General features: G+C 33.9%; 1 protein-coding gene and 1 non-coding gene across 2 annotated transcripts; both read left to right on the forward strand.

The window, feature by feature from the left end:
- Positions 1-3,229: 3,229 nt before the first annotated feature.
- LOC138716078 (very long chain fatty acid elongase 4-like) lies at positions 3,230-56,643 on the forward strand. The gene is made up of 8 exons (XM_069848954.1): positions 3,230-3,379; positions 15,719-15,789; positions 19,615-19,805; positions 26,991-27,074; positions 32,965-33,021; positions 45,016-45,121; positions 47,818-47,954; positions 56,384-56,643. The coding sequence occupies exons 2-8, from the start codon at positions 15,753-15,755 to the stop codon at positions 56,543-56,545; spliced, it is 774 nt and encodes a 257-aa protein (XP_069705055.1). The 5' UTR covers positions 3,230-3,379; positions 15,719-15,752; the 3' UTR covers positions 56,546-56,643.
- TRNAY-GUA (transfer RNA tyrosine (anticodon GUA)) lies at positions 22,744-22,815 on the forward strand. Its single transcript has one exon. It is a non-coding gene; the product is annotated as a tRNA-Tyr (tRNA).
- Positions 56,644-60,948: the final 4,305 nt, after the last annotated feature.

Raw genomic sequence — 60,948 nt, forward strand, 5'->3', positions numbered from 1 at the left:
ATCTTAGAGTGTGATTGGGCCAATTTTTCCAAAAATGTTTCCACACTTTTGCTCTCGTAGCTCAGCGGACGAACGTCGGAATTTAGATGTCAACGTCTCAGGTTCAATTCCTCGTTACTCCTTTTCATTTTATTGTGGTTCAAGATAGTATAATGTAATAATACAAAAAGAAAAACTAATACCAGTATTATGCAACTGGATTTTTCCAAACCTAATATTAAATTTATATTATTTATATCGCTAAAGAGCGATTACAATATAAATAACTTGAATATTATTTATACAGTCTCACTAAAGAACGATAACAGAATATAAATGATAAATATCGGTTTGTTTAATTAATATATTGCGAAAGAACAATAACAATATAAATAACTTGAATATTGTTTTATAATGCTAATGAAGGAAAACAGAATATAAATGATAACTTGAATATTATTTATATCGCTAAAGAACGATAACAATATAAAAAACCTGAATATTATTCATATCGGAATTTCACAGATTTATTACAGATGTATTTAAGGAATTGTAGAAGAATAGTAATTAGTAACAGTGTCCTATTTATTCTTCTTGGAGCCAAATTTGTAACTTTTAAAAGTGTGGTTACTATGTTGAAGTGTATGTGTTGTAACGGATGCTTGATTTGTTATGTATGTGAGTCAGTTATGTGATGCTTGATGTCGTCGCAATGTCGTAATTATGGTTTGATTGTGTTTGTGTGACTATTGTGTATTAATTTATGATGTATGGTACGGAAAGCTGCATATTTGTGTTATAGAAGTGTTACGTATGTGTGTTGTTAATGTTTTTGTATGTTACAAATTGATACCTGATATTTGTTTTGCAATCGCAATGCCTAATTTACGAATTGTTTATGTTTTGTTTACATCGCGTAAGTTAATTTAATTTTCTTTTCCATTTCTCTTTATGCTTATCTTTTTTGTGTATAAAACTATAGCTCTAACATACATATGTAAAATACGGCAAACCCCCATTGGAAATACAATAATAATTATTATTCATATCGTTATAATACGATAACAGAATACAAATGATGACCTGAATTTTGTTCATATCTCTAAAGAACGATAACAAAATATAAATAACGTGATATCCATAAAGAACGATAACTGGATATAAATGATAATTTGAATATCATTTACATCGCTAAAGAAAGATTAAAAAATAAAATGAAAACTTGAAGAAGGCCCGAACCCACGACCTTTGAATCATTAAACAAGCACTCTACCACTGGTCCACGAGGCGTAGATATGGAACACTTTCATAATTCCGGAACTGCTTGTACAAGCACATGCATCGTGTAACATCGCCGCGACCCGAAGTGGACTTTGAAAATTCGCTGTTCACGAGTGCGGCCACTTTTTTTTTTGACAGCTGTACATTACATAAAAGTGAACATTTGTACCAATTAAATACTTAAAAGGTCAAAATACAACAGTGTTCATAAGTGAAGATTAAAAATAATGGAGATAATTATTACAGTTGTCTGACACTATTTTAATTTGTACCAATGTTTTGTTTATAGCAATGTAGTAATTTTGTATCATACTGGTTAAGTGGAAGAGAAGGCCGAATGGCCTTTACTCTGCCAGTTAAAATAAACCATTATTATTATTATTATTATTATTATTATTATTATTATTATTATTATTATTATTATTATTATTAAATGATACTCGGGAGGACATTAAACGCAGAATAAATATGGGAAATGCCTGTTATTATTCGGTTGAGAAGCTTTTATCATCTAGTCTGCTGTCAAAAAATCTGAAAGTTAGAATTTATAAAACAGTTATATTACCGGTTGTTCTTTATGGTTGTGAAACTTGGGCTCTCACTTTGAGAGAGGAACATAGGTTAAGGGTGTTTGAGAATAAGGTGCTTAGGAAAATATTTGGGGCTAAGAGTGATGAAGTTACAGGAAAATGGAGAAAGTTACACAACGCAGAACTGCACGCATTGTATTCTTCACCTGACATGATTAGGAACATTAAATCCAGACGTTTGAGATGGGCAGGGCATGTAGCACGTATGGAAGAATCCAGAAATGCATATAGAGTGTTAGTTGGGAGGCCGGAGGGAAAAAGACCTCTAGGAAGACCGAGACGTAGATGGGAAGATAATATTAAAATGGATTTGAGAGAGGTGGGATATGATGATAGAGAATGGATTAATCTTGCTCTGGATAGGGACCAATGGCGGGCTTATGTGAGGGCGGCAATGAACCTCCGGGTTCTTTAAAAGCCAGTAAGTAAGTAAGTAAGTAACTAAGTAAGTATTATTATTATTATTATTATTATTATTATTATTATTAAAAAACGTATTAAAACTTGCAAATGGCTTTTAAGGATCCCGGAGGTTCATTGCCGCCCTCACGTAAGCCCGTCATCGGTCCCTATCCTATGCAAGATTAATCCAGTCTCTACCATCATTTCCCACCTCCTCAAATTAATTTTTACAGACTATTATCCTCCCATCTACGTCTCGGCTTAATAAACATGTATATATGGAACAAATATTGAAATCAATGTTACATTACACAGATTTGGTGGAATAATCAGATAGATCCATGAGATTTAAAATAGTGATATTTGGCACAGATATTACAACAGATTTTTATTTTCTAAGCGAAGTAATTCTAAATGTCTTACTACAAACTATGTGAAAGTTTTGAATTCATAGAAAAGAGCATACATTATAAAATAGTTTTTTTTAATTGTCTCGAAATGCTTTAAAATGAAGGTACCTGGTTATATAAATTTTAAATGATGTATTATTTAACGACGCTCGCAACTGCTAAGTTTATATCACAGCGTCGCCGGTGTGCCGGAATTTTGTCCCGCAGGAGTTCTTTTACATGCCAGTAAATCTACTGACATGAACCTGTGGCATTTAAGTACACTTAAATGCCAGGGACCTGAGCCGGGATCGAACCCGCAACCTCGAGCACTATACCGACTGGGCTACCCAGGCGTAGTATCTTGATATCTCCTCTCATGTTCGAACATTGCATGACACTAATCTGTGACAATGGTTGCGTAAGTTAAGATGACGGCCCATTCTCTTGTTAAACAATATGTTTCGAAAAATTTCATCCTTGAAGGAAATTAGACTTATTCCATCGGCTTGCACACATACGTCAGCACATGGGGCCGACCTTATTTAGATAAAGAAAGTCACTTTTACATATCCAAAGTAAGTAATAGCAGTCCCTTGCTTGACAGGTTAACAAATACAATTTAGTAACGCACGTACTGTATAGAAGAGGTTACTTTACAAGTGCAGGGAATAATCCTTTTTCAGTGATCAAACAATACCACGTAGAAGAAAATTGGTGTTGGATTTGTTGTATCCTGTAAGTAAGAAATTTATCTTCAGTTTCGCTATAATTCCTTACACATACCGACATTCTATATCACAAAGCCAGGGTTCATTATTCAGATCACATAATGCACTGAATATTTCTGTACAGCTACTGAATCATAATAGTACATTATGCAAAGAGCCTATAATGATAGTAATCAAGAAGCGAGTATGGATGTTTATGAAACGAGTGCAAGCGAGTTTCATAATTTTCATACGAGCTTTTTAATTACCATTATAGGCGAGTTTCATACGACTTTTTATGCTCGACCATATTTCTAACTTGAAATTATTCATTTTATTTATATCTAACTGACCTTGAGCAATACCTCGTAACTTGTGACATGTGCGCAGACGCGAAAGTATTGATTTTTTTCCGAGGAACAGATGTCCACATTGATCTTGATAGCCTATAAGAACCTACAGAGTAAACTAAATATTAACTTTGATATAACATTGAAATTAAATTAGACATTGAAAAACGAGATGAAAAATTGAATTTATTTGAATATTATTTACAATTAACGCTAATTATTATAGTAACAGAACATAACCTTCTGCGACAGTATTGGATTTCCAGCCTCCGTGACTTTTCGCTAATTCTCTTTTGATTGCATATCCGAGAATAATCGATACTTGTGGTTTTATAACGGCACAAAGCTGACTTGTCATTGGCTGAACACCTGTACTTTAAAGAGTAGGTGTACTTTAATGACATGCATTAAAGGACTGCTACCAGGTGTATAATTACTACATTTCGGCATGGTCGAGCATAAAATATCATCTTTCGAAATTCGGGTTTGCATTTTTTTAGAGAGTCCAAGAAGTGCATAGAAATACGTAGTCTGTCAAGAAATTAGTTTATAATATTATACTCACTAATGTTAATGTTTTTTTAATACAATAACTCTATAGATCACCGGTGTAGCTCAATCGGCTGACGCGTTTGTCTGTCGATCCAGAGTTGCGCTCGGGCGTGGGTTCGATTCCCGCTCGGGCTGATTACCTGGTTGGGCTTTTTCCGGGGGTTTTCTGCAACCATAAGGCGAATGTCAGGTAATCTATGGCGAATTCTCGGCCTCATGTCGCCAAATACCATCTAGTCATCACCAATGTCATCGACGCTAAATAATCTAGTTGGTCCACAAACTGGGAGCGAGAACCAGAAGGAGAACGGGAAGCGAAGAATGTGAACGTGAATATATTTTATTCACAATAAACCGAGATCGAAAACGGCTATGTATGTCAACAATTATATTTAAAGTCGATATTACGTATTCTGATATTATTTATATATATAATTTGAACTGGTAATCGAAATTACGGGAAAACGACTGCACGGATTTAAATAAATGACCCCTCATTTTGAAGCTTGGAACTCAAAGTTTTTCGGAAAAATAGTAGTTTTCAGTGAAATGTCAATTCTTAAACATAATTTTCCTATTTTCCAAAATCCATCTGTCGTCAGTTTTGAGAACTAGCTAATAGCATTCACGGCCTACTTGATATTCTCTTCGCTTTTTTTTATAAAGGAGAAGCGAAGCGAGCATCAAGTCGGCCGTGTTGCATTTCAGAACAAAACAAAGCACATACTACAGTAAACAATATTAACGCAGGCCATGATCTGCAAGAATGCACACATATTTAGAGCTCAAATTAAATTGGTTATTAAAAACTTAACTTACTAAAAATAATTTACAGGTTCGATTCTGTGGTGTGTAATTTTCTGGGTACAGCTGTGTATTGGATATTAAAAACTACAAAACTTGAGGTGGTTTGATGACATTATTACCATTAGAAATGAAATATTATTGTAGTTAATGCCATGATGTGACTATTTTTCATTAATTATACATATTAATGCTATATTGATGATATGAAAGTGAAACGTTTTGGGGTTATATAAGTAGATGTAGAGAATAACTTAAATTAGATTTTGATTTCTATATTTTACTGAGTGGCGGCTATATAGTATATATAGTATATGTTACTGAAAGCTGTAAAACTTATGTAAGATAATAAATAATATTATTAAAAATCAAATATTTTTATAATTATTAATTAAGAGGGGTTGGGTCTTTTTCATATATTTAATGGCGGTTGGTGTAGATATTTATATGCGTGGTTCTCTTCAGTATTGGCTCGATAGAGAGTATCTTTCATTGTTATGGAAGCAAATAACTTTCCGAATGTCTTGTATTCTTCATTGAAAATAAATCTGAAAAATGTTTATTTGAACGTCTAATGAACTTAGTTTGCAGCATTTGTTGCACAAGCCACTAGTTTGTGTATAATTGACCAATGGCATTCTCTCGTGAGTACAAGCTAGCCAACATAAACACAAGTTAACCAACTATGAAATTTAAGGAATGGAATATTTAAGAATTCAATTCCCTGGTAGTCTAGTCACATATACACGTAGTATATATCGAAAGCGATTCTACAAAATGTCTAGGTTAGTTACAAGAAATAAATGAAGAAGAAATTATGTCACGGCCTCCTTGCTACAAAATAATACGACCACAAAATAGCTTTATGACGACAACAGAATGAATCTAGTAGGCTGTAATAGGAAACGAGAACGGCAAAGTTAAAACTTGGCCAACTTTTAGGCTACGTTCCAGTTCCCGGGCTCCGGCACACTTCTCGTTAATCGTAAATGTTCATATTAAAAATACATTTATTATAATCTTTCCGTTCTCGTTGTCGTTTCCGTTCCCGGTTTATTGTGGACTAGCCTTAAAATTATTCGATGAAAGAGTAGTGGAACGGAGAAAAATTCTCTCCGGCACCGGGATTTGAACCCGTGTTTTCAGCTCTAATGCTGATGCTTTATCCACCAAGCCAACCGGATTGTTGTTTTCGATGTCATAGAGTTTTGTATTTTTCGAATGGGGTTAATTACCGACACAGTACTGGTGGTTGCAAACAAATGTTTCGTCCAAAAAGGGTCGCGCATTCAAGAAGTTTGGGAACCACTGGTTTAAACAACGCTCCACATTTTCAACACTGTCGTGAAGGTAGATTAGTTTAAACTATTGTTTAAACCCAAGCTGTGAGTTTCTGAGTTTAAACCATTCAGTTGGTAATCCTGTATAATTTATTAAAGTTCATGTTAATTTTTGTTAATAATTAATTTTTCTTTTATTTTATTTAGTATGTAAGATCATTATTTTACTTAATATCTTACAAATTAAATAATATTAATTACATTCCTGTTATTGCATTAAAATTTTGAAACAGTAAAAACAAAAGACTGTAGAGTAAGGTTGCGTATATCGCACCACTTGGGCATTTATAATTTTTATTGAACAATACAATTTTTATTTTCTGCATTCCTTTACAGAAATACATTCCCAGAACATTTACCTTTCATGTAAAAAAGAATCTTTGAATTTGATTTAATATTTTTGAAGTAGAATGACATTTTCGAAACACTTGTCAGTGGTGCCATTTAGGCAACTAGTTTCCTAAATAGCACCTGCGGTTTCTTAAATCGCACCTCTTTAACTGCAGGGAACAGGATCAAGGAAAGCTTTTAATATTGAACATATTGAACAGTATTTAATATGAATAATGTAATAAATGCAAATTACAAGTTTATTGAAATTAATGAAAGAGAGTAACGCATTTTGAAATGAAACTGAAAAAAATAGAGCATAAATTACCTAACATTTAAACTTCCTGAATGTGTTTTTTATTGTTACACATTTGCCATGTGCTTCACCAGGCAGTTCAGACTGTAAACTGCGTCACCTTTTCTCCACGATTATTTCGAAGCCACCTAAGAACTGCTTCATGATTTAGCTGTCTGAAATGGTTTGAAGATAGAAACATCTAAAGGCTGGGCCTCTGAGTATTATGACGAGGAAGCTGAAATAGGAGCACATCATTTTCCCGAGATAATCTAGCTTCTAATTTTTTAGAATGGTTCGTATAGGTGGACATACAGAAGCAGCACTTTTTTCTAGGGCAGGTTTGAGTGGCAAATAAAATGTTTGAGCTATTCGACAAATAGTTCACTGTTGATGTAACTTGAATCAGAGCAAACAAATAACCATCCTGGAAGAACACCAGCTGATAATGTAGGATGCACTGTTTGAAGTTTAAAAATATTCATAGGTGGCACAAAATATCTGGAGCGCTTGTACAACACACACTTGTTGTATTAACGCCCTTTTCACCACTTGATATTGCACCCATCTGATACATTCCTCGTTCAGTTAAAAATTTCTGGCCTTCTTTTGTACGGTTAGAATTGCTACAGTTGCTCATATCGCACCGGTGCGAATTAGGCACCTACAAAGTAGTGCGAATTAAGAAACTACGTCATAAGTTATTATTTCCTTCATTCTAGTCTATAATCACCTCATGTTCGAAAATCGTACTAAGTTAAATGTTCTTTAATATTTCTTTTAACCAATAACATCTTAAGATTATGGATTCCTTAGCATACAAATCCGTTATTTAGTTACAAAATGTTAGCTAAATATACATCCACCTGAGCGATTATATTAAATATTCTATCACCACGTTGCTAGCACAAAGAAGTGGCAGAAATCAAGTGACATGGTGGAAGTTCATATGGTAGATTGTAACAATACCACTAGATGCTACACTACTACAGTTACTTGTCTTAAACTAGCAGTGGTGCCATTTAGGAAGCGGTGCGATTTATGCTACTCTACCCTAATCAGGCAGTTTGATTTCTTGGCTTGTAGGCATATGACTGGTTTGAAAAATAATTTAACAAAATGAAGGGAAAAAACAGCGAAAGGACTAAAAATTTGAGAGAAGGGTAATAAAAATTAATTTTATAAGTAGTAAAGGAAAGAAAGAAGTTACAGAGAACAAAAAAAAACTGATTTAGTCACATCAAGACTAAAATAAGAAGAATGTAAACAGCTTGCTGAAAAGTTCAATTAAAAAAAGTGTAATATTCAGAGGCTGGAAGACTATTAAAGGAAAATATGATACCAAAAAAGGCATGTAAAAAAAGTTCACTTAAGAAAAAAAGTCACATTCCAAGAACTAGTAGTGGACCAAGTAGTCCTCAAAGGTCACGATCCACAATAGGAAATTAAAAGATTTGTTAGCGTCACAGGTGGACGAAGCCTAAGCCTACTTAAAAAATCACTCTCCTTCCATTCTCTGAAAATGACTTAGGCCTACTCTTGGACTAAAAGTTCTTGCGCTGGGTAAAATTCTTATATCTTCAGCTTCAATCTTGTTAGAAATATCCATGAATTCCTCCATCACTTACAATTATTAGCAATATTTCTCTCCAATAAACAGTTCATTTTTAGCATATAGCAAGAAGTTAAACCATTTTTCATAGTTTAAGCTATCAAACTTGGGGTTCAAACTGGACTAGCGATTAAACTTAGAAAGACAGCTAGGCTGTTTTTAATCTTACTTACTTACTTACAAATGGCTTTTAAAGAACCCGAAGGTTCATTGCCGCCCTCACATAAGCCCGCCATTGGTCCCTATCCTGTGCAAGATTAATCCAGTCTCTATCATCATACCCCACCTCCCTCAAATCCATTTTAATATTATCCTCCCATCTACGTCTCGGCCTCCCTAAAGGTCTTTTTCCCTCCGGTCTCCCAACTAACACTCTATATGCATTTCTGGATTCGCCTATACGTGCTACATGCCCTGCCCATCTCAAACGTCTGGAATTTAAGTTCCTAATTATGTTAGGTGAAGAATACAATGCATGCAGTTCTGTGTTGTGTAACTTTCTCCATTCTCCTGTAACTTCATCCCGCTTAGCCCCAAATATTTTCCTAAGCACCTTATTCTCAAACACCCTTAACCTATGTTCCTCTCTCAGAGTGAGAGTCCAAGTTTCACAACCATACAGAAGAACCGGTAATATAACTGTTTTATAAATTCTAACTTTCAGATTTTTGGACAGCAGACTGGATGATAAGAGCTTCTCAACCGAATAATAACACGCATTTCCCATATTTATTCTGTGTTTAATTTCCTCCCGAGTATCATTTATATTTGTTACTGTTGCTCCAAGATATTTGAATTTTTCCACCTCTTGGAAGGATAAATCTCCAATTTTTATATTTCCATTTCGTACAATATTCTGGTCACGAGACATAATCATATACTTTGTCTTTTCGGGATTTACTTCCAAACCGATCGCTTTACTAGCTTCAAGTAAAATTTCCGTGTTTTCCCTAATCGTTTGTGTATTTTCTCCTAACATATTCACGTCATCCGCACAGACAAGAAGCTGATGTAACCCGTTCAATTCCAAACCCTGCCTGTTATCCTGAACTTTCCTAATGGCATATTCTAGAGCGAAGTTAAAAAGTAAAGGTGATAGTGCATCTCCCTGCTTTAGCCCGCAGTGAATTGGAAAAGCATCAGATAGAAACTGACCTATACGGACTCTGCTGTATGTTTCACTGAGACACATTTTAATTAATCGAACTAGTTTCTTGGGAATACCAAATTCAATAAGAATATCATATAATACTTCCCTCTTAACCGAGTCATATGCCTACCTACGTAAATATTATTATATTTGGTCCTACGGAATATATCTGTTATGGTAACAATTAACCTGTTTTTGTCTGCGCCACAGTTTAAACTCAAGCAAAGTTGAAATATAGTTAAACTAGTATTGAAAATATAACCCTTAACATTAGTGCGAAAAGTATTTTATGCTCGACCATGCCGAAATGTAATGATTATACATCTGGTAGCAGTCCTTTAATGCATGTCATTAAAGTACACCTATTCATTAAAGTTCAGGTTTTCGATTATTCTCGGATATGCAATCGAAAGACAACTATCGAAAGGTCACGGAGGCTGGAAATCCAATACTGTCGCAGAAGGTTATGTTCTGTTACTGTAATAATTAGCGTTAATTGTAAATAATATTCAAATAAATTCAATTTGTCATCTCGTTTTTCAATGTCGAATTCAATTTCAAGGTTATATCAAGATTAATGTTTATCTTACTCTCTAGATTATATCAAGGTCGTCGACATTCGTTCCCGGAAAAAATCAATACTTTCGCGTCTGCGCACATCTCACATTTCATGAGGTAGGCTATTGCACTCACTCACATAACAGTAACATGAATACTTATGAATAATTTGAAGTTAGAAATATGGTCGAGCATAAAAAGTCGTATGAAACTTACCTATAATGGTAATTAAGACGCTCGTATGAAAATTATGAAACTCGCTTGCGCTCGTTTCATAAACATCCTCGCGTCTTAATTACTACCATTATAGGCTCGTTGCATAATGTACTATTAACACTATTTTTAACAGTTCATGCTAATAATTTGTTTCCCCCCTCCACATCTCATACGCCAGCTATCGTAACCAATGAATAAGGCATTCGATACACACACACGTCATCAACTTTTTGTGTCGATTGCAATAATAGTAATTGTTATTGATTTGGAAGAATAATACTGTAGAAATTAATTAATTAACTTTTTTGCTCTCTTTCCGTGTTGCTTAACATTTAAGTTTATGATTGGACGCACAGTTATGTAAGCAAGGACAAAACAATTTTTCAAAGACATAGATATGAAAATTATTACCTTCACAACTCGTGATAAGTATTCCAGTTTTCGTAGTTGTTACGAAACAAATAATGGAGAAAGAAATGTAGGATCAAACAGGGCTAACATACAGCAAAAAAAGTCGGGCTAATTTGATACAGACTTAAAAATGTACTGAAGAAGACTCATTTTGAAAATGTTTAAAACTGCAATTATGAAAGTACATTTTATGCTCTTTACGGAGCAATATTACACAAATTAAAAAAAAAAAAAAAAAAAAAAAAAAAAAAACATTATCAGCCTCAGAAGCGTATTAAAAAAGGCAGTTTTGTCTCTTACTAAAATTTGATGTGTTGCTTGGTTACTTTTGTTATTGCTTTTATTTTATTGGGTTATTTTACGACGCTGTATCAAAATCTAGGTCATTTAGCGTCTGAATGAAATGAAGGTGATAATGCCGGTGAAATGAGTCCAGGGTCCAGCACCGAAAGTTACCCAGCATTGAGGATGGGTTGAGGGAAAACCCCGGAAAAAACCTCAACCAGGTAACTTGCCCCGACCGGGATTCGAACCCGGGCCACCTGATTTCGCGGCCAGACGCGGTGACCGTTACTCCACAGTTGTATACTTGTTATTGCTCTTGAAGGAATAAAGATGGGATATGTTTTTTTTTTTTTAAATTTCTCTTTTACTCAGAAAATTGTCGGCTTCATTTTTCTCTGAAGAAAAGCTGTGAATGTTGAGCAGTTTAGAAGTAATTAGGACTATTGTGATACACCAGAAGGGCTATTATTACATTATGTTTACTAAGAAACAAATTGACCAAGTTGATCAATTTTCTAACTTAAAGTAAGTTATTCCCTCTTGAGGTGTAGTTCATAATTTCTCAGCTCTTGAGGGATGTTTGAATTGAGGTGTTGAAACCTACAATACAGTACGCCTGTAAGTTAAAAAAAATTACATATATAGACTTATTTTTACTTATTTATCTAACAATTTTAGCTTAATAATTTATTAATTATTTTATATAAGACCCGTCTACGTATGTGCTTTTCTATGTGTTACCTGCTTATCGGACTGTTACTAACATGATTAAAAAAATAGCTTCATAGTAATTCTTCTTACTGCTAAAATTTAAAACAACTTTGGAAAATATACTGATGATTATTTATTTTAGAAATACAAACTGTATCATAATTTTTTGAATCCATCTCCTTACATACAAAACATTATTTGGACATAAAGCAATTTTCTAGCATAGGCAATAAGGTATTAAAGTTTCAGTAAACTGTATAAATTTTTATGGGAAAAAGAGATCATTATGTATGTGTTCTAATGCCTACCCACTTCACTTAACGTGATTCGGGTTCCACATACTGGTGATAGATGGCAGGACTGTGACCCAATTTCAAGTTGCACACCATTTCGGCGGGCCACATTATGCATGATGTGTATCTGTGAAGAGTTATGTCGTGTACTAGGGTGAGTGTATATGTAAGTGTTCGTGTAAGTGTATTGTAGGGAATGGGTGAGGATGATAAAGGCGAGAAAGGGAGAAGGGAAACCCGGTGCCGGCACGTAGCCTACTCCTGTCGAATAGCACCAAGGGGGCCGCCAGGCTTAACGTCCTCATGCGACGGACAAATCACTATCAACAGTAACATATGCCTTCTCTTCATATGCACTGCAGAGAGATTTCGTTTTGAAGATAAATAATGTTTATGCACGCGCTACTCGACGCATCGCGAGCAGTCAGACATAAACGTTTAACAAGTAATGATATCTTGTTGACTCATTCTATTAAAATGTTTCGTTTTTTCAACATGAAGTATAATCTATTTAGACGATTTCATACACTGCAACTACCCACTTATCTCTTAAAGAAAAAAAGTTTATCGCTGATTGATTTTTCTACTGGAAATAATAATATGCGTTACAAGAGCGGTATGTTGAAGTTTTCATGTTCAAAGAAAAGTTTGAAAAAGCGAAACGTAGTTGAGCTTTTTTAATTTCCGAGAATTGAAAGAAAACATACCGCTCGTGTATCGTACATTGTTTTGTGCGAAGATCGTTTATTACATACCTGAAAGAGAATTTTCTAATTAGTTGCAATGAAATCTCCATCTTGGTTTCTGTTCAATGACGGCAAATTTGCAAAACAAAAATATCTATCTTCAACATTGTTGCTTTAAAATGTTTTCTGTGTTTACTATATTCCAGCAGACCGTGATATACGTCTGTCTTCCCCCCCCCCAGTCTATGATGAGTCTGGAATCTTGTTGATTTTTCACGGCTTCCTTAATGTTACTTGCATCACGAACGCAGTAACTTTAGTGGAGTTGTAGAGTTTACTTAATTTTTGCAAATATTTAAAAACAATAATTAACAGTGCAATTTAGGTGAAATTGCAGTGGTAAGTTTCCAATTTATAATTATTACTATATTGAACGTCTCTAAAAATAATATGTTAAAAGCCTAAAGCAGTAAAATCAATATGTCACTTAAGTGGTAAGAAGAGGGAAATTGTTATGGGTGTTAGGTTGGGAATACTGAATATGGAATTTTAGACTTTCCGCGGATTGGTTTTATGCGGAAACCAAGCAAATACGCACGATCTCGCACAAAACATATTTTCCCACATTACAATACTATGAACCAAACCTCAATTAAGAAGTGTTACATTTTTTATACTGCGGCGACTCAAAGATCTTAAAATCTACAAACAATACTGTCCAATATGCTTTTTTCCTTATTAGAATCTGACTACTACTTTTTGAGTTATTATTAAGTATATAAAATGTGAAAATATTCTGCTTCATTGAAGCCTTCTTCCGTTATTGGCTGACAGCTAGGGAGGAGGAGATGAATAGTTTATTGTGTTACTCTTTAAGATTGACGCATGCGCAGACCAAAGGAGTTTATTACGTTGTTCCCCTATAGCAATGTTGTCACTAGTTTTTGAATGACTTATGTATAAGAATCGTCTTATAAAGCGTTTTAAAACGTTTAACAATAAATAGACCTTCGTAAATAGAATAATTACATTTCAAGTAAGTGAAATATAAGACATTACTAATGTATGGAAAATTCTTAATAATGGTAGCAACATGCACGTTGTTTAACGTAGGATTATTAATGTTCCCTATTATAATGGATCTTGATAAAACGAAGAAATAGAAAAAGAAATGCTTAAGGGGAGGCAGAGGTGAAATTTTGAACAAAAACTGAAGAAAAAATGAAAATTTGTTTGTTTTTTTTTTTTTTTCATTTTTATTATCTTTATTTTCATATTCCGATGTTAGTTTTTGATTTTGTGCCCTTTAAAAGTATGAAATTAAAACCAAGATAACTGTATTACTATATTATTCCCATAATAAACTAATACTTATCATTATTTATATACCTTCTCTGAACATATAAATAAAAAGAAATATTGAAAATTTCTTACAATATGGTGCATGGAGCATTTTATATCAAACGATATAAAGTTTTATGCTCGACCATGCCGAAATGTAGTAATTATACACCTGGTAGCAGACCTTTAATGCATGTCATTAAAGTACACCTACTCATTAAAGGTCAGGTCTTTCAGCTAATGACGACTCAGGTTACAGCTGTTCAGCCAATGACAGGTCAGCTTTCTACCGTTATAAAACAGCAAGTATCGATTATTCTCGGATATGCAATCGAAAGAGAATTAGCGAAAAGTCACGGAGGCTGGAAATCCAATACTGTCGCAGAAGGTTATGTTCTGATACTATAATAATTAGCATTAATTGTAAATAATATTCAAATAAATTCAATTTGTCATCTCGTTTTTCAATGTCGAATTCAATAATCAAGGTTATACCAAGTTTAACGGGATTACACAAGGTCAGTGACATTATTGTTCCTCGGAATAAATCAATACTTTCGCGTCTGCGCACATCTCACAATTCACGACTTAGAACAAGGTCACTTCAGATCTTGTCAGTTACAAATAAAATGTATACATCTGAATACCTGTAATTTCAAGTTAGAAATATGGTCGAGCATAAAATGTCGTATGAAACTCGCCTATAATGGTAATTAAGAAGCTCGTATGAAAATTATGAAACTCGCTTGCGCTCGTCTCATAAATATCCATACTCGATTCTTAATTACTATCATTATAGGCTCGTTGCATAATGTACTATTATAAAATTATTCATATTTATAGAACTATTGTACTTAGAATGTTGAAACTTGGTATGTCCATTACTAATAACATACTTTAGTATCCATGATCAATTTCAAACAGATGGGATAAATTTTGTGGATTTTGAAATATTCACCTCTGCCTCCCCTTAAGATTGACGCATGCGCAGACCAAAGGATTTTACTGAATTGTTCCCCTATGGGCCTATAGCAATGTCGTCACTAGTTTTTGAATGACTTATGTATAAGAATCGTCTTATAAAGCGTTTTAAAACGTTTAATTTAACAATAAATACACCTTCGTAAATAAAAAAAATTATATGTCAAGTAAATGAAATATAAGACATTACTAATGTATGGAAAATTCTTGTTTAACCTATTACAATGGATCTTGATAAAACGAAGAAATAGAAAAAGAAATGCTTCATACTGATCATAACATTTGAGGCTCTTGTGAACATTTTAACAAGCAGTTTACCGGAGAAACAAACCGTGTATGTGACCGAACATCATACCAAAACATCCTGAGTAAACATTGGTGTTGTTTATGTTAACCACATTGTTCAACTTCAATTAGGCCCTACTGTATTTGACATGGGTTATTCTTTTCAGAATCTAAGTCTCCACGACAACTGCGCCTCCTGCAATGGACGGATACGAGGAATACTACAGACAACGTACTAGTGAGTACCTACTGTAGTCTGTAGCAGTAGCGGCTGGTGGTCAAAATAATGAGTGTGCTACAATCTCTATATATGCCTACTATATACACTTATATGTATTTATCTTAATTTGAGACTCGCCTAGTGACGAAATATGAAGTCCATACGACGTTTCTTACTACTGCAGAACTTGTCAATTACCCTGGCGTTAAACCCCTCCATCTTGGACCTCATACTATTTTCTCTTGACAGTATTGCAAGAGCAGTGAGACGATCCTGGGACATAATGTTCCTTAAAAACCGTTTTTATGCGTTTCAAGCAAGAAAAACATTTTTCTGGCTCAGCAGTGGTCATGGTGTTGTAACCAAAATATTTAACAACTTCGTTACTTCACGGAATGGACCCTGTAAATTGTTGGAGACTATGTATTGCAACAATTAAACAGACATCTATATTTTGGAAGTCGGGTCTTCCGTATAGAACTCCAAGTTGTGTCTTTAATACTCTTTGTTCAGTACAGTATAGCTGTTGACAGCAACTTCAAGTTCGCGTTCACGAAAATTATACGTAAAATTCTCAAAAATGTTGCTGTTTAACAATTTTGTTGCGTCTAGGTAGCTTAAAGACTGAAAACGGTGAGTAGTTTTCTGAATTATACAGTCACATACTTCCTTGGCTTCAATTTTCTAGGATTCCATTTTCCGTCGCTTGCTAGCTGATTCAGGAGGAACCTCACAAGCCTAAGGTAGATGGCAGCAGCAGTCCGATATTTGAATTGCCAAATACATTGTAAATAGTTCCGAGTTCTTCCACAAACAAGCATTCTTTCGTTACGCTTTACTTTTGCAAACTACAAGCTGTGTTGTGCTGAAGCTGACTACAGCACTTTCCCGCGTAAAAATAGCCAATCGCATATGCGCATAACTGTCTACATTCTCTTGTGAAGTTCAGAGTAGCACAACGAACCCCCTGAGGCACCAAAGAGCGAAGAGCGAAGACTAAACACTCGATAATGCGTCATGAATATAACCACGGGAAATTGTTAAATGACAGATCAGATACTATGGTATTGCAAATACATTATTTGAGCAAAAATTATCACCAAAGCTCGGAACTTGGGGACTTGTGTCTTTGAACGTGGCTAAGCGACCGGACTTCAATGTCAACAAACTCCCGCTTCCAGCACGGAGGTACTGTCAGGTCTGCTATAAAAGTGGTTTCTGGCTGAAGCAACATATTGATAGTATTGTGGTAGGTTGAAACACGTAATTTTATAGCATGTATATAATAAAAATAAACATCAGCAATATATCAAATTTACTGTTCTGCTCTGTACATTATATTACAGTGTATGACTACGAACATTCGAAGATTTTCGAACCCATAACTTCTTCGTCAGTGAGTTAAACATGATTTGAAACGAGAAAAACTTATTTCCACGTCACATGAAATGACGGGAGCAAACTTAAAATAAATGTTTTAACTGTCACTGTTTTGTTCGATATTCAGCAGTTGCTAGCTGATCTCTTATCTGAGAAAGATAAGTATATCGTAAATTTTTCTTGAAAATAGTTTTCAATTTGTGTGTCACTACTAAGGCAGATCCCTCTATGTCTTGATCCATGGCTATGGACAAATTTTCCACCAATTTAAGAGACTGCAATGTCTTTCAATGAATGCCGTTTCCAGCCTTTAGTTTGTGTGTCACAACTTACAAAATATAAACTCTCCATTCGTAGAAAATAATGTAGCCATCTCCTCCGAATTTCTCCACGAAATTCTGTACCTAAAATTTAAAAAATGTATTTTCAAACTTCTATAATACCCATTCGAATAGCACGTATTTTCTAATTCCTCTAACAACCCGTTTATTTGTAATTCTCTGATTGTCATTGGCTTCAACATGACACAGTTTCCTCGTGCGTAGATGTGACCACTTTCTTAGTACATACGACTGTCCTTGAGCGCTTACAGCGTGAGCTTTGTATACGTTGTACCTGTTACCTTACTCATGCACACGACATACAAGTCCCCAAGTTCCGAGCTTTGATTATCACTGTGCTGTAGCACTGTAGCACATAGGGACGGGCCGCCCCTGGTCTGTAGTTAAACATGTGCCCATAATACACATGAGGGTATGCCGAAACCTCACGTCCACAAAAAGGAAGGAAATGGAAAAAGGGCGAAAACAAGTTAATAAACACACATAAAGCAAGCAGTACACGAACATAATGAAGCACACGAAGCACACAAACACAAGAAAAATACACAAACTGACAAACTCGAACACAAAATCAAGAAAAAACATAGAAGAACAGGGACAACGAAATAGAACATCTAAATGAGGGGTTGGAAAGCAATGGTGGATCATTAATGTTTAGGTGAGGGGTTTGGACTTTTTCCATTGCTGGTTGTCACAATCAAAAATTAAGACACAACGTTTCGAAGGGTGGTTCTCCCTTCGTCTTCAGGTGGAAGGAAGGAGAGAAAGGAAAAAAACCTACTGGTTTTTAATTAGAATCTCCACCGAAGCCAGGAATCAAAGATCAGTCATACAGAATAGCTGTACGTAACGATCCCAACAGAGGTTTTTTCCTTTCTCTCCTTCCTTCCACCTGAAGACGAAGGGAGAACCACCCTTCGAAACGTTGTGTCTTAATTTTTGATTGTGACAACCAGCAATGGAAAAAGTCCAAACCCCTCACCTAAACATTAACGAAATAGAACATGTTAGAAATTTAATTTTTCAGTCGTTGACTTTACTACTTTATATATTTTGTTAGGTGTTAACCTTTACATAATATATCATATCATATCATAGTATAAAATTCTGGCCTGTTATGATATGGAAAAGTGAATACCTTGTAACAAAATATTGTAATTTGCAAATCCTCACATGCATAGTAAAGCATTAAATAGAGTTAGCTCATCATTTTTATACTTTATCTTACTTTTAGCCTCATATCATTACATCGTTCATATTATCGTCCACATGTAATGATTTGCAAAGAATATACCCATGATAATATAAGTATATTTTAATTGTTGACAGTTGGGGTATCCACAATTCAACATTATAAAACTAATTCATATAATTTTTTAATAGGTTTTACCTTCATATGACAGTAAACATGTATTGTATGTGAATTGTGTAGATAACATTGAGAGTATTGATATTGTAAAATGACAGAGTGTATCTGATGATGTTGACATGGTCAACGAAAACGTTCATACATCATACAATTTATTATGTAAAGGTTAACACCTAACAAAATATATAAAGTAGTAAAGTCAACGACTGAAAAATTAAATTTCTAACATATTCACAGACTTTTCTGAAAATTACGCAAAATGAATTGCGAAATAGAACATGTTCAAAAACGCAACGAACAGGAATAATACAACACAAATGAATAACAAACACAGAATAAAATACAATCAATACCCTCCTCGGATGACACACAGTTCTCAGCGCTTCTTCAACTGTTGGAATGCGTTCTGGAACATAAATAAATAAAAGTCTATATTGACTGCTAGGTACCTACTCGTAATGAACAGTGATTCATTAATTGATTCATAATTTTTTGCCCAAAGGGAAGTCTTTCACTGCAAACCCAACATGATACAATCTTTCCTATTTCCTGCCTTCCCCCGTATATGATCCAAATATTTGTTCTTAGGTAAGAACTTGATACAGTATCTCCATCAATGGAAAAACTGGTTTCAAATTTCGGCAGCAGTACAGGGCCTATGCCTATTTCAATAAAAAGTCCAAGCAACAAACAAACTAGATAAAAATAACATTTAAGTTGAGTTTTTAATCACGTTTCTTGATTTCTTTACAGACCCTGAGGTTCACAATTGGCTTTTCATGAAAGGACCACTACCAGTAATTTGTATAGTGGCGGCGTACCTCGTTTTCGTCCTTAAAGTGGGACCAGATTTCATGGCTAAACGAAAACCTTACAATCTACAAGCCATCCTCGTCGTTTACAATTTATTTCTAGCCTTGTATAGTCTATTTATCGTCACCAAGGTAAGTGACGCTGTATTTCACTGTAAGTAATAATTCCCAAAAAGCAGTTCATAGATACACGGCAAATGTCACGTTAGGTAAGGGAAGTTCAACCTTTGTTCGCACAATTCTGAAAGCGTACAGACACTTCTAACGCGTGAGCGATGTTTAATTCTTTGACTTAAAAGGAAAATCTCGATGATGTCATATCGAAATCTGTCTTAAAATTTCTCTGACAAATTCTGCATCTTATAAAAAGCCTTTACACCAAACATTAGCTATGATTTCAAATCCAGTGGCAGTTGTAACTAATTACACTCAATAATGACAATTAATAATAAATACAATTAATAATAATACTACTAATAATAATTAATACTACTAATAAATAATAATAATAAATAATAATAACAATAGTATAATAATATTAACGAGGAGCATCCTAAATTAAATGAAGCACGATCACTTAAAATAACATTTAAAGTAAATCTAATTTGTATCTCAACCCTAAGTTCGAACTAAAACCCACGAATATGATATGTTCATATCTGCACAAGTACCTTTCAGCATTAATTACACTCATTTCGCTGTCAACTCACTCACTGCACTGGAACTACGACACATTTCACTGATACTATCGTGATTTCACTAACACTTCAAAAACATTTCATTGTTTAAATACTTTGCACTGCCACTATAAACTATAAACCTTCAGTGACACAAACACACTTCACTGACACAACACACTTTTCCACTGATACAACACTTCAAATAACAAAACATCAATAGTGTGCATAACAGAGTGCTGAATTGGAGTTAAATCGCTCGCTTGAACTCTGTCGAATGTCGCACGCTCGAGTGAGATAAGATCGGTCGTGATACGCTCGTAATATATAGAAGCACAGTACAAGATCATCTCACCGACATGTCTTATCTTGTACGGAAGGGGACAGATAAGATGCACATATGTTTTGCTCACACGGTAAAAATAAGGCTTTATTTTCTGCGTTTATGACAAACGTCTAATGGAACGTACCAAAACAGTAACATGAAGTTATAAATAAAATAGTATGAAAAACTTCGATATACAGTTATCATTCCTAATTAATAATTATACAATATTTGATTTATCACATTATAATATGATAGGTCCATACATAGTGTTCCGCCTATATACTGCGGCAATGTAGAAACGTTTTAAAAATATTATTATATAGCAGTAAATTAATAACAATATTAGTACAGAGATAACGTCACAGAAAATATAATAAAACGAATAATCATGCTGCCCAACTGTTACAGACGCAAAGATTGATACACTAATTATTAGTGACTATTAGAGATTATTATTATTATTATTATTATTATTATTATTATTATTAGAAAACTTGATACATTTCTTGCATTATCGTGATTGTGTTCTCCGTTTATAATAATTACATTTACAAACAATAACATATATCAGATACGGCAAAAACAAAATCACTCCTGTGTGGGGGGGGGAAATTTACCTACAACATTTATATTACATTTTAAAGCAAGTTTTGTAGTTGTACTATGGAGAGGTTAGTTAAACACTGCAAAGTTTTGAAATGATAAACATCTATGATGTTACTACACAGTTCATCACTGTAACAAGAACGAAAGTCTAAGGCTCGGCTTATACCGTTCGAGGATTTATCGCTCGCGACAATTTTACCCATCATGCATGTGCGCTACCTATCGGATTATGCTATAAACTACTTGGCGCTCGAGCGAAAACGTCCGATGCAGACCTCTGGTGCATAATATACAGTACTACCGTCTATTAGTAAAGTCCTCATTAATATGCAATTTATTGCTGTTTGGTAATTTTAGATCATCTGTTCTTATAAGAGGACTTTTTTTTTTATAAAATCTGCTAGTGTTATTCTGTTTTCAACGTTCTGTTGTTTCAAAATCGTAACACGCTTGTACTTGACACAAACTTTACGAATTCCTGTCACCGGTATATGCAGATCACTCCTTCGGATTTCTGCTTATGTCTGGGTTTAGAATTCAATGAAGAGAAATATGTTGGGATGGTTACGATAAGATGAAATAATTAACTTTGACTGACACTATGCGCTTGAGTTGGCTGGAAATGAGGAATGGATTTTCCAGAGCCAGGACGGACAGCAGAATTGAAACAAGCCAGAATCCCGACCTGCGTTGACAAGCAGAAATCCTGGAGGACCTTCTCAAAGAGAGAACAAATTGCCCTTCGTGACGCATGGATACATAATAAGTCGCGATATAAATTAATGTTCTGGTCATAAACAATCAAATGGAATATATTATTATAATGTACCGAAGTACGTATGATATTTCCATGTAGATTTTCTGCGTCATCATACGATGAAAGAGTAATGGAACGGAGAAAAATTCTCTCCGGCGCCGGGATTTGAACCCGGGCTTTCAGCTCTACATACTGATGCTTTATCCACTAAGCCACACGGGATACCACCCCGGCGTCTCAGTAGCGCAGAGGGCGGCCACTAGAGGAACCCAAGAGTTGGAACTTAAACTGAGACGATTCTGTCCGCCGCCGGGGTGGGTATCCGGTGTGGCTTAGTGGATAAAGCATCAGCATGTAGAGTTGAAAGCCCGGGTTCAAATCCCGGCGCCGGAGAGAATTTTTCTCCGTTCCATTACTCTTTCATCGTATGATGACGCAGAATATCTGCATGGAAATATCATATGTACTTCGGTACATTAAAATAATATATATGATATGCGTAAATCACTTCGTGATTTAAGACGGCGCTTATTCCGTCGGATCCCGGCCAACTAGTCATTCATAACGAATGCACATCAGCACATGTGTGGTCTTCAGTCCTACGTTCATAGACATCTATGACGTAGTGCAGAGGGCGGCCACTAGAGGGAACCCAAGAGTTGGAACTTAAACAGACGATTCTGTCCGACGCCGGGGTGGGTATCCGGTGTGGCTTAGTGGATAAAGCATCAGCATGTAGAGCTGAAAACCCGGGTTCAAATCCCGGCGCCGGAGAGAATTTTTCTCCGTTCCATTACTCTTTCATCGTATGATGACGCAGAATATCTGCATGGAAATATCATATGTACTTCGGTACATTAAAATAATATATATGATATGCGTAAATCACTTCGTGATTTAAGACGGCGCTTATTCCGTCGGATCCCGGCCAACTAGTCACTCATAACGAGTGCACCTCAGCACATGTGTGGACTTCAGTCCTACGTTCATAGACATCTATGACGTAGTGCAGAGGGCGGCCACTAGAGGGAACCCAAGAGTTGGAACTTAAACTGAGACGATTCTGTCCGCCGCCGGGGTGGGTATCCGGTGTGGCTTAGTGGATAAAGCATCAGCATGTAGAGTTGAAAGCCCGGGTTCAAATCCCGGCGCCGGAGAGAATTTTTCTCCGTTCCATTACTCTTTCATCGTATGATGACGCAGAATATCTACATGGAAATATCATATGTACTTCGGTACATTAAAATAATATATATGATATGCGTAAATCACTTCGTGATTTAAGACGGCGCTTATTCCGTCGGAACCCGGCCAACTAGTCACTCATAACGAGTGCACCTCAGCACATGTGTGGACTTCAGTTATACGTTCATAGACATCTATGACGTAGTGCAGAGGGCGGCCACTAGAGGGAACCCAAGAGTTGGAACTTAAACTGAGACGATTCTGTCCGACGCCGGGGTGGGTATCCGGTGTGGCTTAGTGGATAAAGCATCAGCATGTAGAGTTTAAAACCCGGGTTCAAATTCCGGCGCCGGAGAGAATTTTTCTCCGTTCCATTACTCTTTCATCGTATGATGACGCAGAATATCTGCATGGAAATATCATAACGTATGTACTTCGGTACATTAAAATAATATATATGATATGCGTAAATCACTTCGTGATTTAAGACGGCGCTTATTCCGTCGGATCCCGGCCAACTAGTCACTCATAACGAGTGCACCTCAGCACATGTGTGGACTTCAGTCCTACGTTCATAGACATCTATGACGTAGTGCAGAGGGCGGCCACTAGAGGGAACCCAAGAGTTGGAACTTAAACTGAGACGATTCTGTCCGACGCCGGGGTGGGTATCCGGTGTGGCTTAGTGGATAAAGCATCAGCATGTAGAGTTTAAAACCCGGGTTCAAATCCCGGCGCCGGAGAGAATTTTTCTCCGTTCCATTACTCTTTCAACGTATGATGACGCAGAATATCTGCATGGAAATATCATATGTACTTCGGTACATTAAAATAATATGTATGATATGCGTAAATCACTTCGTGATTTAAGACGGCGCTTATTCCGTCGGATCCCGGCCAACTAGTCACTCATAACGAGTGCACCTCAGCACATGTGTGGACTTCCGTCCTACGTTCATAGACATCTATGATGTAGTGCAGAGGGCAGCCACTAAAGGGAACCCAAGAGTTGGAACTTAAACCGAGACGATTCTGTCCGACGCCGGGGTGGGTATCCGGTGTGGCTTAGTGGATAAAGCATCAGCATGTAGAGTTGAAAGCCCGGTTCAAATCCCGGCGCCGGAGAGAATTTTTCTCCGTTCCATTACTCTTTCATCGTAATCAAACGGAAGGTTACTAACAATAAAAACAGGTTAAAAGAAAATAGATCGCTCAGAAGCACACCGATTCCCTGTCAGTCAAATGTCAGATTATTTACAATACGTCATGAGCGTTTTTTATTATGGGTTAGTCAGTCAGAGTAGAATATGTAATATTAAATAGTTGTTAGGAACGTTAATCTCCATAATAAGCTTATTTGCATGTAATAACAATTAAGAAACATGTTAAAGGAATAATTTAAATAATTTCGAGGGAAAAATTGTTCCGGAGCCGGGTATCGAACCCGGGACCTTTGGTTTAACGTACCAACGCTCTACCACTGAGCTACCCGGGAACTCTAACCGACACCGATCCAATGTTTCCCTCTATATCCACAGACCTCAAAGTGGGCTGACAACAGTCAAGCAACCAACTTCGTGTGCACACTAACTCCGTGTGACTTAAATTGTGGTTTTCTGTTCACGAATAGTGACGTGTATTATGCAAATCAAGATTTCAGGTATAACTCCCTGTAAAGTTGATTTGAATAATTTCGAGGGAAAAATTGTTCCGGAGCCGGGTATCGAACCCGGGACCTTTTGTTTAACGTACCAACGCTCTATTTGGATCGGTGTCGGTTAGAGTTCCCAGGTAGCTCAGTGGTAGAGCGTTGGTACGTTAAACCAAAGGTCCCGGGTTCGATACCCGGCTCCGGAACAATTTTTCCCTCGAAATTATTCAAATCAACTTTATAGGGAGTTATACCTGAAATCTTGATTTGCATGTTAAAGGAATTATCATTGCACCAAATGAGTGGTTTCTGGACCAAAATGATCGCATTTTAATTATTTAAATACAATTTAAATTAAGTTACATATTGAACGATTTATCCTTCTATCAAACACGAATGTTTCCTGGACCAAATGTCCTATTTTAATAATGTAATTACTTTATGTTTATTTCTAACAAGTGCAGCGGAGCGCACGGGTACGGCTAGTTTTAAAATAAAATAATTAAACAAACATAATAAAAAATATATAAAACTTAATAGGATCTTACTAACACGTGCCATCGTGTCATTTTCATTAGACACTGTAAAGCATGCAATCGTATATTTCGAATTATCAGTGTTCTTATTTATCCCTGCCACCCCTCTTACAGCAAAAGAGGGGAAAGAGTACAGACGCGCGAGCACGACTGTACTGTTACTGCAAGTTATCTTGAACCTTACATCCCCTTAGTCTGTCTTTCGAACTGCTCGGTACGGCATGTACTTATCAACGTAACGGCAAGTCAAGGATGCCCGTCCCTCGGGTAACGTGACTCTTTTCAGAAAACGTTGGTTCTTTCACTTTACGGCTCTGTATTGTAGAAGAACTTGGTTCAATACAGACATCATCTCACGACACTCTGGTTTTGACAGGAGAACATAGCTTCGTAGCAGGTTTTAATTAACCTGTAATGAGTAAGTATTTAAATATAATCGTGTGTACATTCCTCCTTTCTCATCCGAGCTGGGGACCGGCAATGACGGAGTTACTACAGCTATTTCTATACATTATCTAGGCCTGCATGACTTACACCTACGGCTGATATGTACATATTCCTATAACAATATTTTACAGGCTTATTACTTGAATTTACATTAATTTACAATTATACACAGTCCATATCCTATCATTGCTGCCATCATCGTCATCGTCTTCATCGCTTGATCCAAAATTAATTATTATTTCGTCAATGGCATCATCCATTCGGAATTATCTTCTTAAACCTAGGTACCACTTTCTGAACAAGATAGAAATTCTTCGATTGTATCCCGAATGACAGTTGATCAAAGTCGTCCACTTCAACTCCACACAAGTCCTAATTCTGGAATGAAATAGTATGTTTTGCAGAAGTATAACAAAGTAACTTACAACAGTAATTCATTATGTCGCTCACAGTACACACACTATTGTACATAACTATTATAGCAAAAATTTCTAAACATTACATACCTATTCCTTCCCGGAGTAGTGTGAGGTTCAATCGGTTGTAAGTCCATATTATTCTCAATTCTCTTCACGGAACTAATACTTTTGCCAGAGTATTTAGCCGCTCTCTCATATTCCTCATCAAGAGGTTCCAGCAAACATTTGTTTAATTTTTCCTCCTTGCAACACTTATATTATATTTGCGATAATTTCTCTTTCTCCGCTGTGGATAACAGCGTTACTTTTTTCCGCGGTGGTGTGATTTCACCATAATTACTACCATGTGGTTGCTGCTCCATGTTAACACTGCTGGTACGCAGTGAAGGAAATAGTTCTATGTTTTTTGACAAGAGATTATGATGCGGAGCATGCGCAAACAACTCAGTTGGCTCCACCCACGTTACGCCCTTCCTTCCCTCTGCTCCTCTATCACCGCTCAGGAAGTTCAAGATAACTTGAAATAACAGTACACAGCGGGCGAAATGCATATCGCGCGCTGATGCTCACGTGACTCCTGTATGGTAAAAAAAAATCGGTACAGCTGTACTGCATGACGCCACGAAGACATCTTTAAGCCGGTACTTTTTATGTGTGTACATAATATATTCAGAACTGTAACACCGAATAACGTCTTCATTTCTTTTTCAGTATTTCGCCGTAGGTGGAATTAGCTATGCTGTCTACGATGGATTATGCAAACCTAATGTTGTCAGTGAAGATATCTTACGTAGTGTAAGTACTCTTCCTACAAAACTGAAAGTGATATTAAAAATTACGTACGTATACATATTTTTAATATACAGCTCGTACCCAAAAAAGTAAATGCTCGCGCTTGGGGTGTTCAAGTTAAGTAATATAAGTAATACTATACGGTAGGCGATAAACCGTATTCACTTGAATCTAATACGTACTTTTTCAGATGAATTTAGTCTCCAAAATCGGGTTGCGCACTAGATTCGCACGCCAATTCGAAAATTCCGCTTATGGTTCTGCGTGTGCTTCGGCCCTGTTCGGGTTAACCCGTTGCTCTTCGTTCCTCGACGTTCCACACTTCGCACGCTTCCGTATTTCTTCAAGAATTGTTGTTAATACCGGTAAAAAAATCCAAAGTGATTTGTACTTGATCAGGAGATGGAAAGCGAAGGGTGTCGTATGAAGCAAACTTCAAACGAAAATTTATACCTTATTAAAAACATAAAATTGTTTAGTCACACGTTAAAAAGTGTTACAATTTTTAAAAAAGATATATACCTTGGACAGAACGGCCGAAAAATGCACATCGCAGAATTCAAAATCACCAGTAGTTCAGGAGACACTGATAAAGATGTAACATCAAGTCGAAACGGGCCGTTCTGTCCAAGGTATATACCTTTTTTTAAATTTTAACACTTTTTAACGTGTGACTAAACAATTTTATATTTTTAACAAACAAAGTGTTAACGTGAACTATAATCAATGATTATACTTTATGCTGAAAACCATGGAAACAGGCAGGATGCAAGATAATTCGGTGTAGCAGAAAGCAACAGCGCCAACACAGAATAGTGATATTTACCTCTGAAGTGACGAGGAACAATTTCACCGCCCACGAAAAGAAAGGAAGGCGTCTTGAGGTAGAGGTTTTGAAATTCGTACAAGAAAGGAGGAAAAATGATCTCCCGACACAATTAGATTTTATTTTATTGGGTTATTTTACGACGCTGTATCAACATCTAGGTTATTTAGCGTCTGAATGAGATGAAGGTGATAAAGCCGGTGAAATGAGTCCGGGGTCCAGCACCGAAAGTTACCTAGCATTTGCTCGGATTGGGTTGGGGGAAAACCCTGGAAAAAACCTCAACTAGATAAATTGCCCCGACCGGGGTTCGAACCCGGGCCACCTGGTTTCGCGGCCAGACGCGCTGACCGTTACTCCACAGGTGTGGACGTGACACAATTAGAAGTACCGGTAAAGCTATTGAGGTGGCTGCAGCCAGTGGTATATCAAGGCAAGTAAGGTAGATAGATGGGTAAAGTAAAATTAAATTTTGCACCAGCTTTCTAACTGCGCATTACATTCGCCACTAAACATTTGCTTTTATTTCGAGCCTTTAAAATTTTAGGTGAGCATTAGATTCCAGTAAATACGGTAATTAAAATTATTGTAAGTAGGAAAAAAAATAAAGAGGTAATGTCTACACGAAAAAAGTTAAATAATGGACAGCTTCGATTAAAAAAAAAAAAAAAAATATATATATATATATATATATATATATATATAATATACAAGGTGTCTCATTTATCTTGTATAACTTTGTACGCAATCACCAAATGAAAAATTGTTTCATACAAAAAAGCGTACAATTGAAAAGGGAAAATAAGACAGAAGTGGAGCGTGCTCGTATGGGCACACAGCTGACTAGTTGAGGTATCTGCAGTACTGTATGGTGACGTGCACTAGGGCTGTATAGTTGTGTAGGGCATTAGCGGCGAAGCGGTGGAATGTCATGCTTATTTCTTATCAGTAGTAACACTGTGTGATTGTAAGTAAACTGTATGTAACTAATAAAATAAGCAGTAACTAGAGAAACAACATAAATTAACAGTAATTAAACATGTTTATTCTACTCGTGTTAAATTATAATACTATTTACTATGTTTCATTAGTAGTAGTAGTAGTAGTAGTAGTAGTAGTAGTAGTAGTAGTACTTATTACTAAGAGATGAAACAATTCCTTCCATGAACACGAGGGTACCTACGCTTCAACCATACAGGTGCCTCTGAACTCTGCACAGCGGTCAGATGTAAACAAGAGCAGGTTTCAGACATATGAAGTACTTCGGTGGAACATAAGTGTTGGGAATATTTGTAGTGAAATATAACCAATGGAAAGTTGCTACTCTTGGTAGTCCTCTATGGAATGTACAATTCAAATAAAGCCTACATATATTACAATGACGTAATATATAAAGTGATGACTAGGCTTCGAGACTTGGGACCCGATACAATAAGTTTACTGTGCATGTACTATAGGTTGACGACTCGCTGCAGGTAGTGAAAGGTAGAGATGTGTTGAGGTAACAACGCTGCTATTTAGAGTAGAGTACGGTAGTATGGGGAAACAAACACATATGTACATTCTGGAAGTAAATATACGTTACACAATGACAATGTCAAAAGAATGTGAAAAGCATTTATTCTCCTGTCTTTTATAAGCATTTGTGTTTAATTATACACCGTGTTAATGGTGGAAATAAGCATGTAGCAATTTTTTTTTTCATTTATCCTATTGGTCGTCCTTAGAAAGTGCAGTTACAGTACCGAATTGCAATGTACTACAAGATACAGTTTCAGTGTCTCAAGCGTAAATCTTTTCCGGTTGTCTACCAAACACAGTTTGTACTGTGAAAAGCTGCGCTCTACGTCGCATGACGTGATAGGAGCAAAACGAAAAAATCTAACATCATTGCTGTCTCTATGATACAGTCCTTTATTCTGGGTGACTCTATGTCCATTAATTTGCTGTTTATATTACACAATGTTCTATATCCGTTATTTTTACATAAAATTGATTTCCACTCTGTTTTACACGTTCAGTAACCGGTGTATTTGGTGTCTCATTAATTCTCTGTGTCATTTCCTCAATTAATTTGAGGGCTTCCGGCATCTCTTGCGCTGACTTTTCTAGCCGTGTAATAATTTCAGACACAGTTTGAAAATAAGTTTGTATGAAAACAAAATTACTCGTCACAACCTTCAAATCCAGAACATTTTTCATTACGTAGGCTATTTGTTGGCATTCATTCTACAGTGCCCCCACCCACTGTACGCTTTACCACTATACTCAGTACGCCGTTATGCTGATTTCCCACTGAACTACTCTATGGGGTCCGAAGTCTCCAAGCCTGGTGATGACAATAACACTGAACTTACTTACTTACTTACAAATGGCTTTTGAGGAACCCGAAGGTTCATTGCCGCCCTCACATAAGCCCGCCAGCGGTCCCTATCCTGTGCAAGATTAATCCAGTCTCTATCATCATACCCCAATTCCCTCAAATTCATTTAATATTATCCTCCCATCTACGTCTCGGCCTCCTTAAAGGTCTTTTTCCCTCCGGTCTCCCAACTAACACTCTATATGCATTTCTGGATTCGCCCATACGTGCTACATGCCCTGCCCATCTCAAACGTCTGGATTTAATGTTCCTAATTATGTCAGGTGAAGAATACAATGCGTGCAGTTCTGTGTTGTGTAACTTTCTCCATTCTCCTGTAACTTCATCCCGCTTAGCCCCAAATATTTTCCTAAGCACCTTATTCTCAAACACCCTGAACCTATGTTCCTCTATCAGAGTGAGAGTCCAAGTTTCACAACCATACAGAAGAACCGGTAATATAACTGTTTATAAATTCTAACTTTCAGATTTTTGGACAGCAGACTGGATGATAAGAGCTTCTCAACCGAATAATAACACGCATTTCCCATATTTATTCTGCGTTTAATTTCCTCCCGAGTGTCATTTATATTTGTGACTATTGCTCCAAGATATTTGAATTTTTCCACCTCTTCGAAGAATAAATCTCCAATTTTTATATTTCCATTTTGTACAATATTCTGGTCACGAGACATAATCATATACTTTGTCTTTTCGGGATTTACTTCCAAACCGATCGCTTTACTTGCTTCAAGTAAAATTTCCGTGTTTTCCCTAATCGTTTGTGTATTTTCTCCTAACATATTCACATCATCCGCATAGACAAGAAGCTGATGTAACCCGTTCAATTTCAAACCCTGCCTGTTATCCTGAACTTTCCTAATGGCATATTCTAAAGCAAAGTTAAAAAGTAAAGGTGATAGTGCGTCTCCCTGCTTTAGCCCGCAGTGAATTGGAAAAGCATCAGATAGAAACTGACCTATACGGACTCTGCTGTATGTTTCACTGAGACACATTTTAATTAATCGAACTAGTTTCTTGGGAATACCAAATTCAATAAGAATATCATATAATACTTCCCTCTTAACCGAGTCATATGCCTTTTTGAAATCTATGAATAACTGATGTACTGTACTGTTATACTCCCATTTTTTTCTCCAATATCTGTCGAATACAAAAAAATCTGATCAATAGTCGATCTATTACGCCGAAAACCGCACTGATGATCCCCAATAATTTCATCTACGTACGGAGTTAATCTTCTCAAAAGAATAGTGGACAAAATTTTGTACGACGTCAACAAAAGTGATATTCCTCGAAAGTTACCACAGTTGGTTTTGTCCCCCTTTTTAAAAATAGGTACAATTATGGACTCCTTCCATTGTTCTGGTACAATTTCCTTTTCCCAGATAGCAAGTACAAGTTTATAAATTTCGCTATATAATGCACTTCCACCCTCTTGTATTAATTCTGCTGGAATTTGATCGATACCTGGAGACTTGTACTTTTTCAGATTTTCTATCACAATTTCGACTTCTGAAAGCGTGGGTTCGGGTATAAATGGCTCAGCAGTTTGTATTTCAATTTCGTCCCGATCATTTCTATTTGGCCTATGTACATTTAGTAGTTGCGCAAAATAGTTTTTCCATCTGTTTAGGATTGATGGAGAGTCTGCAAGCAAGTCAACATTCTCATCCTTGATCACGTTTACCCTTGGCTGATATCCGTTCTTAAATTCCTTTATACCCTTATATAAATCTCGAATGTTTTTATTCTTACTATTTGTTTCTACCTCATTCAGTTTTTCCTTCAAGTAACCTCTCTTTTTATTCCTAAGTGTACGACTTGCTTCCCGTCTTTCATTGAAATGATTATCTCTCTTCTCCTCAACTGGATCCTGTAAGAATTTCAATTTTGCCTGTTTCCTTCTTTCTACTACCATGCAACAATCTTCATCAAACCACGGTTTCTTTTTCTTAGTTTCATAATAACCTATGCTCTGCTCAGCTGCAATTTTGATACTATCTCTGATATTTTCCCACACGCTATTAACATCTAATTCTTTCTCAACTTCGTCGGAACTTTCTAAAGTGGCAAACCTATTCGAAATTTCGACCTGATAATTTTGCTTAGCTTCCTCGTCCTTTAATTTCAAAATATTGAATTTAGTAATATTAACTTGTTGCTCTACTCGCTTGGCTACTGATAATCTTTCTCTTAATTCTCCAATCACCAAATAATGGTCAGAATTACAGTCTGCACCCCTGAAAGTTCGAATATCTACTATACTAGTATGTCTCCGTTTATCTATCAAGATGTGATCTATTTGGTTGTGTGTCAATCCATCTGGAGAAGTCCAAGTATATTTATGTATATCCTTATGGGGGAATGTTGTACTTTTGACAATTAAATTTTTCGATGTGGCAAAGTTGACTAATCTAACTCCATTGTCACTACTAATTGCGTGTAGGATAATACTGCACTACAGGTTAGAAATCGACTAGCTCTCTTACTACGGCACTGGACACGTAGCACCACAGTTCAGCACTGTTGCTGTAACCAGACGGTACAGAAAACAATTCTAACCTCCTTCCCTCTGACGTCATGTACAATATACCCTGGCATCGTGTTTACGAAGGAATTGTTTCATCTCTACTTATTACACGATAACCCTTGCAATCCTGTTTTGTGTATTACATTTATAGATAGCAGACATTACTTGGTGGTACTTCATGGGGAAAGTTTTTGAACTCGCCGATACGGTAAGTTTTGCTATTTTTCAACTCAAAATATAATTATGATGCGTAACGATGCAAGTTTTAATTTATGAAAAATTAAAGTTTTAAGTCTAAGTTTAGGCTCATCTTCTAAGTGTATGAATATCATAAATAAAATTAAAACCATCCCATTATTCTTACTAAAATCATAAACATCATCTTTATTTACGTAATCGAATATGTTGCTAGTTGTTACCAGAACATTTAGGCGAAATTGCGAAGTAGCCCATTGTGAGCTTTGAAGTACTCACTTTTGCGAGCCACCGGCGTGGCTCAGTCGGTGAAGGCGCTTGCCTGCCGGTCTGAAGTTGCGTTCGGGCGCGGGTTCGATCCCCGCTTGGGCTGATTATCTGGTTGGGTTTTTTCCGAGGTTTTCCCCAACCGTAATGTGAATGCAAGACAATCTATGGCGAATCCTCGGCTTCATCTCGCCAAATATCATCTCGCTATCAACAATCTCATCGACGCTAAATAACCTAGTAGTTGATACAGCGTCGTTAAATAACCAACTAAAATAAAAAATAAAATAAAACTCACTTTTGCGTGTACAGAAACTAGCGTCCTGCATTATAGATGTGTAACTATACAGATGATGAATGATACACACCAAAACTGTCTTAGGAACAGATGAAAATTTATAAAAAAAAATTCTTTGTATACCCAAATAAATTAAAAACAATGCGTATTAGTGTCGTGAATTTCAAGCGCTGTGTTCAGACAAAATTTGTCGAGCCTGACAAAAACCGAAGTCTGCTTTGAAGAAGCTGATCTATCCAGCACGCTCGAACTTGTCCCTTCAAGCTTGCTGGCCTCTCCTATCCTCCCCTCCCAAACTTCATGCTTTTAGCTGCGTAAGGATTTTAGAACAAATCTTGTGAGTTATATTTAGATGTAAGGACAGGTAAATTTTATTATAAAATCATAATTAAACATCGATATTTTGTGTTAAAAATATGTGACAGTTTTTACTATACCAATTACCGACAGAATATAGTTATAATTACATTCTTCACATAATATTAAAATAAATCATAGTTGGTCGGTAACAATAGGTGTGTGACTATACGGATGATTAAAGTATTATAACATTAATATACGTGGTGTGTCTAAAACGTTCGGTGAATGGTGTCATATCTGAACGGCAACTTGGCGCATGTGCTTGCGCATGCGCATGGTTTTTCAGAGACTTGGGGAGAATCGATACACAGCATGCAATGCATGTGACTGGCAGTGTAAACAGACTGCGACCAGTTGAACATAGTCAGTGTGAGAGGAAGTGTCACAGCGCAATGGAGCAACGTGTAAACGTCAAGTTCTGCTACAAATTGGGGAAGACTGCAACGGAGACACATGGAATGTTGGTGCAGGTGTACGGGAGGGAAGCCGTGAGCAGAAAATGTGTTTACGAATGGTTTAAACGCTTCCGTGAAGGGAAGGAAACAATTGAGGATGAGCCACGTTCAGGTCGGCCATCGACAAGCAGAACCCCAGAAATGATCGAGAAAGTGCGACAAATGCTGGCACAAGATCGGCGACTGACTCTAAGATTGATTGCGGAGGAATTGGACATTAACAAGGACACGGTGCACACCATCATCCGCGATGATTTGAGTAAGCGGAAGATCTGCTCCCGATTTGTGCCGCACAAGCTCACAGACGAGCAGAAAGCAAAACGGATTGAAACTTCTGGTGGTTTCATTTCCATGTGCGACCAGGATCCATTGCTTCTGAAAACCATCGTCACGGGAGATGAGACCTGGTGCTACCAGTTCGATCCGGAATCAAAACGGCAATCAATGTCATGGTGTTCACCGACTACACCGCGACCAAAAAAAAAAAAACCGTCTGCAAAAATCCAATGTGTAAACACTGTTGATCGCCTTCTTTGACAACAACGGCATCATCCACAAGGAATTTGTTCCTGCAGGTCAAACCTTTAATGCTGCATTTTACCAGTCCGTTTTGAACCGATTGCTACAGCGTATCCGGCGGGTTCGGCCAGAGTTGCAAAGGACTGGAAAATGGATGCTGCTCCATGACAATGCCCCTGCACACTGTGCGATCCGTGTGCGCCTATTCCTGGCTCAGAAGATGGTAACTGTTCTTGAACATCCTGCGTACTCCCCTGATCTGGACGCCTTCAAGCGGGGAAACTGGAAGAAGTCCGCAGGAGCCAGATCAGGGGAGTACGGAGGTTGTTCAAGAACAGTTACCAGTTACGGACTTCTTCCAGTTTCCCCGCTTGAAGGCGTCCAGATCAGGGGAGTACGCAGGATGTTCAAGAACAGTTACCATCTTCTGAGCCAGGAATTGGCGCAGACGGATCGCACAGTGTGCAGGGACATTGTCATGGAGCAGCATCCATTTTCCAGTCCTTTGCAACTCTGGCCGAACCCGCCGGATACGCTGTAGCAATCGGTTCAAAACGGACTGGTAAAATGCAGCATTAATTGTGTGACCTGCAGGAACAAATTCCTTGTGGATGATGGCGTAGTTGTCAAAGAAGGCGATCAACAGTGTTTTCACCTTGGATTTTTGCAGACGGTTTTTTTTTTTTTTTTTTTTTTTTTGGTCGCGGGGAAGTCGGTGAACACCATGATATCGATTGCCGTTTTGATTCCGGATCGAACAGGTAGCACCACGTCTCATCTCCCGTGACGATAGTTTTCAGAAGCAATGGATCCTGGTCACACATGAAAATGAAACCACCAGAAGTTTTAATCCGTTTTGCTTTCTGCTCGTCTGTGAGCTTGTGCGGCACAAATCGGGAGCAGATCTTCCGCTTACTCAAATCATCGCGGATGATGGTGTGCACCGTGTCCTTGTTAATGTCCAATTCCTCCGCAATCAATCTTAGAGTCAGTCGCCGATCTTGTGCCAGCATTTGTCGCACTTCCTCGATCATTTCTGGGGTTCTGCTTGTCGATGGCCGACCTGAACGTGGCTCATCCTCAATTGTTTCCTTCCCTTCACGGAAGCATTAAAACCACTCGTAAACACATTTTCTGCTCACGGCTTCCCTCCCGTACACCTGCACCAACATTCCATGTGTCTCCGTTGCAGTCTTCCCCAATTTGTAGCAGAACTTGATGTTTACACGTTGCTCCATTGCGCTGTGACACTTCCTCTCACACTGACTATGTTCAACTGGTCGCAGTCTGTTTACACTGCCAGCCACATGCATTGCATGCTGTGTATCGATTCTCCCCAAGTCTCTGAAAAACCATGCGCATGCGCAAGCACATGCGCCAAGTTGCCGTTCAGACATGACACCATTCACCGAACTTTTTAGACACACCACATATATCATAAAATAAATTGTATAAGACCATAAAAATGAATGATTTCATTTTCATAGCATACATCATTATAACTTATAATATCCAACCTTTTAACAAATAATATATATGATATCATTTTCGTGCTAAATCCTAATTCGTTGTAGCTTGCAACATCCAACATGAGAATAAAATAAATAAGATTATTTCATTTTCACATAACACATAATAAACATAGCCTACAGCAAATAGCAAATAATAAAAAAGATATCATTTTCTTACTATACATAATTCCAGTTTAACATATTTACTCTGTGGATATCCATAATATCCAACCTGTTGAATATATTTTCATTTTCATAACACTACACCCATTTAAGTATCTGTTAATGAAGATAGTATCTATTGTGTTTTATTGGTATTGAGTTTAAGTCTGTTTGCATTAAAATCAATGGCAACATCCTTAAAACAATTCAGCATAGTGAAATATGAGAGTCATTTCATTAGTAATGGGAATTATATTATGTCGGCCAGTAAAGCTGAAGGAATAGAAATTCATTATATACGATAGAAAGTGCTTCGCAGTGCTGAGTCCGGATACAGGAGGCAATGAGCAAGGGAAATTGAAAGATGCGTAAATAGAAATCATTGTTTTATTATGTATAAAAGGAAACAAAGTACATCTCTCACAGCTAACATCTTTAAAATAATCCCCCAAGACTTCCACACATCTCTGCCAACGATGATGCAGGCGTTGAATACCATCGGCTGTGTGCGATTCCTCTATGTGTACCACCTCTAGTCGAAACGCTGTTAAGATGCCCTCCCTGTCGCTTCCCACGCAGCGGCTTCTTCAATTGCGGAATGAGATCAAAGTCGCATTGACTGAGATCAGGTGAGTAGGGAGGGTGTTCCAAGATCTCCCACTCCCACCGCTGCAAAGGGTTTCTGACAGGAGCTGCAGTGTGGGCTGTTGCGTTGTCATGGAGATTATGGCATTGCTGAGCAGTGCTTCACTTATCCTCTGAATTGTACGACGCAGATGGAGCATCAGGAATGATCTGTGGTATTGGCCCTCACGAACAGGATGACACTCCACAACACCTTGGCTGTCATACGCCAAAATGATCATGACCTTTGTGGACGATATATTCTGTCGAAAAACTTGTGTCTTCGTAGTGAACCAGGATGACGCCATTCATTTGACTGACGCTTTAGTTCAGGTTCATAAGCTCGTGCCCAGGTTTCATCAATTGCAATAATTCGATTCAAAATGTTGTTTCCTTCATGTTGGAACCGCTCCAGATGTCTCGTATCGATGATGTGGCACCCACTTTGCACAAACCTTGCGCATCTACACGTCTTCTCGTAAAATGTGGAACATTATCGATGCAGAAATAATAATAATGGTAATGATAATAATAGTAGTAGTAGTAGTAGTAGTAGTAGTAGTAGTAGTAGTAGTAGTAGTAGTAGTAGTAGTAGTAGTAGTAGTAGTAGTAGTAATTTATTTATTTAACTTAACTTATTTTATTTTATTAAGTTAATGTATTTAATTGATTGATTTATTTAATTTAATTCATTAATTTAATTTAATTATTTATTTTTTATTCATTTTAATTTATTTTAATTTAATTTAATTTATTTTAATTTAATTTAATTTATTTTAATTTAATTTAATTTATTTTAATTTAATTTAATTTAATTTAATTTATTTTAATTTAATTTAATTTAATTTATTTTAATTTAATTTAATTTATTTTAATTTAATTTAATTTAATTTCTTTTAATTTAATTTAATTTAATTTAATTTCTTTTAATTTAATTTAATTTAATTTCTTTTAATTTAATTTAATTTAATTTAATTTAATTTAATTTAATTTAATTTCTTTTAATTTAATTTAATTTAATTTCTTTTAATTTAATTTAATTTAATTTCTTTTAATTTAATTTAATTTCTTTTAATTTAATTTAATTTCTTTTAATTTAATTTAATTTAATTTAATTTAATTTTATTTTAAAATTAAATTTATTAAATTTATTAAATTTAATTTATTTATTTATTTATTTATTTATTTATTTATTTATTTATTTATTTATTTATTTATTTATTTATTTATTTATTTATTTATTTATTTATTTATTTATTTATTTATTTATTTATTTATTTATTTATTTATTTATTTATTTATTTATTTATTTATTTATTTATTTATTTATTTATTTATTTATTTATTTATTTATTTATTTATTTATTTATTTATTTATTTATTTATTTATTTATTTATTTATTTATTTATTTATTTATTTATTTATTTATTTATTTATTTATTTATTTATTTATTTATTTATTTATTTATTTATTTATTTATTTATTTATTTATTTATTTATTTATTTATTTATTTATTTATTTATTTATTTATTTATTTATTTATTTATTTATTTATTTATTTATTTATTTATTTATTTATTTATTTATTTATTTATTTATTTATTTATTTATTTATTTATTTATTTATTTATTTATTTATTTATTTATTTATTTATTTATTTATTTATTTATTTATTTATTTATTTATTTATTTATTTATTTATTTATTTATTTATTTATTTATTTATTTATTTATTTATTTATTTATTTATTTATTTATTTATTTATTTATTTATTTATTTATTTATTTATTTATTTATTTATTTATTTATTTATTTATTTATTTATTTATTTATTTATTTATTTATTTATTTATTTATTTATTTATTTATTTATTTATTTATTTATTTATTTATTTATTTATTTATTTATTTATTTATTTATTTATTTATTTATTTATTTATTTATTTATTTATTTATTTATTTATTTATTTATTTATTTATTTATTTATTTATTTATTTATTTATTTATTTATTTATTTATTTATTTATTTATTTATTTATTTATTTATTTATTTATTTATTTATTTATTTATTTATTTATTTATTTATTTATTTATTTATTTATTTATTTATTTATTTATTTATTTATTTATTTATTTATTTATTTATTTATTTATTTATTTATTTATTTATTTATTTATTTATTTATTTATTTATTTATTTATTTATTTATTTATTTATTTATTTATTTATTTATTTATTTATTTATTTATTTATTTATTTATTTATTTATTTATTTATTTATTTATTTATTTATTTATTTATTTATTTATTTATTTATTTATTTATTTATTTATTTATTTATTTATTTATTTATTTATTTATTTATTTATTTATTTATTTATTTATTTATTTATTTATTTATTTATTTATTTATTTATTTATTTATTTATTTATTTATTTATTTATTTATTTATTTATTTATTTATTTATTTATTTATTTATTTATTTATTTATTTATTTATTTATTTATTTATTTATTTATTTATTTATTTATTTATTTATTTATTTATTTATTTATTTATTTATTTATTTATTTATTTATTTATTTATTTATTTATTTATTTATTTATTTATTTATTTATTTATTTATTTATTTATTTATTTATTTATTTATTTATTTATTTATTTATTTATTTATTTATTTATTTATTTATTTATTTATTTATTTATTTATTTATTTATTTATTTATTTATTTATTTATTTATTTATTTATTTATTTATTTATTTATTTATTTATTTATTTATTTATTTATTTATTTATTTATTTATTTATTTATTTATTTATTTATTTATTTATTTATTTATTTATTTATTTATTTATTTATTTATTTATTTATTTATTTATTTATTTATTTATTTATTTATTTATTTATTTATTTATTTATTTATTTATTTATTTATTTATTTATTTATTTATTTATTTATTTATTTATTTATTTATTTATTTATTTATTTATTTATTTATTTATTTATTTATTTATTTATTTATTTATTTATTTATTTATTTATTTATTTATTTATTTATTTATTTATTTATTTATTTATTTATTTATTTATTTATTTATTTATTTATTTATTTATTTATTTATTTATTTATTTATTTATTTATTTATTTATTTATTTATTTATTTATTTATTTATTTATTTATTTATTTATTTATTTATTTATTTATTTATTTATTTATTTATTTATTTATTTATTTATTTATTTATTTATTTATTTATTTATTTATTTATTTATTTATTTATTTATTTATTTATTTATTTATTTATTTATTTATTTATTTATTTATTTATTTATTTATTTATTTATTTATTTATTTATTTATTTATTTATTTATTTATTTATTTATTTATTTATTTATTTATTTATTTATTTATTTATTTATTTATTTATTTATTTATTTATTTATTTATTTATTTATTTATTTATTTATTTATTTATTTATTTATTTATTTATTTATTTATTTATTTATTTATTTATTTATTTATTTATTTATTTATTTATTTATTTATTTATTTATTTATTTATTTATTTATTTATTTATTTATTTATTTATTTATTTATTTATTTATTTATTTATTTATTTATTTATTTATTTATTTATTTATTTATTTATTTATTTATTTATTTATTTATTTATTTATTTATTTATTTATTTATTTATTTATTTATTTATTTATTTATTTATTTATTTATTTATTTATTTATTTATTTATTTATTTATTTATTTATTTATTTATTTATTTATTTATTTATTTATTTATTTATTTATTTATTTATTTATTTATTTATTTATTTATTTATTTATTTATTTATTTATTTATTTATTTATTTATTTATTTATTTATTTATTTATTTATTTATTTATTTATTTATTTATTTATTTATTTATTTATTTATTTATTTATTTATTTATTTATTTATTTATTTATTTATTTATTTATTTATTTATTTATTTATTTATTTATTTATTTATTTATTTATTTATTTATTTATTTATTTATTTATTTATTTATTTATTTATTTATTTATTTATTTATTTATTTATTTATTTATTTATTTATTTATTTATTTATTTATTTATTTATTTATTTATTTATTTATTTATTTATTTATTTATTTATTTATTTATTTATTTATTTATTTATTTATTTATTTATTTATTTATTTATTTATTTATTTATTTATTTATTTATTTATTTATTTATTTATTTATTTATTTATTTATTTATTTATTTATTTATTTATTTATTTATTTATTTATTTATTTATTTATTTATTTATTTATTTATTTATTTATTTATTTATTTATTTATTTATTTATTTATTTATTTATTTATTTATTTATTTATTTATTTATTTATTTATTTATTTATTTATTTATTTATTTATTTATTTATTTATTTATTTATTTATTTATTTATTTATTTATTTATTTATTTATTTATTTATTTATTTATTTATTTATTTATTTATTTATTTATTTATTTATTTATTTATTTATTTATTTATTTATTTATTTATTTATTTATTTATTTATTTATTTATTTATTTATTTATTTATTTATTTATTTATTTATTTATTTATTTATTTATTTATTTATTTATTTATTTATTTATTTATTTATTTATTTATTTATTTATTTATTTATTTATTTATTTATTTATTTATTTATTTATTTATTTATTTATTTATTTATTTATTTATTTATTTATTTATTTATTTATTTATTTATTTATTTATTTATTTATTTATTTATTTATTTATTTATACTGGAAAAGTTAAGACAATACACTTTACCAGGTCACAAAGTATACAAGCAGTGAAAATTTAACAAAAAGTTAAAGAACAGAATACTAACATATTACAAAAAAAAAAACAATAGCATAACAAAATCGACACTGAACAACATGAAAATAATACCACAGGCCTAATAGAAAGAAAGAAAGAAAGAAAGAAAGAAAGAAAGAAAGAAAGAAAGAAGGAAAGAAAGAAAGAAAGAAAGAAAGAAAGAAAGAAAGAAAGAAAAATGCACATTTAAAGATTGGAATAAAGCAACTCAGTTAGTACAAACAGTTAATAGGAAAAACATAAGGAAGAATATAACAAAATGGAATGTAATAAAATAATAAAAAAGAAGAAAAATACAAAACTTAAATAAAATCCAGAATAAAACGGGTATGACAATAAATTCATTTGGTGATCAAGAGAACAAAAAAAGGGGAAAGGAAGAAAAAAAAAATATATATATATATTACAAAACTATCGCAGGAAAAAGGGCTTGTAATTGAAAGGAATATGAATTGAAAAACTGTAATTTTAGTTTATTTTTGAAACTAGATAATGTCCGACAGTCTCTGACATGTTGTGGTGGAGAGTTCCAGAATTAGCTGCAGAGACGGTGAAAGATGAAGAGTAGAAGGATGTTCTATGTTTAGGAATGGAGAGAGTGATATGGTGTTGTGAGCGAGTATCTATTTCGTGATATGAGAACAAATGTTGAAAACGAGAAGCTAAATAGCTAGGGATAGAGTTCTGAATAATATTAAAGAGAAACCTGAAAGAGTGAATAGTTCTTCGCACTTTTTAGACGGACCCAGGACAGCATATTTAGTGAAGGCGAGATACGGTCAGAACTACGGACATTGCAAATAAATCGAACACATGCATTATGAACACGCTGTAGTCTGTCTGTCAGTGTCATGTTAAGGTCAGTGTAGAGTGTCACAGTAATCAAAATGAGTCATCAAGAGCGACTGTACTAAATTCTTCTTGAGAACCAAAGGAAGGAAATTTCGGACCCCTTTAATGCATGTGAATTTTCATAAAAATTATTTTTAAATACCGGTATGCAAAGATAACTACTTCACAGTACAACGCATCTGTTAAGTACTGTTAGATAACACCCAACTGCACCACTATGTGCGCAGACTGGGGACGTCCACTGGTGGGAGGTCTACCATTGCTATACGTCAACGTTTGAAGGCCTCCATCAATGATAATGCAACGCCTAATGCTTCCCGAAGCTCAGAACGATTTTGAGGAGGATTTCTGCCACGAGTAACTGTAATTTTCACGTATGACACCTGTTCAACTTTAGTTACATCCATTCTGGAGCACAGTCTCTAGCATACCAACTTTTGCGTGTGCTGTCAACTACTGGGTGTTCATTTCAAAGTGTGTCATGACGTCACTGTTGTTGAGTCAGCAATTTGAAGCGAGTTTCAGCTTTTATGTCAGAGAAGTTGCCTATTAATCAAGGCGTTCAATCTGAACTTGAGAACGTGTACGGTATAACTTGAACGTCGTAGCAACAGATGGCGGCCTGTACGGTCTGTGTGCTACCATAACCTCTTTCGAACTGTGTTTTGCGCGGCCAAGTCGTACGCAGGGTATTTGTTATCATCGGTTGCGTACAGCAACATTCCACAACACAAATCAAATGCTCCGTGTCCATGTTGACCGTCCACGTTAATGTCAACAAATACGTAAGTAAACGTCTTAACCCTCTCCCCATATCCCGACAGTAAAAAAAAACCTCACCTCAGTAAGTGTTTCGAAACAGTTCACATTCCTGCCACTACCGGCGTTACCGTACGTAGGCCTATCGGTACGTACTCTTCAGAATGAACGCCGTACTAGCTAGGCAACTTATCTGTTACATAGGTAATACGCCTTTGCGGAAGTGTAGGAAGATTGAATTCTCTAGGCTCATCGGCTAGCCACATGACGGCATACAGCGGGCCGTGACACACTTTGAACTGAACACCCAGTAGACATCAATGCACACAGACGCAAACTGGCGGTGTGCTCCAACCACGAGAAAGTCTCTGCCGGCTGAGACGAAAAGGAGTAATGCTGTAAATGAATGTTGATGTCATAAGATGTCATAAGGTCACACACGTGGGTACTCGTATCTCTATTGGCTCGCTGTCACAGCACAAACAATAACATTGATACACACATGTTTATACTACCCTAGTTACAACATTAGATCACTGTTAATCTCCTGGTCTTTTAACCTCTCCATACAGGAAATAACAAATGCAGGAGAGCGCATGGTTTTTAAACAGACGTTATAACCATAATATTATATATCTACTTCGCTTCAATACATGACGCAATAGTAATCACATTCCTTTCACGGTTGATCTCCTGGTTGGAGAACAGTACAACAGGTTTTCAAACGTAGGTATATACTGAACCCACCAAATTTTCGGTTATTCGAAAAATATAAATTTGTTGCCATGACTTATGAAATGACCCTCGTAAATAATTAATAGATATCACATGTAATCATTTAAATTGTTCTTCATTCTCAACAAAGATTTCAATATAATATAGATTTATTTATTGTCGATATTTTCCTTGAACAAACAGAGGCCTAGAATGGGCATTTGTAATCAGAACCAATTAAAATTCGAAAAGTCTTCTTTTGTGAGATAAAAACCCTACAAATTTCTTCTAAATGTATTCAGTTCTTAAGTTCCGTGCATTATTCTTATCAGACAATTATATAAAAGAGGTGCTTTTAATATCAGCTGTTGTAACGCTACTTAAAGTTTTCCCGGTAATCTGAAGACAATCGAAAGTCAGATAGCTAACACTCTACATCATTATCATCGACCATCAAAATCGCTGCCATCAATAAAACATATTTACAACATGAACAATTATTTACGTGTTTCTGAAACAACAAAAAACTTAACATTTTCCATTTGTGTTTGAATTACAATGTGGACTTTATGAACTCCAGGTTTTCTTCGTTCTACGAAAGAAGCATCAACAAGTAACATTCCTCCATGTTTATCACCACAGTGCTTTGATACTAGTCGTCTGGTACATTTATAAATACATTCCATGTAAGTATAACATGAAATAGTGATTCAAGCAGGGAATTAAAATTCATATGGGAGGTCTTCTTTACCGTTATTTGTAAAAAGTGGGATGAAATAGTATAAGTGAAATAATAGGCATGAAAATACCCGCAAGCAAACAAAACCCTCTTACTCCATGTACCTTGAATACCTAATGGACAGGAAAAATTTGCAGACAAATCAGTTATAACATCCACAAAATGAGTTTGGATTTCTACGTGCACTTATATGCATGTTAAAGCTACATAGTACATTCAAATATACAGAAACATAAAACATGGAGGGTCCATCCTGCGTATAATTAGAGAAAATAGTGTAACTTAATATTCATCGAAGTGATAATATAGAGTAGGGGAGTAGTGGGTACATTGAGACACAAAATATTAAGACATATGTATGCAAGTGAAATTTCAAGCATTTTTAAAATCAAGTGCAACAGAAATATACATTAAAACATGGAGTACAATAATACATAAACAGAAATGTTAATAGATAAAGGACATAATCAGTGGCGGCTCGTGCCTTTCTTGGATGGGTGTTCACAAAAAAAAATATTTGTAATGAACACACTGACATAGGCTATTCTCGTATAGCTGAGTCACACGTCAGAGATAAACGAGTTCTAATATTCATGCACCAAATCTACGCAAATACACCAAAATTAAAACCATTAAACAAGAGTAGAGTAAAATTAATTCATAGGACTCACCTTCACTGCTGTTGTTGAAGATCTAGATTTATTTGTAGAGAAACTCCATGCGCCTAGTTTTGAGAGATGCAAATTTATCAATAACTCTAATGTTGTTAACAAGTTTTTTTTTCCACGGCCAACATAGCCAATGTACTTAATCGCTCTTATGTCATTGTGCTACGGAGGAATATTTTAATCCTCTCTTAATTTAACACCCTCACAACTTTACACACGTGTGTTACTTACTTTGCTGAACAAAAGACAACAGAATCAGCCCCCGTGCGTATCGGTATTTTGAAAAGAAACAGTAAAGAGAGAAAACGAGGAAAGAGGGAGAAAGGAACAGGATGCCAGACCCAAGGAAGATGGAGCATCTCTGTTTCTCTGTCACTAGCACGTTAAGACCTGTGCGAGCCAGAGCTATTGTAACCATTGTACCAAACCAGAAAATATTCTCGCCTGAGACTATTCCACCCTGCTACGGAAAAATTGTGCGAACTGCTGTCAATCTGTCCAATAGAGATTTAAAGACACACAACACACGAACGGGACATTCTGTCGAGACGAAATATGTAGGAACGTCATTACACATTGGAAAGTAATAGATGTAATAATATTAATACAGTAATATGTACGATTATTTTTGGTTTTTAAGGTGTTCACGTGCTCCTGTGCTCATATAGAGGAACCGCCACTGGACATAATATACAATGCGTGTTTGTCAAAAAAAATGCAAATGTCTCATTGTTCCCATTCAAGAGGGTACAGTGAGACACCAGTGTCTATTAACGGACATTGAAATGATTTACATCTATTTCAATAGAAAAAAAGCTTGCTGTCTCTATCTTGCCATGTTCTGTAGACCTATTTAGAATCATTTTGATGTCTTACTTCGAAGCCATTGAAACATCTGGAACATTTGGAAAAGTGAATTTTCCATGACTTTCCAAACTTTTGCAAAAATAAAATGAATTTTTGGTGACAACAAAGCTTATAATTATAAGAATTTAATTTAATTCTTTATTATTTTTTAATATTTTTTTAAATTTTGTGAATAATTTTTTATTTAAGAAACCATTAAAATGTAATGCATTCATTATTTTAAGCTATAGTTCCTAAATTGGTTACTAGTATGTTCATTTTTAATGTTAGTTACCGGTAAATGTAATATAATTACAGTTTATTTTTGCAAATCATTGGTAAATGGGAACAGTGAGACGTCTCAGTGTACCCTTCAATGGCATGTCTCACTGTTCCCTTTACGCATAGTTCGTTTAAAAATGGCACCATCACTTCAAAATCAAAACAAGAAAGACGAAACTTTGCAAAACATAACGTCAAATACCATAGTATCAGGTAACAAAACATTCATATTTCTATTTAATTTGCATATACAATATAACCTTCATTAAAAAAAAAAGCCAAAATTTTAAGTCTATAGCGAAAAATTACGAATTATTTTTTCATCACTCACCTTTATAACTAGAATCAAATCGAGTATGAAAATACTGTTACTTTACTCATGCAACATACAACTCCACTGTTACAAACATTTCAACATCAAAATTTACAATCTAATAAAAAATATCTCACTGTCCTCCCTGTCTCACTGTACCCACTTCTCCCCTACCATATTATAGTTCGAATAATTATTAATGGTTATAGCTAGAATAAAGAACTGTTGAGAAAACTCCAAACCATAAAACATAATTAGAACACGTGATAAGTAAGAAAAGAATAATAAATGCTTCGAACCGAGTAAATATAGACACAGTCTAGTATATACAGTCACGAAGCTGGAGTTGTGAGGGTGCTAGGAACAATAGACTGTGCCGGTACTATTTTGCATAGTCTGTAATGAGGCGATATTAGCGATCCTAGTGGTTAGCAACTATCTATGAATGCATCTTTACTACATATTGAGCTTCGTGACTGTATATACTAGACTATGATTTAGAGATATAAATCTGAAGTTTCTTTCTCTTTGCAGGTGAACAGGCTTCAGTATGCCTTTTCGTAAATTCGGTCGTCCATATATTCATGTACACGTACTACATGCTCGCTGCATTGGGGCCCAGAATCCAGAAGTATCTCTGGTGGAAGAAGTACATCACCTTACTGCAACTGGTAAAAAAAACACGCACACACACACACACACACACACACACACACCCTGCTTAGTCAAAACTCAACCCGACCCAAATGAAAGTAGGCATACATGCTTTGAAAACCCTAAAAAATGGCCAAGTAATGATTGAGTCCGGGAAAAAAGATGAATTGGTGAAAGTTTCGGAGAAAATAAATGAAGTCTGTGGCGACGACCTTGAAAGTTATTTACCCATACTAAAAAACCCGAGAATAATAATATTTAATGTACCCGGGGAGGTAAATATAGAGAATGCCGAGGACGCAATCATATCTCAGAATTCGGAATTAAATTTGAGTATAGGTGACGTCACTCCAAAATTCGTATTCGAAGATAGAAAGAAGCACAAAAACCTAGTAATAGAAGTGCGATCTGAAATACGCAAACGCTTGGCAGGAACAAAGCTTAAAATAGGGTGGCACGTCTGTAATACTGACGATTATCTAACCGTTCTGCGCTGCTACAAATGCTCTAAATACAACCACAGAGCCCAGGAATGCAAAGGAGAACTAGTGTGCCCACACTGCTCACAGAACCCTAGAAAGTCAGACTGCAAAGCAAATAAAGAAGATCACCGATGTATCAACTGCGTTAACTTCAATAAATACAACAATGGAGCTGCAATTCGTGAAAATCATTCATCACTTGACAGGAGCTGTATTTGTTACACAATTGCACTAAAGAAGTTAGCGGAAAAGATCGACTATTGAAATGGAAAATGTTAACCCTACACACAAAAAATGCAACCACTTACGTGTTGTACAAGTTAATCTACAACACAAGCGCGCAGCAACAACCAACTTGGTCCAACTTATGCAAGAAGCTCAAATAGACATTGCTCTTGTGCAGGAGCCGTATAATATCCATAATCATCTTGCCGGAATACCAAAATCCCTTAGAACGTTTGTGAGTGGGAACGGAAGGAAACGATCGGCTGTAATCGTAAATAACAAAGAAGTCGACGTACTACTCATCACACAATTATCGAATGAAGACTGTATCGTAGCCGAAATAAGCTACAAAAACTTGAAATTCTACGGAATATGTTCATATTTCGATATCACATTAGACATCAACATAAACATTAGAGCAGTAGAGCACATTATGCAATTCTCAAAGGGACAAGGTCTATTAATAGCAGTTGATAGCAACGCCAGGAATAAAACATGGCATGACACTGTAACTAACCAACGAGGTAAAACTCTAGAAGATTTTTTGATGATCAGTAACCTACACATCATAAATGAAAGATCAGAGCCAACGTTTGAAACTATAAGAGGCAGTAGTTACGTGGACCTAACCATAGTTAACCCCCGATTATTACGGCACGTTAAAGATTGGTCATGCGGCACACAAGAAAGTTGTTCGGATCACAAGTTACTCACATATAACATCACAGTGGAAAGGCAGGAAAGACATAATACCGCTATAGGAAATGTGAGGACAAGATACATAGTAAGGGAAGATGAACTAGAAAAGTTTGATACCCTGTTCATATCTAAAGTTGCATCCAAATTTAACTATAAGGAAGAAAATAAAAGCACGGACCAAGTCGACCAGGAACTGTGCGAAAAAACAAACATCTACGAGCACGCGGAAGACCTAATAGACGCAGCATTCTCTTGCATCATAGAAACCAGCAACGCCACCTTTAAAGTTTCAAGAGGAGCCGAACATGTAATGAAGAAAAACATAGTCTCCTGGTGGACAGACGAGCTAACAGTGCTAAGGAAAAAGACAAATGCACTTAGGAGAAGATACCAAAGAACATATAATAACGAGAACCTAAGACAAGAAAGAAAAGGAAAGTACTTGGAAGGAAAACGAGTATATGAAGAGAAAATGCAAGAAACAAAAATACAATCATGGAAAGCATTCTGTACCATTGATGAAGGAACCAACCCTTGGAACCAAGCATACAAAATGGCATCCGGAAAAAACTAGATCTCCAACTACATTGAACACACTATTAAAAGAAGACGGAACCTATACTACGGACACGAGCAGCACAATAACATATATGATTGAAAACTTCATACCCGAAGATGGACAACACAACGATAACGACCAACACAGGAAGATCAGAAAGGAAGTTCAAGAGCCAATAGGCACTGAGGACGACATGGATTTCACTACAGAAGAGATAATGACAACTCTAAAGAAATTCAACCCAAAAAAGTCTCCTGGAGAGGACGGATTATCCAGCGAAATCCTCATGAGGGCTATCAAAGTCCTTCCTCTATTCTTTACCAAAATGTATAACGTATGTCTGCAGAAGGGCTGTTTCCCCACAAAATGGAAACGTTCAATCATCGTCCCACTCATCAAGCCGGGCAAAGAGGACTGCAACGACGTGTCCAAATTTCGCCCCATCAGCTTACTGAATATCGGAGGCAAACTGCTGGAAAGAATGATGATCGACAGGATATTGCATCACACATACTCCAACGAACTCCTTAACAATAATCAATATGGATTCACCCCCCAGAGAGGAACAGTGGACGCAGTGGTAGAAGTTAAAAACTTCGTAGAAAAGAGCCTGAGCTCGAAAGAATGTGTCGTTATAGTCAGTCTGGACGTCAAAGGGGCGTTTGACGCAGCCTGGTGGCCCAGCATCCTTAAACAACTAAGAGAACTTCAATGCCCTAAAAATCTGTATAGTCTATCAGCCAGCTACTTTAGCAACAGAAGAGCAATTTTTTCAATTAACAACTACACAACAGAAAGAGAAGTTCAGAAAGGTTGCCCACAAGGATCATGTTGCGGCCCTGGATATTGGAATATCATGTTCAACTCACTCCTAAATCTGGACTTCAGCAGCCGAACCAAAGCCATAGCCTTCGCAGATGATCTAATCATTCTCACAAGAGGAAAGTTCAAACTAGAAGCAGAACAATCCGCAAACCAAGAAATCAAGAAGATCGAGAACTGGGCAACCAAAAACAAAATAGAATTTAACGCCAAAAAATCTAAGACTCTCTTCATAACAAGGAAAAGGAACGAGGACAGAAATGTCAGCATTTACTTGAACCATAAAAGGTTGGCTCAAACTGAGGAAATTAAATATTTAGGAATATATCTGGACACCAAATTCAACTTCACTACTCATATAGATCATGTCGCAGAAAACTCGCTGACTTTGATAAACAGACTGGCAAGAACAGCTAAGCTACAATGGGGCTTAGGTCACAAATCGCTCAAGACAATTTATGAAGGAGCCATTGTGCCTATATTAACTTACGGAGCACCAGTGTGGGCGGAAGCCATTAAGAAAAATAAGAACCTCACGAAATTCAAGAGGATACAACGGCTAATCAACATCAAAATAGCCAAAGCCTACCGGACTATTTCTTATGATGCCTCCTGCATACTAGCTGGCGTACCCCCCATAGCCATAACAATAGAAGCAAAAGTACAAACTTACCTGGCAACAAGAGTCGACAACGCGGAATACGATTCCCCACTGGAACCTAAATACTGGCGACATCCTGCACAATCACCAGCCATTCACGAAGTGGAACAAGGAGCCCTATATCCAACCGAAGTGTATACCGATGGTAGCAAGACCGGAGAAAATGTAGGAGCAGCCGGAATTATATTCGAGAACGGGAACCCAACACAACAACTAAAATACAAATTACACAAAAACTGTACAAACAACCAAGCTGAACAAATTGCAGTCTTAAAGGTACTAGAAACGCTCCAAGGAATCCAAGACCGATCAGACGAAGAGAAGCTTGTCGCCATATACTCTGATAGCAAGATAACATTAGACCTACTGAGTAGCAAATCCAAACGGAACAGAATAATTGAGAGAATAAAAACAAAAATTATAGAATTAACACAATCCAAGTGGATAATACACTTCGGTTGGGTCAAAGGACATTCCGGTATATTGGGCAACGAACTAGCAGACAGACTGGCGAAAGCAGCGGCGTTAGAGAATAGGGAAGTCGTCTACAACAAAACACCAAGAGAAGTTATTCTGACACGAGAGAAGGAGAGGGGGCTCGACATGTGGCAGCAACAATGGTCCAATTCGACGAAAGGAAGGATAAGCAAAGCCTTTTTTCCCCTCAGTCAAGAGGAGGTTGAGCCGAAAGGTGCCCATTTCCCCAGAATTCACAGGAATGACAACAGGACACGGAAAGCTGAGGGCATATCTCCACAGATTTAGAATAATAGAGTCTCCCATATGCCCATGTGGACAGCAGGAACAAACAGTCAATCACGTAATATTTGATTGTAACATAGTGACCAGACAAAGGAACGATATGATAAGAAAAATCCAAGAAGCAGGAGGCAAGTGGCCAACAACGTGCGAAGCACTGGCCTCCAACTACCTCCAAATATTTTCGACCTTCGTCCGCGATATAGACTTCACAATTCTGTGAAACATCAAACTTGACAGTGAAACTGCAAAACTTGTAAATAGGATAGTGAAAGCGAAGTCTTGATAATATTTAATTTTAATTTAGTGTGTTTCTATTCTTATGTGGGGTTTGGTAATTTGTAAATATATTTTAAGATGATTATATTCTAATTGCATGTGTAATGTGTAATTTGTAAAACTGATACTGTGGAACTATGTCCATGTCCTTAATGTCTTTTGATCTATCTGCGTAACTTACTGGTATATTATCTTTATCCTTTTGTGTGTTTATTGCTTATTGAATTGAAATCTAGGATAGTGAAAGTGAAGTCTTGATAATTTTTAAATATAATTTAGTGTGTTTCTATTCTTATGTGGGGTTTGGTAATTTGTAAATATATTTTAAGATGATTATACTCTAATTGTATGTGTAACTTATAAAACTTATACTGTGGAACTATGCCCATGTCTTTAATGTCTTTTGATCTATCTGTGTAACTTACTGGTATATTATCTTTATCCTTTTGTGGGTTTATTGCTTATTGAATTGAAATCTAAAATGAATACTGTGGAACTATGTCCATGTCTTTAAAGTCTTTTGATCTATCTGTGTAACTTACTGGTATATTATCTTTATCCTTTTGTGGGTTTATTGCTTATTGAATTGAAATCTAGGATAGTGAAAGTGAAGTCTTGATAATTTTTAAATATAATTTAGTGTGTTTCTATTCTTATGTGGGGTTTGGTAATTTGTAAATATATTTTAAGACATATTCTAATTGTATGTGTAATTTGTAAAACTGTTACTGTGGAACTATGTCCATGTCCTTAATGTCTCTTGATCTATCTATGTAACTTACTGGTATATTATCTTTATCCTTTTGTGTGTTTATTGCTTATTGAATTGAAATCTGTAACTAGGAAAATGTAGGAGTGATATATAATTAAATTCTTGCTGCTGATGTAATTTAAAATTGTAACTAGGGAAACACAGGGTCTTATAATCTTCAATTAATAATGCTAATGTAATTTGAAAGTTTGTAAGTAGGAAGGTGCAAGAATTCACAATTTGGAATGGTACTTAACTATAATTTATTCTCATCGCATATCTTATCACACAGATATTTATTGATTACGCAACTGGCAAATTTGCAATCTTAAAAATGTAATTATCTAGAAATGTCAAAACATGTAATATTACCTATGTAATGGGGCATGTTGAAATATATACTGCAAAAAAAAAACACACACACACCACACTCTCTCTCTCTCTCTCTCACTCACTCACTCACTCACTCACTCACTCACTCACTCACTCACTCACTCACTCACTCACTCACTCACTCACTCACTCACACACACACACACACACACAAAGTTGGAAATGTGCAAACATGTATGTATTGTTTTGTATTGTATTGTATTGTATTGTATTTTATGTATGTATGTATGTAGGCTATGTGAGAATTCACACTGCAAATGGGTAAACACTCGGCAACAGTAGTACACCAAATTACTCTCATAATAGAATTACAATTAATAATAATAATAATAATAATAATAATAATAATAATAATAATAATAATAATAATAATAATAATAATAATAATAATAATAATAATGGAATGCAAAACCTAAATTAAAAGAAACAACTTAAGCAAAGAAAGCAGTATTATTTAAAGTAAACCAAAATATTTAAAGTATACCTAATTAATTATCAACGTAATTAAGTACATGTTGAATTAATTATTTACATCCGAACTTCACTAACCTTAAAACGTCAACTTAGCAACAAGGGGAGTCTCTACTGCCTATCCCAGCAATGTAAATTTCATCTAATTTAGGTGCACTTTTCTCAGGACTTACATAAGATACACATTTGAAATTTTTAGGGGTTATTCTTCAAGTATTATTGTATGTAACAGGCTAAAATTACGGTCTTTATCTTTTATTACTCTGCTTTACATTGATGGGATGGCAGTACAGACTCCCCTTAATTACTTAAGCTTAATTATCAAGCTTAATTAATTACACCGATCTTAACTCCCACGAGGACTCTGGTTGAAATCCTATGCATAAAAAGCAGTGGTTTACTAGCGAAATGAGTCGGAGACATCATGGACTTAAAACTATGTTTGTCAGCGAGAGCGTTTCTGGATGAAATTGACGAAAGAAATGATCTGATGAGAAGCCCAGTGACATGGGGGAATTAGACACAATTAAGATATTTTTAGAAAAACTGGAATCCCTGCCATCTGTGCTCATTTAATATCATATTTTATACATGTGAATTATACCATTGAAATAATATGTTGTCATAGAGTTTAGTCCAGTGATTTTGTTGGAAAAAATAATTTACAGGAACTCATCTTATCAATTTTGCGTAACAAATTCTTCTGTCACTTTTACAGTTTAAGAGTACTTCAGTAACTTAATTATTAACAAATCACTTTAAGCGATGGGTATTTGGCAACGCTGTTACCGAAATGAAGAAGCGTGCTTCACCATAAAGGACTGAATACCGCAGAGCGTAGAGCCTTTTACAGAGCAGAGCGTGCAGCAGGCTGTTTGTTTACACATTTTCCCTCCACTGCACTGCCTCGCAGGTGTGTTTTCATCCGCTGGCAAGTGTTACTAGTGCGATGTTGCAACTTTTATAAAAACGAAGTCAATTTTCCACTAAATAAAAATAAATAACGCAAAATGACAAACAAAGCAAATTTCTATTGCTTTTACCATGAGGATTTACTCTTTAACGTTAATGTCACCCTGTATAATTCAGTACAATGACAACTTTGTAAGGGAAAATATGAGTCCTTTAGAGTCATAACTCACGATATCCAAAAAATTACTTATTCTTTAAAAATTCATAATCATATATAAAACAAACGACTTTACTTAAAACAGTAATTATTAATATTTATTAATAGCCGTACCCGTGCGCTCCGCTGTACCCGTTAGAAAGAAAAATAAAGTAATTACATAATTAATATAGCACATTTGATCCAGGGAACAATCGTGTTTGATAGAAGGATAAATCGTTTATTAGGTTAGTTAACTTAAATTGTATTAAAAGAATTAAAATGCGATCATTTTGATCCAGAGACCACTCATTTGGTCATAAAAATTATTTTAGGAAATACAGGAAACGAATGTACAGAATAGCCTATCAAGTTTTCTGTGCATAAGAAGTTATTTTAATCTTACCTGTCCTCGATTCACTCAGAAGTTACTGTATAACGTTATAGCATTATGTCCATCTGCAGAAACTACACTTTCAATTTTGAATTAATAATTAATTATACAAATAGGTGAATTTAGCTTCCGGTATTACTTCATACAAACACAGAAACATTATCTGTACGCTATGTTTCATAGCTTTCGATTATTGTTGTCCAAGGCCCCTTTGTTTTTTATTTCATTACACCGCCTTAGATGGCGTTGTTATTGTAATTTTGAAACTCATGTATCTCATTAAATATCGGTCCTATCAAAATTTTGCATAGTATACAACTTATTGGAAATTATTTTTAAAGAAACTTTTGTTATGTAATATGTTTCATGAAAGTTAATAACAAGGGAGATATTTCGATTTATTTAATTCAAGCCCACTTATAACCCCCCTTTTAAATCAAATATTTTGAATGACATATAGCCTAAATTATAAGTTACAACGAACTTAATTTATATTCCAATTTTGATATAAATCGGTTCAGCCATTATCGCGTGAAAAGGTAACAAACATCTAGACAGACAGACATACAAACAAAAATTTAAAAAATGCGATTTTCGGTTTTAGGGCGGTTAATTATATATGATATGACCAATTATTTTTGGAAAATCGATAATTACCAGAAAAATTTCGGCTACAGATTTATTATTAGTATAGATATTTAACATAAATCTGCCAAATGGTAATTAGCGGTATGTAAGTTTTTATTTAGTTGCCAAAAAACAAGTTTTTTATATTCTGAGTTATGATTCTAGAGGAATCACATATTCAATTACGTTAATCTTATTATTTTTTCTTGTTTATAGGTGCAGTTCTCATTGGTCGTCACCTACTGCGCATATATGCTGTTGTTTGACTGTATACATCCCAAAATAACATCAGTTTTCTTTCTTATCTTTGAGAGTATTTTCTGGTACCTTTTCGCCAGATTCTACTACAATTCATACATAAAGAAAGTCAAAGTATAATAAAATAGCTTAAGTAACAATTAACTCTGTTCTAGTTGTCAAGGAGATGTTATTACAAAAATAGTTCAATTAAGATGAAGTATTAAATAATGATACTAAACTTTACGTTGTACTAGTATATTATATAGTAAAACCCATTATATTTCAATTAGATTGTGACTATAATTTATTCAGACTTTATGGCAGCCGTCGGCAAATTTGTACGCACTATGACGTCACTGGACGCAAGCCGCAATACATAAGATGTAATATCAATCGAAGAGTACAGAGCACTACGTTCGGATCCCAGTGGCAGACTCTCAACACAAGCATCTGACGTAAACTACACAATAATGATTTATAGATTGACAGATTATATTTTGTGCGAGATCGTGCGTATTTGTTTGGTTTCCGCACAAAACCAATCCGCGGAAAGTGTGAAATTCCACATTCAGTATTCCCAACCTAACACACATAACAATTTTCCTCTTCTTACCGCTTAAGTGACATATTGATTTTACTGCTTTAGGCTTTTAACATATTATTTTTAGAGACGTTTAACATAGTAATAATTATAAATTGGAAACTTACCACTGCAATTTCACCTAAATTGCAATGTTAATTATTGTTTTTAAATATTTGCAAAAATTAAGTAAACTCTACAACTCCATTCCATTAAGGAAGCCATGAAAAAATCAACAAGATTCCAGATGCCGATGTTATTACTGCAATATGTTATATAAATAATATTGTTAAAATATTAAAATGAAAAATAAATCATTACCAAAGCTCGGCACTTGGGGACTTGTGTGTCGTGTGCATGAGTAAGGTTACAGGTACAACGTATACAAAGCTCACGCTGTAAGCGCTCAAGGACAATCGTATGTACTAAGAAAGTGGTCACATCTACGCACGAGGAAACTGTGTCATGTTGAAGCCAATGACAATCAGAGAATTACAAATAAACGGGCTGTTAGAGGAATTAGAAAATACGTGTTATTCGAATGGGTATTATAGAAGTTTGAAAATACATTTTTTAAATTTTAGGTACAGAATTTCGTGGAGAAATTCGGAGGAGATACATTATTTTCTACGAATGGAGAGTTTATACTTTGTAAGTTGTGCCACACACAAACTAAAGGCTGGAAACGGCATTCATTGAAAGACATTGCAGTCCCTTAAAGTGGTGGAAAATTTGTCCATAGCCATAGTCGTAGAGGGATCTGACTTAGTAGTGACACACAAATTGAAAACTATTTTCAAGAAAAATTTACGATATACTTATCTTTCTCAGATAAGAGATCAGCTAGCAACTGCTGAAAATCGAACAAAACAGTGGCAGTTAAAACATTTATTTTAAGTTTGCTCCCGTCATTTCATGTGACGTGGAAATAAGTTTTTCTCGTTTCAAATCATGTTTAACTCACTGACGAAGAAGTTATGGGTTCGAAAATCTTCGAATGTAAGTAGTCATACACTGTAATATAATGTACAGAGCAGTACAGTAAATTTGATATATTGCTGATGTTTATTTTTATTATATATAATATCTGCTACAAAATTACGTGTTTCAAACTACCATAATACTATCAATATGTTGCTTCAGTCAGAAACCACTTTTATAGCAGACCTGACAGTACCTCCGTGCTGGAAGCGGGAGTTTGTTGACATTGAAGTCAGTCGCTTAGCCACGTGCAAAGACACAAGTCCCCAAGTTCCGAGCTTTGATCATTACATAGCCTTACCGTTTGTTTTAAGTTCGCATTTATAGACTGGGGGAAAAAAAGACAGACGTATATCATGGCCTGCTGGAGTATAGCGTACACAGAAAACATTTTAAAGCAACAATGTTGAAGATAGATATTTTTGTTTTCCAAATTTGCCGTCATTGAACAGAAACCAAGATGGAGATTTCATTGCAACTAATTAGAAATTCCTCTTTCAGGTATGTAATAAACGATCTTCGCACAAAATAATGTACGATACACGAGCGGTATGTTTTCTTTCAATTCTCGGAAATTAAAAAAGCTCAACTACGTTTCGATTTTTCAAACTTTTCCTCGAACATCAAAACTTCAACATACCGCTCTTGTAACGCATATTACTATTATTTCACCTTTATTTTTACTGTGCTACAACAACCTAAGAAAATACATCACAAATTACCGCTCTTAATTCAACTCGTAAATTTTCGTCTGCTAGTCACTATCTTTGTTTAGATATTAGAAGTTTTCGTTCAGAAAACAAGTTAGTGTTCCGAAATAGCAACTATGTAGGGTGGCAGCAGGCGACCTATGATAGGACTACACATAAGCTATTTTTTTTTAATGAATCTATGCCAGTCTAGTGTGTCATACTATGGCAACTTTTATGTCGTCACTTATTTCCAGCTGTCTTAATAACATATTAGTCCATCTAGTAGACCAGTCATGTCAACTGATGCCCGTAGGCGCAAGTGCGCGCTTTAGATCTCAGAAGAGCCTGAGCGCTTACAACGGAAAAGAAAGAGATAGACGAAAGAGGTAGTACAGGTACATCACTTTATTTTTACTCGCATTTTTATTGTACCTGCGTTTCTGAATGTACTTGACTACCACCCCTTTCACTAATATCCTTGCTCCTGTCAGCCACACAAACTTACGGCCGCTGTTGCAATCGAAGTCTGCTAACAGTGAAGTAAACACTACAGAGTATAGTGTGTTTCATAAATATGGTTGCGTTTTCTATAGAAGGAAGAGCCTGTACTATTGAAGCTTAATTCCAAGGGCAGGTATTTATGGAGATTAATTTTATCATTTGTGTTTTTTAATATTGGTGTTGGCAGAGATTGTTGGAGATTGATTTCTACTCTTGTTGGATATTAATGGAAATTTTGGAACATACAATTATTTTGGAATTGGAGTATTAACTCAGTATGAATATTACTTTCCAAATAATTAACATTTAAGGTTCGTTGGATTCTGGTATAGGTGCGGTATGGCCAATAGACAATATCTGTTGGATTGAGACTGTATTCAACACACATTCATCAAAAACGAAAAAAAAAAAAAAAAAAAAAAAAACTTGCAGCCCTCAAATTAACACTTTCAAATTATTAGTGAAATGTTGAATTCTCCGTCTTTTTAGTTCAGTAATGTAATCAGAACACCTGGAATATCATGTAATGTAACCTACTTGGTTATATAACAAAATCAAATGAAAAAAATGTCCGAAAAGGAACTCAGAATATAAAATTCGCTATAAAACGACGCAATAATAATAATTCACAAATATATTCATATTTCGCTATTAGAACTCTATTTCGCGATTTGTCGCGATTGTTTTATCCGCATATTATTAATCAGAATTACTTAATTCGTAAAGATTATTAAAAATCTACTGTATATCTATTATGTCGTGATTTTCGCGATATCCGTAAATACCCACACCTGCTTATTTCGCACAGGTACGGTGTATAGCATGACTGAATAACTTCATCTGTGTGAACTGAACAGAGGTGAAGATTAGAGTTACCGAAAGTACGGTAATATGCTGAATAAAGTAGCCATTATATAATGAATAAAATCGCCTGAAAAGTTGATTTTGTGGAAAAAAATGTTACTACCCTACTGTATTTTGATAGACTACAGTAAAAGTAATAATGAAACTGATGATCCTAATATCGTATTTCCCTGTAATATAAATGGATACACTACTTTTCTCTCCTCCTATAACTAGTAAAATGATTTGTTTACATATTGCACTAGTAACACCAAACTCCTGTATTGGAAGGGGGTAACAGTGTTTCCGAGTATAGCCAGGTTAATGTTAAAAATGTTGGTAAAAATAAAGGGATGTCCCTGTATATGCCGCTTGGTCGAGCTATATACAGCATTACAAGGGCACAATTTTCGGTTACGTGAGGCACTCGATTTGAAATAGTTTGTTTACTAGGAGAGGAGACTGCAGAGTAGGATGGGAAATATAAACTGCTGTGACCTGCGTCACCTTATCGTAATCGCTAAGGCGGTCAGTGGCGAATTATTAGGAAAGCGCCTGGTTAACGTGAGACTCTCGAAACCTTTTATTCAATTTGGGCAAATTAATTCGGCAGCTTTAATCATAAACCTCTTTACTGTTTCTCCGTCGCTGAATTGATTTAAATCACAGACGAGAAATTGCATAACTAGCCAATAATATTCCATAACGTTGTCTACGTTTATTTTCTTGAATATTCTGGTGTTTCTCAAGATTACTTAATAGATTTGCACGTTCTCGACCTAAAATAATTTCAGAAAATCATATTTCGTTTTCTACGCACATTTAATATTTTTTATAAATTTCTTTTGGAAATAATACGTACAAACAACATTTAATTCCCCGTACCTTTTAATGTAGCGTGTTTAAGGTATAATGTCTTATTTAGTATACTATGCAAATGTTAA

The sequence above is a fragment of the Periplaneta americana genome, chromosome 2, assembly GCF_040183065.1.
Source record: "Periplaneta americana isolate PAMFEO1 chromosome 2, P.americana_PAMFEO1_priV1, whole genome shotgun sequence".
Lineage (NCBI taxonomy): Eukaryota > Metazoa > Arthropoda > Insecta > Blattodea > Blattidae > Periplaneta > Periplaneta americana.

What these genes read in the sequence shown, in the direction of transcription:
- LOC138716078 (XM_069848954.1), top strand. Translation starts at nt 15,753, where the DNA reads ATGGACGGATACGAGGAATACTACAGACAACGTACTA. An exon ending in TTTTTGAACTCGCCGATACG is followed by an intron (nt 33,022 to 45,015) that starts GTAAGTTTTGCT and finishes TATGAACTCCAG; the next exon opens with GTTTTCTTCGTTCTACGAAA. An exon ending in ACATCACCTTACTGCAACTG is followed by an intron (nt 47,955 to 56,383) that starts GTAAAAAAAACA and finishes TCTTGTTTATAG; the next exon opens with GTGCAGTTCTCATTGGTCGT.